The sequence below is a fragment of the Gigantopelta aegis genome, chromosome 6, assembly GCF_016097555.1.
Source record: "Gigantopelta aegis isolate Gae_Host chromosome 6, Gae_host_genome, whole genome shotgun sequence".
Taxonomy (NCBI): domain Eukaryota; kingdom Metazoa; phylum Mollusca; class Gastropoda; order Neomphalida; family Peltospiridae; genus Gigantopelta; species Gigantopelta aegis.
This window is the reverse complement of record NC_054704.1, coordinates 17,788,321-17,853,533: the sequence shown is the minus strand read 5'-3', so window position 1 is coordinate 17,853,533 and position 65,213 is coordinate 17,788,321. Positions and strand designations below refer to the sequence as shown.

Sequence of the window (65,213 nt, the reverse complement as noted above, 5' to 3'; positions counted from 1 at the left end):
GGCGAAGATGGAGTCCGTAGCCCAGAAACAGCCAGTGATGATGTGCTGAATGGATGTGTTGCAGTGCAGGGACATCGTGGCAGCCAAGGCACGGAGTTCATGCGGATTGGAAGCAGACTGAGCAGGTAAACCTTCCTTCTGATAGGCGGTCAGGATAGAAGACCGGATCCAGGTGGCCACCGTGTTCTTGGTAATATCCCTCAACCGACTCTGGTTACAGTAGAGGAAAAGTCTTTTAATACAGTAGAGGAAAAGTCTTTTACGATGTTGTCGAAAAGATCTGGTCCTCTCGATGTACTGGTGCAGGGCTCTAACAGGGCACAACGCCAAGTCCTCAACGTCCGCCGGACCAACGATAGAGGAGAGGGCCTGCACAACATACGAGCGAGGCGCTTGGTCTGGTAACTGATTCTTTGCAACAAAGGTCATGAGTAACCCCAAGTTGACTGCACGCCGATCTCGGTGAAAACGTACTAAGTCTACATCAAGAGCAAGGAGTTCTGAGACACGGGCAGCCGTGGCGAAACCGAGTAAAAACACCGTCTTCCGCGTCAAATCTTGCAGGGAAGAGGATTCGATCGGCTCATAAGGTGCGGTCGATAACGCTCGTAACACCAGATTCAGGTCCCATCTTGGTGGCCGAAACCGGTGTACTTGATCTTCAAGGCGAAACCCTTTGATCATCTTATGGATCTCGGGAATACCCGATAACTTCGTTCCAGTAGTGACATCACGAACAGTAGCGATGACCGAAACGTACCCAGCGATGGTAGACCCCTTCAATCGTAAAGTGGTCCGCAGATACAGCAACAAATCAGCAAGACGAGGTATCTGAATCGTCTGAGGTTTGAGTTTTTTCCCGACACACCATTGGTGAAAGCACAGCCATCTGACGTTGTAAGCCGCAGTAGTAGATGATCTGTGCACATTCAAAATGGCCACCGTAGACTGTGAAGAAAAACCTTTCTTCCTCAAACTCTTGGAGATAAAGTCCACGCGTGCAGTTGGAACAACTGCGGACGTGGATGGTATAGTCTTGACGTGGGATGCAGCAACAGATGATCCCAGTCTGGCAGCGGTAAAGGAGCATCGGAGCAATGAGTAACAGGCGACAATGGTACAGCTGAAACCTCTGCAGCAGCCCTTGGAAGGAGGATTGGTGGAGGAAAAGCGTATGCGTCCATCTGTTCCCAGCTGATGGCCAATGCGTCGAGATCCAGAGCTTCTGGATCCGGCACCGGAGACACGTAAACCCTCAGCTGATGGTTGAATCGTGTGGCGAAAAGATCGATGTTTGGTGTCCAAAGTCTGTTGCACACCCATCGAAACGCTTCCGGATGGAGCATCCATTCCGTCGGCTGTGGAGACGACGGCCGGGACAATGTGTCGGCTAGTACATTGGAAACCCCTGGAATATGACGAGCCCGAAGTTGCAATGGAATTTCGTCAACCAGCTTGTAGAGACGATAAGTCAACTGCAGCAGACTGCTGGAGTGAGTTCCGCCCTGACGATTGATGTAAGCTGCCGCGGTAGTACTGTCTGTGGCCACCATGAGAGAGGCTTCTGTCAACATCTGTCGCCAATGAAGGATAGCGTAGTAGACTGCCAACAACTCTAGCAGGTTGATGTGGAGTCCGAGTTCGCCGGGAGACCACAGCCCTGAAGTAGTCTGGTTGCTTAGATGGGCTCCCCAACCTTCCAGTGACGCGTCGACGAACAGGTGATGAGTGGCTATGAAGGCCCGCATAGAGACACCTTCTAAGACGTTCGATCGGAGCTGCCACCACTGCAGGCTGGAGCGTAGATCGTCCGGGAGTGAGATGATCAAGTCCGGATTGTTGAAACGAACAAACGGGTTGAGAAACATCTGCAAGCGCCGCAACTGGAGACGACCTCCGAGTGTCAAATCCTGGGCGGAAGTGAGGAGACCCAGGAGACTCTTCCAACCGCGGAAGGTCATTGGAGTGGTGAGGGCTATGGCAATCATGGTCTGGATCTTCTCCCAATGGTCTAAAGGAACTTGAACGAGGCCCAGGTCGGGTCGAAGCCAAGCGCCTATGAACTGTAGAGACTGCGTGGGAGCCAGTTGAGATTTCTCGATGTTGATAATCCAACCCAGATGCTTGAGAAAGTCCATGATGAAGGCAACATGTGCAGTCAGCCCTGTCTTGCTGTGACACTTCATCAGGCAATCGTCGAGGTACGGGTAAAAGGATATACCTCTGCGATGCAGGAAGCGGGACATCGGAGTCGTGATTCTGGTGAACAGCCATGGCGCTATGGATATCCCAAAGGGAAGGACTGTCCATTCGTAATGCCGACCCTGTAGCACGAACCGCAGGTAGTGATGAAAATCGGCATGCATCGGAACGTGCAGGTAGGCGTCCTTGAGATCTAGCGAGGCAAGCCAGTCCCCCGGTCTGATCACGGCTATGACATCTCGCAACGTTAACATCTTGAAGGTCGGAAGAGGAGACAGGTAGTGGTCGTTTAAAAATGCCAAGTTGTGGATCATTCGCAGCTCTGGAGAATCTTTCTTCGGTACGAGAAAGATGTCCGAGTAAAAGCCGGGTGTTAAGTGTGCTTCCGAAATGCTGCGAACGGCTCCCTTCTCCACCAGTTTGTCGACGGACTTCTGTAGAACCTTGACTTGCACGACGGAATGCCGCGGTTCTCGAGGTGAAGTGGTCAATGGAGGGATGGCAGACAATTGCAGACGATACCCTGTCTTCAAGATCGACGTGACAAACGGATTTTGGCAAAGTGTCTGCCAGTTTCGCCAATAACGGCGAAGTCGACTTCCGACCATGGATCTTCCGACCGGTGTGTTGCACACCGGAAGCGTCAAAACCGAATCGTTGTTCTGGTTCAAAATCAGGGGCGGGCGTAGGTTGAAGCAATCTGAGCAGTCCACGATCTGTTGGCAGGCGTCAACGTCGACCAGGCTTCCCCTGGGTCCGAGCTGGAGGACCGGATGGTCGTCTGTCCGGAAACCGTCGAGAAGGTTGACCTCGAAAGGAACCTTAGATGGTGGTTGTGGAGTGAATGTAGACTTTCGCTTCGTGGATTCCAACGTCGAAATAAGTTGCAACGCTTTGACAGTTGCTGTCGACTGTTGGTCCTTATCATTGGCCTTCACCACATCAGAAACCTTGCCTGCAAACAGCTTCGTTGCGGACCACGGTTGAGCTAACAGCTCCTTCTTATGCTGGAAATCCAAAGTGGACTTTTTCAGATAAGCCTGGCGACGGTATTGCATCAACATCGAAGTCACCGAAGACGTCAGGAAAGCTAGCATCTGCGCCGATTGCTGAAACAGCGCGTAGCACAGTGCATCTTTTGCCTGGGTGGCCATCGCAGCAAGGAAAACGTCCAAGTAAGATAACACAAACAAGCAACGTCTCTGGGCAGTATCCATGGCTTGTACTTGTTTGTCCGTCAAATCCACAGCTGACGACTTCCCAAGACGGTGAACATCTTCATCTCCATCTGTAAAGGGCATGTCAAACACTGGATACATACGGTGATTCCAAGACGGGAAGGCGACGAAGGACGCTGTGTCTTTACAGGTGCGGTCTAAATCTGTCGCCACCTCGGATACGAGTGTACCGGCTGCCAAGGAACGGATCACCACATCTTCCGGAGGGACATCAGTCGCTATCATCGGTGTCGGTCCCTTCTTGGACGGCGTTGGTGGATGTGGCAAGGACGGCAACATGTCATAGACGGCCGCCAAGCAATCCCTCATAGTCATATGGTCAGGAGAGTCAGGCTCATCAAGGATAGAAACCGCTGTAGGCTCTGCATCTCCAAAGTCTCGAAGCACTCGAGCACAGGCTAATCGATCCGCCGAAACAGAAGCCACTGGTGAACCGGACCGTGGACGGTCCCGTCGAGAACCCTCGGAAGCCTCCATAGAAGGTCTGCGCTGCCGATCCACGGAACCCGTAGGGAGCCGTGCAGGTCGTGGGGAACGGCTACGGTCCCAGCTCCGGTCCCGGCTCCGCTGCGCAATATACCAACAATTCATGTAAATCAACGCTTGAAAAGTCAAACGAAATATGCGAAAAGACATACAAAAGGTCACGAAAACGAAGGTGAAAGACATTTCACCCAAATACAAATACAAAACCAAAGGTCTTATAAAAAAAGTTGACTCCAAACAGAGCCAAGCAAAAGAACGTCCAGACCCTTTAGCGAAGAGAAAAAGAAGGAAGTTACAGTCATGTGACCGGAACTAGAGAGCAGTATGCAGTAGAAGAATTTAGGCCATCCCATTGGCTGTTGGGATGTTCGGACCAGACCACTTGCGTGGGGGGGCGGTGCCCTTGTTTGAGGACAGGTAATGGCTATAGAAAATAGCTTTGGCCCAAGTTGTTATATAACAAGATATATTTATAGTTGTAGCAAATTGCTGAAAAGCAAAAAGCAAATCCAAAAAAAAATTAAATTAAAATAATAATAATAATAGCAGTACAACAGTAAATATATTTAAAAAATGAGAAAAAAAGTCTATTACAAAATTTTATATATTTTTCATTATTTTCAATAAAGCAAAAACAAAATGTCAAAAACGTTTTAAGTTTCTTAAAAAATATTTATTAAAAATAAAATTCCATTAAAAATGAGACTAGAATCTCTTGTATTTACATTTTTTAAATAAAAAATAAAATTCCATTTACATGTAGTACTTTAATTTCCCACTATAAAACACATCAGATATTCAGTTTCTGGACAACCATTATTTAAAATAAAATGTGAAAAGTAAAAACCAAGAGAACACTAATCATCAAAACAAAGAATAAACATTCTCTATGAGACCAGTTACAAAATTGGCACATGCTGAAATGACAATTTAAAAAACAAAGTCATGACATGTGCCAAGGTATATAAATATTACATCAGTGTTATATATGTATATGTATGTCAAAATCAGCTTTTACCCCGCTTGAAGAATATTCCATAAAAAAGTAAAATGGTGACAGCAAAAACTTGCATGCATTTTGTCCTACCAGCAAAATCAAAACAGGTGACTTGGTTACAATCTAGTATGTATAATCTGTATCATTGTAATGAATGTTTCACGATTTCTGTCTGAACTAAATGTGGGAAAAACCTAATGATAATTAAAGGCATGGGAGTAATTTATCATAGTTGTTAACTACATAGTTTGGACTTAGATTAACAAGTACAGACCAAGCATATCGAAGAATGGCGGATAATTTAGAGAGGTGGAGTCAAACAAACAGAAAATATTTTTTTATTCTCTTCAGATCAACTGTAATCTTACATTTTTAGTGGACACATAAAATTGGATACAATTTACCATATTAGGAAAACTAAAAGCAGGACATCATTTCAAAAATGTAGGTATCTAATAGTCAGTTTTCATAATTACCTAGGACACACCTAGGTACCAAAGTTCTTCAGGTACATGAATTGTATTTGTGTGATCAGTGCAGACTCTAGATTTCACATAGATCATAATTTCCAGTAGTGTGCTGGCAAAATCACGGACCCAAAATCTGTTACTCATTATAATGTAACATAATCCCCCATTACAATGATTACATAAATTTGAAATCCTGAGGCTTGCAATGGGTAACCTAATTATAACTATTGATCTAGGCCTTGTTCCACAAAGCAATTTTGGCACTAACATCATCTTAAGTACATAAAGTAGTTATGCATTTTAGGTGATATTAGCGCTAAGATCGCTGCATGAAATGTGGCAGAAATGACGCTAAACAAACTGATTTTGCAAAATTATTGTAGTTTTCAAGAGCCCAAAACCAGTAAAAAAAAAGTTTTGAAATACAGTAGAATCTCGAAGGGTCGAACTCCTAAAGTAATAAACCCCAATAATCTGATGTGAAAATAAAAATTTAATATTTTGCTCATTTATTTTATATTTCTCGCTCCAGACAGTGCACCACAACTGGTACTTGGTAAGGTCATGGTATGTGCTATCCTGTCTATGGGATGGTGCACATAAAAGATCCCTTGCTGCTAATCGAAAAGAGTAGCCCATGAAGTGGCGACAGTGGGTTTCCTCCCTCAATATCTGTGCAGTCCTCAACTATATGTCAATGCCATATAACCGTAAATAAAATGTGCTGAGTGTGTTGTTAAATAAAACATTTCCTTCCTTCCTTTTATTTTATGATTCAAGGGAGAATTCTTCAAGTCTGTTTTAATAACAAAAGCAAATTGTGAAATAGTAAGAAGAATTTTGTGTAAAAATAGTTTGTTCATTTTCAAAGAACTCTAAAAATATAACTGTCTAAAATTATAGCATTTTAATATATGATCTTTCAGTTTACAAGAGGTCCATGGACCTAAATGGTCACCTGAGTAGATTGTTGACGGAACCTACCAAACTAAAGGAGTGTAAGACACCCAATTTTCATTGGGATGTCAGAATGACCAAATTCATGACTTTGTTTCTCTATGGGTCAAGGAAGCTTCCCACCAAATGTACCTGGAAATGGTCTAGTACCAGTAGTTGTGAAGAAATTAGTTTAAATTAACTTCTCTATATAACTAATAAACTTCACCCTTCCCGAGAACAGATGGGAAACCCAACATTAATGAAATTCATACAGAAAATTTCCCCCTTTTGCACCCTTCAGGTGAGAAGTTGAAAATGCAAAAAAGTTTACACACAATGCCCTTTGGACAATTGGTGAAAACAGGCTCAGTTAACCTAATACAATTATTAATACTTCTAATATTAAATATATTTCACTGTATGATTTCAAATTCTGTCTTATATATTAATATCAAAATAGCAAACTGTTTTCTTCATCATCACCCAATAATTTTCATTTCTTTCAAATACAACTAAGAGAAACATTCAAACAAGCAAGTTTTGACTCCAGTGTTTTGAAATCCTCCTTATTTGTTATTCTCTGCAGATGAGTTTCAAAATGCTTTAGGTGGTGCTTCATCTTTCTGAGGTGATGGAAGTCCCCTCGGGTTTCATCTCTAGGCTGCAGTTTACCTGCAGTCTCGTCTTTAGATTTCCCAGACGTCTCTGGGAGGATATTTGCTTCCATTTGCCGAAGAGCTCTGACTTCGCGCTTAATTATTAGTCTGTGCGACTGCCTGCACATCACCTGTACTCCGTTTTGACTGTTCTTAAGTTTAAGCCTTACTGGATTCAAAGGTTCACGTTTGATTTGTATCATTCCTTGTTTACTGAAGCTAGACCCATTATTTTCAACCCAACAGTGCTTCACCGTATGCGAGTTCAACACTTTTACAATACATTTCTGTTTCAAATTTTGCAACTTCACAACTTTTTCAGCATCATTCTGACTCTGGCTTTTAGAGCTGGGAAGATTCTCAACATCATTCTGTCTCAGGTTCTGTGAAATCTGACTGGACTCTTGACTCGAATCTTCTGTGAGAGCAGCAAAGGAAGAGTTTTTCTTGGGAGTTCTGGAGTTGTATTTGAGCAGCAGACCTGTTGCAATTATGTAGGAATCCAAGAGAAACATGACCAGTGTGACATATTTCATGCAGTCCTTGGCACAGACTTTCACTGTGCCATCTTCTGTGTTCAGAACTTGTTCATACAGAAAGTCGGGTGGAATGTAGCTCGTTCGATGTGAGCCTGTTGAACGCTGCGAGTCTGAAAATATAAACAAATATTTATTCATCAAAAATGAGCTCAAATGTTTTACATCTCATTTCTCTCCAGTTTAAATGAAATTCCAAATAACATTTTCCTTGTTCTGGGGTTGCATCCATTAGGTTGGGTGTAATGTCTGTGTGTGTTTGTGTATGCTATCATTTGGTAAACATTCGCTTATAGAATATAAAAGTACTCCGTCAGAAAAATAAAAATGACCTCAATCTTTCCCTGGGGTCATATTTACTAGTCTTTTCTTTTAGTACAATTATCATCAAGGACGAAAATGTTGATTAAAGTGAGGAAAATTTGAATGTTTTGAATAGCAGTGGATTACTGAGCTTTTTTTCAAAGAAAGATAAGGATAGAATATATTTTACCTTGAGACAATGCCTGCTCTTGAGAAGACGCCAGCTCCTGGGAGTTACTGACAAACATCTCCTGTAAAGTAGCACTCAATAAGTTCTTCATCTCGATCGTCTGAGCCAGATCCACCGGGTAAAGACCTTGTTCAGTTTTCGCTTTCAGCAGTCGGATACCTGATCAGTTAAACAAAATTAATTTTTTGTTTAAATGGAAAATAAAGTTTTACAACATGTTAATGAACAGCTATTAGATGTTAAACCCATTACAGTCATATATTACTCAGCAGCAAATGATCTTTTATGCATTTAGAACTAAATATTACAGTCCTTAATATAATATACCAATTAGCTTTTAACATACCAATCACAGAAAACTGCTTAACAAATCATTTGTAAGTTGGTGATACTTTCATGAACCTCATAAATCCACATTCAGCAAGAAAAATCCATTCATGGAGGGATACTCTACTTTATTACAGCAGGAGATATGTAGCAATCTTCTAAATAAAAAATGATGGAATTTCACACTTCTCTTAAAAAGAATAAACTTATATATTTGTTAATCACTGGATTTTTTTAAGCAGGGGCATAAAACTTAACTATGATCCGTAGTTGATAGCAATAATCACACTCACCCCCATATTTGAGCAGCATTCGGCACACATCCACTTTATTATTGTTGACAGCATCGTGTAGAGGAGTAATTCCATCAGGTGTGCTTAAGAGAAAATCTACTTTCGGACACTTGTTATCTGCAACAAAACACACAAATAATTATATTTGTAAACTGATGGCGAGTGTGTTCTGTATTGTGATTGGTTAATTACATTCTTTTTCCGGGATCAAATAGACAATAACACCCGGAAAGCTAATGACGTCATTAGCAATTGGAACAGGCGAAGTTACAGTTAGAATGTAGCCAGACAATATGTAGCCAGACAATACCAAATATACAGTTAGTTCCGTTGAAAAACGATCCAGTTTACAATTGACATAATCATACTGAGTTTTTAGATTTGCAGGTGTTATTGTCTATTTGATGCCCACAAATAGTAAATGTTTACATGAAATGCTCCTGCTGGTAGATGTTTGTGCAGATTTCCCTGCACTTTAGTTGATAGAGTATGACTGAAAATCACTCAATGGTTTTTTATTTTTTTATTTTTTTATCTCACTTTATTTTATTTTAAAAATCTTTAAAAAAAATTAAAACCTATACTGAGCCAATTAGCTGAAAATTAAATGCCTACAAATCAGATCAAAAATAGGCATGTAATGAGAAAACTAGCTACAATAAAATCTACACCAACCATTATTGAAGTAACTGTCCACTGTTTTAGCAGGCACAAATTTCAACAGCATTTCGACACATTCAAGGTGACCATGGTTACAAGCTTCATGCAGTGGTGTCCATCCAGCATAATCTTGCACATTGACATCAACACCTGTAAAAACAACCCAACAAATACAACATTTTAGGGAGCCTGTTTATTCATCACAACAGTAGATTTCAGAAAGGAGTGGTTTCTGTATTGGGGAAATTTACACTTTTTTAATAGGATTTTACTTAATACAGATTTCTGAAAAATTAAAATTTTAGTAAACCATTTATTGGTTATAATTTTTTTTTTTTTACAGGTAACCCATGTATATGATGATGTCCTAAATTTAATGCACAAACAAACAATATGTGACACAAATTAAGACATGCACTTTGCCTGTGCATTCAACATGCATTGCATGATGATTAAAGTCTAGACTGGAGAAAACTTGGTAGCCCTGGGCTTTCTGGAAGATTATAGCCAATCGACAGTTGAGGTCTTCGGACCAAATCGGCTGTTGAGATCTTCAGACCAGTCAAAAAAAAATAATAATAATGTTTGATTTAATAACACACTCAACACATTTTATTTATTTATTTATATGGCATCAAACATATGGTTAAAAATCCCATGCTTCGACTGGGATCTGAACCCAGTACCTACCAGCCTGTAGACTGATGGCCTAACCACGATGCCACCGAGGCTGGTCATATCATAACTTAAGAGGTTAGGTAAGTATAAAGAAATAGAGTACCGTAACTTGTTTTTCCTCTAGGTGCTAATGTGATTAAATTTTGTACCTGGGATCTGCAGCAGCTGACGGAGTGCGTGTGTGTCATTCCTTATACATGCAAGATGGAACAATGACTCGCCTAGGAAACAAGATACTCAATATATATTGATTTACAAATATAAACCAATGTGAATAAAATAAAACAGAGAAATAATCTAATAAAAAACTAGTTTACAAAACAGACAATTTTCCAAAATGGCATTAATGCTCAGTTTCAAATAATGGGTGTTTAAAACTCAAACTCAAAAGGCCAAATGTGCTGATTTTTATAATTTATTTAAGTCAAACTTGATCTGTAACAGTACATGATAAAGCTATACAAAAAAATTCCGCTCAATATCTCAAGGTATTGTGAAAAAACCCATCCGGAAAACTATATGTGGGACAGACGGATGGACAGACAGCCAGACAGCCAGACAGAAGGACCGAGATGAAACTTATAGTCCCTTCTGGTTAGACCGGTAGGGAACTAATAAAGATATATATAACTGAAAGGAAAAGATGAAAAGAAACATACATGCCATAAAACATACTGATTACATACCCTTTGAGTTTCTTTTGTTGACTTTATTAACAAGCTTTTTCATGGTGGTTTTTGATTGCTTTGAAGAAGCCGTAAACACTTCAACAGTTTTTAACTCTGATTCTCTTCCCTCTACAGTCTGTGTTGCAGTACTTCTCGTGGAATGTGATGTCCTGTCAAAGGAATTAGAATTACAAAAGAGGAACATTAAAAACAAGTTTGTTTCACGTTTATAGTGCTCAAGCTTTATGCTATTTGTGGTTGTTCTGTCCTCTTGGCTAACCATAATAAATATCATTTACTAAGGCAAAATAAAGAGACAACCACAGTTTATAGTCAAAGGATATTGACACAGTAAGATAATTAAAATATTAGAACGATCAGAAACACGTTTAATATACAGCCACTAATATTTTATGCAGAAAAATATATTTGATATGTAATTAGTCGTCAAAAAATGTCTGTTAGTCGATAACATCTTAAAAATTGCAGCAAACTCAGGAATGTCCCTTTAATGTTGTCTATTCCATCTATCACATTCATTAGCATATTAATCCCAAGTTATAATTACCCTATTTCTTTGGTACTTACATACCTTGGTTCTACAGTACGGTCTATCTGAGATGCTGGTTTTCCCTTCTGTAGTACCAATCTTGGCAAGAGGAAAAAATACTGAGTGACCTGCAGCAAAAACAACGAAGTATCTTACACACACATATATGTTCAAGAAAGCAGGACACATCACCTGGAGAAAGGTCTTTAAATTCGGTTCGTATCATAGCTCTCAGTGGCATGTAGCATTTCAGTAGCGAGACATTTATATACTTGTGGATAAAAGTTTCTTACCCACTGGAGACAGGGTTATCCACCTTTTGCACGGTGCTAGAAAAATCTGTCTGACCCTAGGGCTAGATAAATCTGTTTGACCTGAGGGCTAGACGATTTCTACATACATGGTACGTCATAACTCATGTTTTACGACGACTGATGTCATAACTCATGGTTTTTAAAATTCTGTTTGCCATTTCATGTTGTATCAGTTTTAAAAATATTTTTAAAAATTAATATTTTTAACTTTATATTTATTATTAAGTTGTTGCATTTTTATGTCGTTGCATAAGTTGGAATATATTTTTCAGCATATGATTAAATGAGTTTGTTTGTAGGTGAAATGTTTACGAATCGTTCAACAATAAACAAACCGTACGTAGCTTACCAAATTAATGTTCCATTACTGTAATTAAATGAGCAAGAAAAAGAATCAATCACCATTGTGAGGTATAGATAAGGCAATTCCAACCCTCGGGACAAAATGTTTTTGTAAGGGCCGAGGTTTACAAAAAACGTTTTGTCTCTCGGGTTGGAATTGCCTTATCTATATCTCACAACGGTGATAGATTCTATTATTCTGTGCACAAATAAAATTATCAGAAACCTAAGCTTGTAAATGGTTGAAATTTGATAACAATGATGTCATTAACACAACTGTCTACGTTTATGAATGACCAAAAATAATTATTAAAAACAATTTGATTTCTCCTTTGCTACAATTAAATTTATATACCATGTGCAATACATGTAGGCTTTCTGCCAAAAAATAATTTGAGGGTAAATAATAAAAACAAAAGTTTAAACAGACCATAAGTGCCCCTAATAGGTGATTATGGGTTTGAAATATTCTCAAATTGGACACTGCATTTCATGCACTTTGCCAAATTTTAAACAACAGTTCTCTTATTATAATCTACCTAAAAAGTATTAAAAAATATCCATCAATTTTCAAGATTTCAGGGTACATAATTTTATCCTCTGTACCCTCTGGCAGAAAACATGACATGCACAGTAACTGTTTTCTGTAAGACTAAGAATTATTTACAATTTTGGCAAGTGATATCTGCTGTCCATCCAGTTTGTCTAAGAGAAGATAATCATCAAAGGACCCAAGAAGAATCTGTGGGAAAACAATTTAAAAGGTGTAAAAAAAAAAGGAAATAAATTTAATAAAATACAGCATTGTAAAAACCATATGCAACAAAGAAATGGTTATAGAATACAACAATATGGTTTATTTACCATGTTTTAACAATAGAAAAAAATACACCTATCTAGTTATTAACATAAAAGCATTAACAAGATTCATCCATCAATGTTGGGTGGTGTATGCACCAAAATATTAGTAATATATTTCCACAAACTAAGCAAACAAGCTAAAGTATTGCATAACCAATTAGGATTGTCTATTATTTCTTTCATCTGTGTGTTTGTGGATGATTTCTTTTTCCATCCCAGATGAATGTAAAACAAAAACCAGATAATACTTATAATTTAATTTGAAACATACTTACTAACAATAACAACACTAAAAGTTCACATTTCATTTTGTATTATTTATTGGTTTTTAAACAATAACGCTCAGTAAGATAAAGTCCCAATATAAAGTGATGTCAACAGATATGATGTTCCCAGACAACGTTATTTTTTACGTTCATTGAGAAATGAACAAACTTGCATGCTATAGCTGGACCAATAGGATGATGTTAAATTGTAATGAATGTAACAGAAATTTAATTATTAAACATTAATAAGCCAGATTAGTCTATTTCTAACTTGACGTTTATGCTTATATCCAATTAGGGTTCAAACATTCTGTCTTCAGTACTTATCTCAGCTATCCGTGTTGTCCTTTTAGGACAAGGGTTAAAGGTTAGTTACTAAAACTCATTTGCTGTGGGAAAAGTCTAGCTGTCCTACAAATCCTCAGAAAGAACAGAAATGTACCTGGCACACCCTGAGACACAACCAAGAAGGCTGAAGATGTCTTAGTATCACCTGCAATGTCTGCACTTCATCAATACACGATGCTGGAAATTAAACCAAATTTTTATCAAAGCTAGAAATATTTCTGAATTAATCCATGTTCCCTACAGGAATTCCCTACCAAATTCACAAAATATCAAATATCAAATCAATACATCAAATATCAAACTCAAAATGTGTACAGGGAACATTGTTTCCATCATTTGTACAAAGACATAAGCCAAAAATTACATACCTTTTGCACTATGCAGTGTGAAGATGGGGTGCAAAGGTCATAAAATTATTGTAATAAATTTCACGCATCAATGCACAAGGTAAAATATTCTCCATCCAATATGGCCATGTAAGTTTCATCAGTTTGAATAATTGTATAAACTAGTTTGTGATAATTTAATGGCACATACCACTTTTATTTAATATTTAGATTTCTAAATGACAATAAATAAAACAAAAACAACAGTTTTTAATAATTATATATACTAGTATATATGATTAGTATTATTAATACCACTGAGTTTTCTTGCAAGTTCGAACACAAACGCCATTCTCCGATCTCCTTCTACAATGTCGGAAAATGCACCTCTGTCAGCCAAATGACAACACTGGGCTGTCATTGAAACCAAACTGAGAAGTAATTCCAAAACATGATGCTGAAATAGTAAGTGTGGGAAGTATAATAAGTGTGATGATGTTTGTTAGGGAGGTGCAACTTCAATGAGCTTGACAACAGCAATGTATAAACCACATTTACCCTTTTAATGTCTCTTATTTGATTAGTAGAAAATTCATAAAAAGAATAATTGGTTCATATATATATATATATATATATAAATAAAAAATTTAACTAATAATATGAAGAATTTAAATGCATTTAGCATTTATAAAGTAATGAAAGTGATTTTCATGTACAAAATATTTTCACACTTTTATTGATACAGCCATCTTGCAGTACAATAAGCATTCTCAACTTCTTGTAACCAATAAGACACTCACACACAATGGATAACTACAAAACTGGGTTGATTAACAGCAAAACAAATGCAACACAGTGATTTTAACCAACATTCTCGACATCAATGGATTAAACTAAATAATATTTACCTTATTAACAAATGGCACATTCAGCAAGAGACATTCCTGAAGATGATCGAGCAAGGCTCGTGTCCGACTGTTGGGGGCAATATTGAAGCTGGGTGACCACAAAACCTGAACCAGCATACAGGAAACAAGACTGCCCTTGGAGAGTCTGGTATGATCACTGCTTTCATTTCTGTAGGAACAAGAAGTAAGAGACATGTACTAATCACAAAATGCTAAAAGATTTACATCAGTCTTAGGACAGTAGTCAATCTCTCACAATATCATTCTTATATATTAATTCATGAGTTAAAAACAACAAGCCAGTATAGATACTCTAAAATGATTAGCTACCATAGTCAACTGAATATCTTTTTCCAAAGCTTGAAACGAAAAATTACAATATCACCATATTAAACAAATTCTGGCTACAGATTTTCGAAACTATCTTAGCACTTTATCATAAAACCATTGTAGGCTATGACATCACTATGACAAATGTCATAGTTCACCATTGGGTTTTTTTCTATATCGCAGTGCCAAGATAGCTTTTAAAATATGGGCCAGGACTCCCCTTATTATAATTTTAATAAATTTCTACTGCATGACTCTAACTGATAATATATTTTCAAAGACCATGAAATGTATTTCCAGACCTAAAATATTTACAGACACAAATGATTAGATCCACATTTCAGATACTACAATGTCCACAGTTGCATATGAATTGTTACATGTGTCCCAGTGATAACAGCATAATTTTATTTTATCTCAACAATATAAAGGATTATGTGTTGCTCTGGGAAGTTTCAACCTACAGCAAAAGTAGGTTGCTGAAGTTCCACTCAAACAGTGATGTGAGAAACTGCAGGAGCAGCTGGTAGTTCTTATTGACATCCATACACTCCACCTCGGCAACAGCATTGCTGAAAAATGCCAGACAATAAAATATTTAATCAATTTACACACAACTAAAAAATAACATGGGTAAATAAGTTCACAGTATACGAAAATGTTTTTTAATAAAGAAAAGGCAAATATCCAAAAATGAAGTACTGATATAGAAGACATTAAAGAAGTTAGTTGTCAACAGTTATCAAATTTACGTCTAGTCTAGATGGAAATCATTTCCCCTTGTTTGGAGCTTTAGCTGAACTTAACAGGTGTTTTTATATAGTATCCTTTAATAGTTTTAACCTATTGTGTTCACTAGGTAACAAATTAAACCCAAATAAAAGTCTATTAATTTATTGGGAATAATTAATGGTATTTATACAAATAAACCGTGTTACATATTACATTACTTGTTAGTGATTTAACTGATTATTACCAGTAAGTGTCTGGGTCCGATTTCTAGTTTTGTAGATTTGCAGTTTGCGTCATTAGTGCAAACGCACATTTATAAGTTGGGTTAGTGGATTTTTAAACATTATGAGACAATTTATAAAAATCAATGATCCCAGGGCTAATAGATTTTTAGTAAAATTGTACAACCTGCGAGGGGGCTAAAAAAAAAATATATATATATATAGCCACCACTCAGTGCCTTTTCTTTACATTGATTGATTTATTAATCATCGACTATTGGATGTCAAACATTTGGTAATTCTGACATATAGACTGAGAGGAAACACGCTAGAATTTTTCCATTAGTAACAAGGGATCTTTTATATGTACCATCCCACACAGGATAACACATACCACCAGTTGTGATGCACTGGCTAGAGCTAGAAATAGCCCAATGGGTCCACCGATAAGGATCGATCCTAGACCAACTGTGCAGGAGGCAAGAGTTTTATTACTGGGTTACGTCCCGGCCTTAGAAAGGTAGAGAAACACAAGTCTATAGCACACCAATACAAAGAATAACCAGACCTGATCACGTGACTGATGTAATTCCAAGCTATCTCAGCACTGCAGTCATCTTGCTGAGACTGGAACGCGGACAGATACACACTTTGCATCAGGGCAGTCGTCGGTGGATGCATATTCATTATACTCATCAGAACACCGAAAGCCTTCTGGGCAATTCGACAGTTACTGGCATTCTGACAAATACATTAATACAGCAATACATTACAGCAGCAGTAGTTGAGATTAATGAGTATTTCAATTAGAGCACATCCATTAATTAATCATTGGCTACAGAATGTCAAACATTTGATCATTTTGACATGTGGTCTTCAGAAGATACACACTACATTAGAAGCAAGTTATTTTTAATATGCACTTTCTCAGAGAGGACAGCACATACCGCAGCCTTTGATATAACAGTTGTGGAGCACTGGTTGGAACAGAAAAAAACAGCAACTGCCAACTGAGCTAAATTCCTCCCCCAGGTTTGAACTACTTTGATACATAGTCTAGATGAGAAGAAAGGAACAGCTACTACAAGTTAGGTCCACCAAATAGTTTCTTTTGTTTAATGACACCACTAGAGCACATTGATTTGTTAATTATCGGCTATTGGATGTCAAACATATCGTAATTTTGAGTCATAGAGCAAGGGATCTTTTATATGCACCATCCCACAGACAGGAAAGCAGATACCACGGCCTTTGATATACCAGTCGTGGTGCACTGGCTGGAACGAGAAATAGCCCAATGGTCCCACCGATGGGGATCGATCCTAGACCAACCGTGCATCAAGCATGCACTTTACCACTGGGCTATGTCCCGCCATTCCATCAGAGCTGCAAAGGATCTTTTAAATAGTTACCCAGACAGAGCAGCACCTACCACATTTGTTATGAGTTGTGTCACTCTGGTTGGAATGTGAAAAAAAGCAATGGGTTCAACATAAGGGATAATTCTAGGACATACAGTACCTCAGGCAACTGCTCAAACATAGCTACAGATTGCTCCTCAAATAGATGTTTGAGAATGCAAAAAGAGAAAAATCTATTAGGAAATTAAAACAATACTAGTATCACTAACCTACCCATAGAGTAACGAGAGGTGACTGAAACGTTCTTGGCCTAACAAGAAAGAAAAACGTATGCATGATGTGATTTGCATGACCGATGACTAACCATCCGGTACATAGCCAGTGAAGTAGGAATCCTGCTTGAGAGAATTCAGAACATCCTGACAAAGCTTTCATCAGGGTATGCTGTTCCATCAGGACAGTTCACCTGCTCACATGTCTGTCGCAATAACTGTATGACTATGGCTTCAAGCTTAAGTATCACCCACCATATTCTGCAGATCTAGGACCACCTGACTACCATCTATTTCATAGCCTGAAAAAGGAGTTAGCCAGCAGGCATCACGTAACTGATAATGATGTCATTTCTGTTGTTGAGGCATTCTTCGACCTGCAGGACGAATCCGTTTTTGTCAGAGGGATCCAGGCATCATTGGCAGTGTGTGAAACTCAAAGAAGACTATAACAAGTATGTCCTCGTAAGGCAGGCATTTCAATCACCTCTCATACCTCATAAAAATATACAATATACTATAGATTATAAGATATCAATGAAAGTGTAGTAGTGTTTGTATAAAGTGCTCCTACTGGCAGTTGCTAGTGGGAATTTCCCTATTAGCTCAGTTGGTAAAGTGCTGGACTCTTGTACTGAGAGTCCGTGGTTCGAATCCCCTCAGTGGAGATGATTTTTATCTGTTACATTTGGAGCCGACGTAGGGACTGGGTGTTCTTAACAAAAGAATACAATTATAACCCAGTTAGAACCTGTAACAGTTCAACTGCATGTGGCCCACAGCTCTGGGATGTAGCTTCACTTGTGGGGGGAGTATGTAGTAGTGTTGATATAAAGTTATTGTACTGGCAGTAGTTAGTGGGAATTTCCCTATTAGCTCAGTTGGTAGAGCGTTGGACTGTCGCACTGAGAGTCCGTGGTTGGAATTCCCTCAGTGGAGGTTGATTTTAATCTGTTACAAAAGTATCAGAAGAATTAGTACCTCCAGGATATTTGTTATAATGGCATGAATTGTGCGAGGTTGTGGATATTTTGTCACTGTCAGCATTGATGACGTCAGATCAAGAGCTGTAAGAAGATTTTTTTCATCCACACAGATTTCAATCAGCGATGCTAACGACTCTGGGAACTCGGTTGGTAAAATGTCTTTATTCGTAGCCTACAAAACAAGCAAAGGAAATGTTTTTATATAACGATGCACTCAACACATTTTATTTACAGTTATATGGCATCGGACATATGGTTAAGGACCACACAGATATTGAGAGAGGAAACCCGCTGTCGCCACTTCATGGGCTACTCTTTTCGATTAGCAGCAAGGGATCTTTTATATGCACCATCCCAGACAGGATAACACATACCACGGCCTTTGATATACCAGTTGTGGTGCACTGGCTGGAGCGAAAAATAGTCCAATGGGCCTACTGACGGGGATCGATCCCATACCAACCACGCATCAAGCGAACGCTTTACCGCTGGGCTACTTCCCACCCCTCACTACAAAACAAATGCAAAGTAATATTACTTCTATTAAGAAAATAAATTTAAATTACAGATACTTTTGCAATAGTTCAAGGTTCAAAAATTGAATTAAAAATAAAATAAGAGAATGTCAAGGAAATGTAGCTTTAAATAAAACAAATATATATAACAGTATATAATGGGGTTTTTTTTTTGCGAGAAGGATATCATTAGTAAAATGTGTAAAAACGAAGTCCAATCATTCTGTTTTAATCAATCTCACAAGTATTTTTTGACTCTGAACTTGGGGAAATTTGCCTTCTACATTCTGATGTTCACTGTGTGCTTATGATCAAGTTGTTTTCTGTATGTTTAAAAAAACCCAAAAAATACCATTGGGACTCTTGACCTTTTCAACATATTAAACATGTTTAATTTAAACTATATGTGGACAAATATTACCAACATGGCCCTATCTATTAGATGAAAAGGAAAACAAAGATACCTGGTTATGTGTCCATCTAACAAATGTTGGCTTCCATAATTTTTCAGGATGTCTTTTCTAAAAAATAAATTTGGAAACTCATTAAGTCTTTTTTTTTCTCCATACATTACAATTTGAATTTCAGTCTGAATGATGAAAGGAGAACATAGACATCACTAAACCTTATGGGATACACTATTTATAAAAATAAATTACATCTCAAAAGTGTAATAAAGTAATATATTTATATATACATTTAATGATCAAGTATTGCATGGTTAATGCAAAAATTAAAGCAAATTACAAACAACAGTACAATTCATTCAACTTCCAACACTATAAACAACAGTGCATTCCAACTCTCAACACTATAAACAACAGTATGTTTCATCCAACTCTCAAACAATAAACCTCCAAACACTATAAACAGTAGTCATATACCCCAGTTAAAACAAAAGTAATAATTTATAATTGCTTCATAAATGTAGTTATTACCATACCTTAATTTTTTTAGTTTGCAAGTTCTCAGGTTTAGTTTCTTCAATTTTTCTTTTTGCAGAACACCAACTTCCATTGTGTGTTGGGGTTTCATCGAGGTTCAATTTTTCCACAGGTTTCAGATTCTGAGGTGTGCAAGCATTTGAAATCACTGAAACAAGAATGGGAACACAATGTACTTGAAAACAAAATCAACACAATTCTTTGAATCTGACATTAATGAATTGCAATATAATGGTATTTACAGTACGCTAAACAAATATTCTGGAACTATTTTAATATCGACAGCAGATCACCATCACCTCTGCTTGCATTTATACAAACTCACTGGTCTGTCCATTTCAATGAAATGGTTTATTTAATGACGCACTCGTCACATTTTATTTACAGTGAGTGGAATTCTTAAGGTAGCAGTACACCAAATAAAATAGAAGTTGAGATGATTGTACATACATTCGTCTTAAAAAATTACCTAAGATTTTGGGGGTAATTTTAGCAGGTAAAGGGTTTTTTCATCTAGGTCTAAAAAATGGGATGCTTTTTGCAGGCCGCTATTTCGAGCCCCAACATGTAGGGTTGTTTTAAGAGGTCTCTCATGATTTTAGCCCTGTAACACTTCAGAAGATGAGAAATTCTAAACATATATCTGGAATATTGTCTAAAATAAAGTGGAAATTAAAAGCAGTTTGTGAAATTATCATAAAGCTTAGTGTGCATTTTGAGTCAGTGCCATTTACTTCCTGACTCTCATCTATTTTGAGCCTACCTTTAACATAACAGCTGATAAAAAGTTGGCAGAAAAAAGTACTGCATACCTGTACCATTTAGCTTTCTGTTAACAGTCACTGGTTTAACACTGAGGATGGGGTCCTGTTCAAAATCCAAACGCAACTGTGGGTGGAACTGTTGTGTTCGATTAGATGCACTACAAGATCCTGTCGACTGTGAAGGTGAAGCTCTCAATGCATCCACACAGCGTTCCTGTGGAAACTTCTTCACCGAGGAACATGGAGTCAGAGGGGCCGAGAGGCGTCTGCTTGTCTTGAAGAAATCTTCCAGTGAACTCTGAGACAGTCTGCACGGAGTCGAACTATTTGCCGACAACTTGGAGTTTAGTGGTGTTCCAGGCGTCTTTGGGCTCTCTGCTGTGATGCCTTTGTTCACGGGTTTTGTCAGTTTTATTGAAGTGTCCTTTGTTAAAAATACTGAATGTGAAGAGTCTTGGGATGAATTAATGTGGCATTCCTGGGATAAATTAAACGAAAAGTCATCATTGGTTCCAGATTTTTTAGTTTCCACAGCAAGGTAATCCATGGGATCAGAAGATATCTGAACAAAAAAAAGAAGAACTGATCAGATTCAATGATTCAGACCTTTGAAAACTGCAAACACGATCAGGCCCCATGCTTATAAACCTTAAAGTCTAGACTTTAATAAAGTCCAGACTTTAACGTCATGGCAAAGCCATTCAAATAGCATTACGTTAAAGTCTGGACTTTATTAAAGTCTAGACTTTTAAGTTTTATAAGCATGGGTCCAGTTCCTCTATGCATCGCTCATGCAAATCTAACTTTACATAACCTATAATTCATGCTTTGAGGGTATGTAATAAAAATAAAAAACAGATCATAAGTATCCATACTAGGTGGTTTTGGGTTTGAAATGTTTTGAAATTGGACATTGCATTTCATGTACTTTGACAAATTTTAAACAGCAGTCCTTTTACTATAATCTTTCTAAAAAATTATTAAAATGTGAGTACACACAAACACATATAAATGAATAGTACTTCACTCCAATAATCAAATCTTCAATCAGAAAAATAAACATAAACTAGTTGCTGAAATATGTATTCACTAGATGTAACCCATGCTCAGCACTGGAACGTTTAAATGAGAGTGTGGTGGCCTTAATGCCATGTAGATACAGCCCTCAGTAGCTGAGGCTATATACACGGCCTCCGTTAAGTGACAACTTGCATTGAATTTGTCTTTGTATGCAATAATTAGCATGATGTGTGTATAGTATAGCTGAGGCTATATACACGGCCTCCATTAAGTGACAACCTGCATTGAATTTGTCTTTGTATGCAATATTTAGCATGATGTGTGTATAGTATGGCTGAGGCTATATACACGGCCTCCGTTAAGTGACAACTTGCATTGAATTTGTCTTTGTATGCAATATTTAGCATGATGTGTGTATAGTATGGCTGAGGCTATATACACGGCCTCCGTTAAGTGACAACTTGCATTGAATTTGTCTTTGTACGCAATATTTAGCATGATGTGTGTATAGTATGGCTGAGGCTATATACACGGCCTCCGTTAAGTGACAACTTGCACTGAATTTGTCTTTGTATGCAATAAGTATGCAATATTTAGCATGATGTGTGTATAGTATGGCTGAGGCTATATACACGGCCTCCGTTAAGTGACAACTTGCATTGAATTTGTCTTTGTATGCAATATTTAGCATGATGTGTGTATAGTATGGCTGAGGCTATATACACGGCCTCCGTTAAGTGACAACTTGCATTGAATTTGTCTTTGTACGCAATATTTAGCATGATGTGTGTATAGTATGGCTGAGGCTATATACACGGCCTCCGTTAAGTGACAACTTGCATTGAATTTGTCTTTGTACGCAATATTTAGCATGATGTGTGTATAGTATGGCTGAGGCTATATACACGGCCTCCGTTAAGTGACAACTTGCATTGAATTTGTCTTTGTACGCAATAATTAGCATGATGTGTGTATAGTATGGCTGAGGCTATATACACGGCCTCCGTTAAGTGACAACTTGCACTGAATTTGTCTTTGTATGCAATAATTAGCATGATGTGTGTATAGTATGGCTGAGGCTATATACACGGCCTCCGTTAAGTGACAACTTGCACTGAATTTGTCTTTGTATGCAATAATTAGCATGATGTGTGTATAGTATGGCTGAGGCTATATACACGGCCTCCGTTAAGTGACAACTTGCATTGAATTTGTCTTTGTATGCAATAATTAGCATGATGTGTGTATAGTATGGCTGAGGCTATATACACGGCCTCCGTTAAGTGACAACTTGCATTGAATTTGTCTTTGTATGCAATATTTAGCATGATGTGTGTATAGTATGGCTGAGGCTATATACACGGCCTCCGTTAAGTGACAACTTGCATTGAATTTGTCTTTGTATGCAATATTTAGCATGATGTGTGTATAGTATGGCTGAGGCTATATACACGGCCTCCGTTAAGTGACAACTTGCATTGAATTTGTCTTTGTATGCAATATTTAGCATGATGTATGTATAGTATGGCTGAGGCTATATACACGGCCTCCGTTAAGTGACAACTTGCATTGAATTTGTCTTTACGCAATATTTAGCATGATGTGTGTATAGTATGGCTGAGGCTATATACACGGCTTCCGTTAAGTGACAACTTGCATTGAATTTGTCTTTGTACGCAATATTTAGCATGATGTTTGTATAGTATGGCTGAGGCTATATACACGGCCCTCGTTAAGTGACAACTTGCATTGAATTTGTCTTTGTACGCAATATTTAGCATGATGTGTGTATAGTATGGCTGAGGCTATATACATGGCCCAGTTAAGTGACAACTTGCATTGAATTTGTCTTTGTACGCAATATTTAGCATGATGTGTGTATAGTATGGCTGAGGCTATATATACGGCTTCCGTTAAGTGACAACTTGCATTGAATTTGTCTTTGTACGCAATATTTAGCATGATGTGTGTATAGTATGGCTGAGGCTATATACACGGCCTCCGTTAAGTGACAACTTGCATTGAATTTGTCTTTGTATGCAATAATTAGCATGATGTGTGTATAGTATGGCTGAGGCTATATACACGGCCTCCGTTAAGTGACAACTTGCACTGAATTTGTCTTTGTATGCAATAATTAGCATGATGTGTGTATAGTATGGCTGAGGCTATATACACGGCCTCCGTTAAGTGACAACTTGCACTGAATTTGTCTTTGTATGCAATAATTAGCATGATGTGTGTATAGTATGGCTGAGGCTATATACACGGCCTCCGTTAAGTGACAACTTGCATTGAATTTGTCTTTGTACGCAATATTTAGCATGATGTGTGTATAGTATGGCTGAGGCTATATACACGGCTTCCGTTAAGTGACAACTTGCATTGAATTTGTCTTTGTACGCAATATTTAGCATGATGTTTGTATAGTATGGCTGAGGCTATATACACGGCCCTCGTTAAGTGACAACTTGCATTGAATTTGTCTTTGTACGCAATATTTAGCATGATGTGTGTATAGTATGGCTGAGGCTATATACATGGCCCAGTTAAGTGACAACTTGCATTGAATTTGTCTTTGTACGCAATATTTAGCATGATGTGTGTATAGTATGGCTGAGGCTATATACACGGCTTCCGTTAAGTGACAACTTGCATTGAATTTGTCTTTGTACGCAATATTTAGCATGATGTGTGTATAGTATGGCTGAGGCTATATACACGGCCTCCGTTAAGTGACAACTTGCATTGAATTTGTCTTTGTACGCAATATTTAGCATGATGTGTGTATAGTATGGCTGAGGCTATATACACGGCCTCCGTTAAGTGACAACTTGCATTGAATTTGTCTTTGTATGCAATAATTAGCATGATGTGTGTATAGTATAGCTGAGGCTATATACACGGCCTCCATTAAGTGACAACCTGCATTGAATTTGTCTTTGTATGCAATATTTAGCATGATGTGTGTATAGTATGGCTGAGGCTATATACACGGCCTCCGTTAAGTGACAACTTGCATTGAATTTGTCTTTGTATGCAATATTTAGCATGATGTGTGTATAGTATGGCTGAGGCTATATACACGGCCTCCGTTAAGTGACAACTTGCATTGAATTTGTCTTTGTACGCAATATTTAGCATGATGTGTGTATAGTATGGCTGAGGCTATATACACGGCCTCCGTTAAGTGACAACTTGCATTGAATTTGTCTTTGTACGCAATATTTAGCATGATGTGTGTATAGTATGGCTGAGGCTATATACACGGCCTCCGTTAAGTGACAACTTGCATTGAATTTGTCTTTGTATGCAATAATTAGCATGATGTGTGTATAGTATGGCTGAGGCTATATACACGGCCTCCGTTAAGTGACAACTTGCACTGAATTTGTCTTTGTATGCAATAATTAGCATGATGTGTGTATAGTATGGCTGAGGCTATATACACGGCCTCCGTTAAGTGACAACTTGCACTGAATTTGTCTTTGTATGCAATAATTAGCATGATGTGTGTATAGTATGGCTGAGGCTATATACACGGCCTCCGTTAAGTGACAACTTGCATTGAATTTGTCTTTGTATGCAATATTTAGCATAATGTGTGTATAGTATGGCTGAGGCTATATACACGGCCTCCGTTAAGTGACAACTTGCATTGAATTTGTCTTTGTATGCAATATTTAGCATGATGTGTGTATAGTATGGTTGAGGCTATATACACGGCCTCCGTTAAGTGACAACTTGCATTGAATTTGTCTTTGTATGCAATATTTAGCATGATGTGTGTATAGTATGGCTGAGGCTATATACACGGCCTCCGTTAAGTGACAACTTGCATTGAATTTGTCTTTGTACGCAATATTTAGCATGATGTGTGTATAGTATGGCTGAGGCTATATACACGGCTTCCGTTAAGTGACAACTTGCATTGAATTTGTCTTTGTACGCAATATTTAGCATGATGTGTGTATAGTATGGCTGAGGCTATATACATGGCCCAGTTAAGTGACAACTTGCATTGAATTTGTCTTTGTACGCAATATTTAGCATGATGTGTGTATAGTATGGCTGAGGCTATATACACGGCTTCCGTTAAGTGACAACTTGCATTGAATTTGTCTTTGTACGCAATATTTAGCATGATGTGTGTATAGTATGGCTGAGGCTATATACACGGCCCCGTTAAGTGACAACTTGCATTGAATTTGTCTTTGTATGTAATATTTAGCATGATGTGTGTATAGTATGGCTGAGGCTATATACACGGCCCCGTTAAGTGACAACTTGCATTGAATTTGTCTTTGTATGTAATATTTAGCATGATGTGTGTATAGTATGGCTGAGGCTATATACACGGCCCCATTAAGTGACAACTTGCATTGAATTTGTCTTTGTATGCAATATTTAGCATGATGTGTGTATAGTATGGCTGAGGCTATATACACGGCCTCCGTTAAGTGACAACTTGCACTGAATTTGTCTTTGTATGCAATAATTAGCATGATGTGTGTATAGTATGGCTGAGGCTATATACACGGCCTCCGTTAAGTGACAACTTGCATTGAATTTGTCTTTGTACGCAATATTTAGCATGATGTGTGTATAGTATGGCTGAGGCTATATACATGGCCCCGTTAAGTGACAACTTGCATTGAATTTGTCTTTGTATGCAATATTTAGCATGATGTGTGTATAGTATGGCTGAGGCTATATACACGGCCCCATTAAGTGACAACTTGCATTGAATTTGTCTTTGTACGCAATATTTAGCATGATGTGTGTATAGTATGGCTGAGGCTATATACACGGCCCCGTTAAGTGACAACTTGCATTGAATTTGTCTTTGTATGTAATATTTAGCATGATGTGTGTATAGTATGGCTGAGGCTATATACACGGCCCCGTTAAGTGACAACTTGCATTGAATTTGTCTTTGTATGTAATATTTAGCATGATGTGTGTATAGTATGGCTGAGGCTATATACACGGCCCCGTTAAGTGACAACTTGCATTGAATTTGTCTTTGTATGCAATATTTAGCATGATGTGTGTATAGTATGGCTGAGGCTATATACACGGCCTCCGTTAAGTGACAACTTGCACTGAATTTGTCTTTGTATGCAATAATTAGCATGATGTGTGTATAGTATGGCTGAGGCTATATACACGGCCTCCGTTAAGTGACAACTTGCATTGAATTTGTCTTTGTACGCAATATTTAGCATGATGTGTGTATAGTATGGCTGAGGCTATATACATGGCCCCGTTAAGTGACAACTTGCATTGAATTTGTCTTTGTATGCAATATTTAGCATGATGTGTGTATAGTATGGCTGAGGCTATATACACGGCCCCATTAAGTGACAACTTGCATTGAATTTGTCTTTGTACGCAATATTTAGCATGATGTGTGTATAGTATGGCTGAGGCTATATACATGGCCCCGTTAAGTGACAACTTGCATTGAATTTGTCTTTGTATGCAATATTTAGCATGATGTGTGTATAGTATGGGACTTGATGCAAAAACATCCTTGCAAAGTTAAAGTTACATTCTCTGGTTACCATATTATAAAATCATGTACAAATGTGAAATACAAGCTCAAATGCACTTTTAAAAAAGTTGTGTGTGTTCGCTATGAATGGATATCGTCAAACGTCTACGCTTGATTCGTCGCCTGTGCCACCATAGCTCGGCAAAGCACAAACGACAGCCTGTTGTCAGTTTCAATTAACATGTGTGTTTGCCGATTTCAAATTGTAGGGTGCATCTCAAAAAATTCAAAGAGAAATCTTGCGCTGTACGAAGAACATTCGGTTGAGGATATGGTACTAGTCTTTAGTTAAAAGCGGTTTGATCTTGACAACGTATTATCGACAGTCGTACCTTCCTATTTCAGAATTGATATTTTATAAAGTGTTAGTAGAACTTTCAAAGTTTAGTTTGTATACTAGTAACACATTAATCATGTATATATTTTAAAAATAAAATATACTAAAGTAGACAATGAACATTTTCACTTCTTAATTTTACGTGTTAAAATTGACAAATTCAAATAAATATTATTTCATTTGGAAAGGGTAAAGTTAGGGGGGGGGGGGGGGGTTGTATAACGACATCAAAGAAAGCATATTGATTTAATAATCACCCGACCCCATACAACCGTAAATAAAATGTGTTGAGTACGTCGTTAAATAAAACATATCCTATCCTTCCTTCCATTTGCTGTAGGATGTCCAACATTTGGTAATTTTGACATATAATCTTAGAGAGCAATCGGGTGCATGTGCAGGGGGAGGGTATTGGAGGTTGAAATCCTTACTTGACCAAGCTTAAAAAAAATTGAAATGTATTTTTGGGGGAGCATGGCCCCATATAAACTTTGCTCAACAGTCTATAACCCCAAACCCGCTGAAATCCCTCCACACGCGCCTTGGAAACCCGCAAGGGATCATTTATATGTACCATCCAACAGACAGGATATCACATACCATGGTTTTTATATACCCGCCGATGGAGATCGATCCTAGACTGACTGCGCATTTCCAAAAAACACCTTTTTAGGTCTAAGTAATGAATAAAAATAACATATAGTCTTGAAAAATGTTACGTAAATCGAACACGGTACCCTCTTCCTCTACCCCTAGAGCGTTACGTAATTAGTAACACCCCCTTACATATAATGCGTATGCCAACAGCTGGCCACTGTCAAAATTTCAAGGCAAATCCCCTACCCACGGACCCCTGGAAAGGCGTTGTACCATATCTCTATGGATATAAATATGTTTTGGAGATATGAGACGACCCCTCAATCAAGACAATTAAATTTGTTCAAAAATTGCGAAATCTCACGTGTGATCTCTTGTTGGGAAATTCTATACTTGTGATAAGCCAATGAAAACAGAGATCATACGAGCCCGTCAAAAGTGTCCAGCTTTTAAAATACTGGCTTTGTTTTTGACCTGGATAAGCCAGCGCAGTGAAACCAATGTGGAGCGTGGCATCATATATGCACCAAACGTAGTTGAATTTTCTGTTCTATATGCTTACATAATAAAAATATTCCGGATACTGCCGCTTTAATCATGTTCATATACTTAACTTTCTTTGACTTCCAATAGCCAATGTGTGTTTTTGTGCTGGAGTGCCATCAAACATTCATTTATTCCTTTTAAAGTGCGGTCTTGGTTAAATACAAAGAAGGCAATCGCCAGTACAAAACTAAATAGAAGAAGCGATTAGAATGATCTGAAACTGTTAAAATGGTCTTGTGTACTACATTATAGATAAAGCTGTACTAACTCTGCAAAATCCTCTGAAACTGAATAAACAGAGAGACCTTGTGTAAACACTATAATGTAATTTACCTGTAACAGAAATGCAGCAATAAACTCTGGCTTCAATAACAGAACTCCATAATCCATAAGACCTTGCTCATGCAATGTATGTGCTGCCTTTCCCTCCGTGAAAATGTAGGCCACTTTGCTCGCAACTCTTCCTGGATTTTTAACCGGTGCAGTCATACCGTACAAATCTGCACCACCACCTGTTAGGAGTCTACAAAAATAAGGTTAATACATTCTGGCTACCTATCAGTGTTACTCAGACATGTATGTGTCATTTAAAGGGTTTTTAAAAAGTTAATTCCTAGAAATTAACACTGTGTCTACCGTAGATGCAACTAAAAACCAAGTTTCACTGATCTAGGATTTATAATTTGTGACAAATGGAGCTAAATGCAAAAGTTGATGCCATCCCCACTGGACGGAAAAGACATAACATAATTTTTACATTTTTAAAACAAGGCCTATCAGCCTAGAGAGATCCAATATTTCAAATTTTCCATTAGTAAATGATAATTCATACACTTTAAAATTTTCATTTTTAAATTTTGAATCAACTTTTTACATTTTAATAATAATAAAAAAAAGTTCAAAACTTCCAAAATATCTCACTATTTGTTTGTGGAGACTGTACCAAGTTTCAGAACAATCCAATCAAAACTCTAGTAGAAGATAGACATTCAAAGTTCAAACTAAACTTCTATTTAAATTTTTAAAATTTAATAATAATTCAAAATTCAAGATTTCTCGATTAGTTTGTAAAGACTGCGCAATAAACTCTAGAATATAGTGGGGGGTTTTAAGTTACTAGACGGACAAATCACTATTAAAAACGCTCTGCAGATGAATGTCATAGCAAAGCTAACAAAAGGCAACAACAAGACAAATACTTAAAGGAATATTTTAAAGGCATGACAAAATAAGTAGTTACTAGTGAAATTTGATTTAATACCAATATTTAATAAAAATAAGTTCCTGTTTCATCAACCAAATGTTAACATCGCAATACTCATACAATCATGGCAATTCTCTAGCTTGGATAATTGGCTCACAGCAATTAAAATGTCTACTGACATCAACTATTAATACCGCATGATATTTTTCATTATTCAAATACCATCATTCAATTAGAAAGCATGTTTATCAAGTAAAAACAGGAATTGGTTCCATGTTCAGCAAACTACAGATAATCATTAAGACCTTGGAACCCACTGTGGTTTTAAGGTTTGAATTTGTTTTAATTCAGTCAACTAACCTTTTAAAAGTAGAATTTCTGTTGTGGCTACCAGCTAGCACAGCCACCTTCCACCCTTTGAATGCTAACTCATTGCTTTTCCCAATTGCCAACCTCCACCTTTTAGGAGCGACCAACAACGACATTGGGCAGTCTTTTCTGTCATGATACGGACTCCACTCATAAGTGTCTTCATTCACCCAGGATTTTTTAACATGACTTTCTTCAATGAAGTCCGCCGTCAAAATCCACTTCCCTAAAACAGTGAAAATTACTCCAAGTTAAAAAACAACAACTATAGTACTTGAATAGCAAAAGAAAAGAAAAAAATCATTAAAATATTTAAGATAAAAATTCACCTGCTAAAAACCACAATATATTTTTTGAGAAATGGATGCATATACGATTATCTCATTTGGTATTTAGCTTGTGTGATCCTCTTAGTTTGAATCCCATAATACTCTAAAATATATCTCAGATGTCCTAAGTTTTCACACTCTCCCAAACCCTCTCTACACTGTCTTATTTCCAGCAGGTCATTTCTTTTTTTTAGCAGGGTATATTATTTTTTGGCCTGTTATTTTTGAAAAGTAATAGAAGGCAACATTTTTCTTACTGTTTCGAGCCCTGGCATAGCAACCTGCTTGCAAAAAACACTGATATGGAAATGCACATTTCAACACACGGAAAGTGGGCCTAAATTAAGTGTCACATTTTTCTATCTCAGACCCGTATACCAGTTTACACTTGCTAGGGTGTTATCAAGCTAATATTCCATTTTAAGTACTGAGCAATATCAAACCTCCTAAATTGCTAAAACATATCATACAGTGATATCAACATTAAGTGTCAGATTGGTTTTTCCTTTTCTAAATTACATATATCCATATACAGTGAGGATGTTTTAATGGTATTATCTCGCCTTCATGTAAAATTCTTTAATCTCATTGGTTGTTTGCCGTTGGACAAATCCCTTATACCCCTGTGGGCAGAGCCAAATTATCTTATACCCCGTCTGTAATTTCCAACAGTTTCCAGCCACCCCAGTTAATGCTAAAGCAATAATTAGATTATAAATAACATTGATAATCAATCAAGTATACATAATTAATTTTATTTTTACTATAAAATACACTATTTCAATACTTTTAAAAGCTGCAATGTTGAACTCGGCCATCTAATTACGGTCGTGATGTTATTGTATTAATGCGCGATTCTTGTTGGGGTTTTTGTTGTTTTTTAATATCTGATAAAAAAAAGTTGTTGTTGTTTTTTTGGTTTCGTTTTTTTAAATATCTGTTAACATTTGAAGTTAATCGTTTATAGATGGAACTATTTTTCGTCACTGGCAAGTGGTTTCGTTCGCGTCCGTGTGGTACGGCTCTGTTAATAAATTGTTAACAATTATTGTCTGGCGTTATTTTGATTATTTGGCTATATGGTTTAACATGTCAGCAAGATAAATTCGTTGTAGAAGCATCTCTCGGGGTATATTGCTTTTTATGTACCCTTTGTGTGCTCTTTTACCCCCTCGCCTTCGGCCTGAGGTAAAAGAACACACAAAGGGTACATAAAAAGCCATATACCCCTCGTGATGCTTCTACAACTTATATTATATCACCAAATAAAATGTAGTAGTTTTACACTGTAATCAGATACAGATTTCATGAAATTAATAAAGTGTTCAACTGGGACTAAAATTCCTGCAAAGAAATGGGTGTACAACCAAGATAAATATTTAATTATTCTATATGTATGTATGTGTAACATATAAAACAAATTTTTAAAAAGAAAGTAACAAATACATGCCTGTGGCACATGCTCCCAGGAATTTCTCACTGCGAAACAATTTGCCACAAATGACGTGTGTGCAGTTTGTTCTAAAAATCTGAAAAAAATCAAGGATAAAATATAATTAATAAACTATAAAATAATTAATGGTATATATATTATATGCACAACTAACTGCAATTTGTATTTCTAAATTCAGGGGGCAGGATGTAGTCCAGTGGTAAAGCGATCGCTTAATGCGGCACGGTCGGTTTGGGATCAATCCCTGTTGGTGGGCACATTTCTCGTTCCAACCAGTGCACCACAACTGGTATAACAAAGGCTGTGGTATGTGCTATCCTGTCTGTGGGATGGTGCATATAAAAGATCCCTTGCTACTACTGGCAACATTTAGTTGGTTTCCCCTCGATAATTACCAAATTACCAAATGTTTAACATCTAATAGCCGATGATTAATAAATCAATGTGCTACAGTGGTGTCGTTAAAACAAAATCCTAACCTCAGGTGTGTACATGACATTATGTAGGAGAGGGTGGGGGGGTTTGGATCATGACTGGTAAAGCTTACCACTGCAGATGCCAGCCCTTGAAACTCAGGTCATCTTAAGAGGACAGTTTAGTTCCACAGATAATAACTAACTAAATGCCTGATTATGATAAACATATGCTGTTGATGATCAGTTTTGCAACTGCTTTTTGCTGTAGCATTGCTGAATGCTGTCGTAAATTTCAAGGGCTTAACATCAACTGTACATACTGAAAACGATGAACAAATGGCAGGCTTTTTATAGAAAGTGGCTACAACATTTTGGTCTTTGGCTTATACAAAATTCATTAAATTAACTTCTTTTCTTTTTTAATTTTGAAGGAAATACTTTACATATCTGAAAAATTACTTAACAAAATTTTTTTCCAGTGTGAGCCCTGAATTGGCCAGGCTTTGTGCCAGAAATTAATTTATGAATATGTAATAAAAACAAAACTAGACTATAAGTGCCCCTACTAGGTGGTTATGGGTATAACCTGTTTTGAAATTTACTACTGCATTTTATGCGCTTTGACAAATTGTAAACAGCAATTCTCTTACTATTATTTAATTTAAAATTATAAAAATATATTCATTAATTTCCAAAATTTTAGGGCACATAATTTTACCCCGAGCTGTATCGATCCTCTAATAAAAAGCATGGCGGCACACAATTCCCCCCCCCCCCCATTCCAAGGATGATATACACTTGTTTATTTTATCAAGTGTTATTTTTGCCTCCAACATTTCCAAGTTTCCTTTTTAGGCTCTTCTACTAGTGAACATGTCCATTTGACCAGTCAACTTTCTGTATTATTTTAAGTGACTATATTAGTATGTAGGACTTTGTATTTAAAAATTTAGCTGTGTTTTACCCCCTTCATAACACGTTTACATCAGTTAAAGTTTGTTTTGTTTAATGACACCACTAGAGCACATTAATTAAGTAATCATTGGCTATTGGATGTCAACCGACTGAGCTAAATCCTGCCCCACATTTACATGAATCCAAGAGGGTTTGAGGCCATCCTTCCACAAAACAGTCGAAAGCTAAATGTCATGAAATGCAATGTCCTGCATTCAACAAGTAAAATCCATCATGACAAATGAAGGATTTAGGTACATGTGTGTGTGTGTGTGTGTGTGTGTGTGTGTGTGTATATATATATATATATACTCTTCAAAAGAAGAAACGCAAAACCACATTGTCGTAACATTTGGAGAATTGAATTAATTATTGAATGGTGAGTCCGATAATTACCAAATGTTGCAGGATTGTTCACAATTCACTCTAGTCCATTGTGAGTAAGTGATAGGACACACCACCAAGGTCAAGGTCATCTGGAGTCAATACCGGGTGTGGCCTCCGCGTGTGTTGACAACTGCCTGGCACCGCCTGCCCATTGAAGCAACCAGAGTACGGATGACGTCCCGGGGGATGGTGGCCCACTCGGCCTGCTGCCAGCTCGGGCAGGGTCTGGGGCTGTCGCTGTCGGAGGCGTCGGTCAAACTCGTCCCATAGATGCTCAATTGGGTTCAAATCCGGTGATATCGATGGCCAAGGAAGGACATTAATGTTGTTGTTCTGTAGGAAAGCCGTTGTGAGACGTGCTGTGTGAGGCCTGGCGTTGTCATGTTGGAACACTGCGTTGGCGTTGGCCATAACTGGAACGATGTGTGGCCGGAGGATCTGGTCAATGTAGCCCTGTGCATTCAGGTTGCCCTGCACGTGGACCAGGTCAGTTCTGCCAGTGTGTGAGATGGCTGCCCACACCATGACACTACCCCCGCCGAATCTGTCCACTTCCTGCACGCAGTTTGCCGCATAACGTTCACCACGACGCCTATACACGCGACATCTTCCATCATGACGTCGGAGCAGAAATCGGGACTCGTCACTGAACCACACCTGTCTCCATCGCAGTTGAGGCCATTGTCGATGAATCTGGCACCACTGCAGTCGGAGTCGACAGTGTTGTGGTGTTAAGATGACACCTCGAACTGGACGTCTGGCACGAATTCCTACCTCACGTAGGCAGTTCCGTACGGTCTGGTCGGATATCCTGCGCAAACCTGGTATTGCTGCGGCTGTGGAGGTGGCAGTAGTCAATCGTTCCCGAAGGTGGCGTACCCGGATGTAGCGGTCCTGCCCGGGGGTAGTGACCCGTGGTCGACCGGATCTAGGGAGGTCACGTGTTGATCCATGTTGCTGGTAACGGTCCCACAGTCTGGAGATGGTGCTTGGGGACACATGGAATGCCCTGGCAACGGCCGTTCTGGATTCGCCTGCGTCTAGTCGGCCGATGGCATTGTTTCTCTGCGGTTCACTGAGACGTGGCATGTCCTGGATTGTCAACTGTCGGCCAGATACAGAGGCCAGGCAAGCGAACACCCTGCACTTTTATACTGTCGGTGTTCATTTTGCACGTGCAGACAACGCACGTGCAGTGGTGACATGGTTTGCACGTGGCTGCGTTTTTGCGAATATTCACATTTTGGAACTTTATTGTACAGTAGCTGCGTTTTATCGAATGTAACCGTGGGAATGTGTTTGGGACATGCAATGACCTTATATTCACAAAGCATGAACCGGTAGGAAACATAAAATCGGAGTTATAACCCATTTGTACCCTTTTGCGTTTCTTTTTTTGAAGAGTATATATAAATATAAAAATCACTTTAAGCTGGGGGCATTTCAACCTCTGAAACCTTCCCACCTGTTCACACACCTGAATTTACTTGTTTAGCTTATTCACTTTCAAATGTTATTGTAATTAAAGTGATGTTCTGTACACACTGTAGCTTGTTTTCTTGTTCCCAGTGTTCAGATTCTTTTTCAGGGTGTGAAAAAAAAGTGTGCATTTTAAAGTAGCGGAGTTGGGTGCTATAAATATAGTAGGATGCGGAAAAATAAAAAGGGAGCCAAAACAGAGCAGCGAGGACACTGTATACATGTTACAAACCTCAGAATCCAAATAAAGTCCACCCAGCTCGTGAATCTTTTTGGCAAGTTGCTTTCGTTCATTTTGTGGAAATCCTGATAAAAGAAAGACTTTCTTTGACTGAACTCTACTTCTTAACCTTTTCATATCTTCTTAAGACCAGCGTTTTTGCCTGTAAAAAAACACACACACAATATATACATACACCAGTATGTTACATGCCACCATTCACTTTTGCAATACAATTTCTATGTCAGAACAAATTCTATGAAAAATACATACAATACAATTGAGATTGAGAGGGCCGCATGTATGTGAATGCTGTTAGGAAGTTTTGATTATCTTTCTGTTGTGTATTGGTGATTAATATGTGAATATTTTGTTATCAGCAAATTCAGTGTAAAGGTATTTAATGTTAAACATAGGATTAAACAAAATTATTATAATATTGTTGTATTAGAGCAGGAATCTTTGCTTACCCATGTTTGTCAATGTTAGAGTTGTCTCCGATTATATCTGTACTTATCAATGTCCGTTTAGCTCTCAAACGGCAGTCCTCAGACTAGGTATGCCTGTCTATGAATAGGGGCTGCACCGTAAGAATAGTGGCGCCCCAACTTGCCGAAAAGAGTTCCATATTTCCCCCCACCTTTGGGGTATTGAATTAAAGAATAAACCCAACATCTACAAATAAAACAAACGTTTAGTCTGGAAAGACTTCTGTAATTCCCCCATCTTTGGGGTATTGAATTAGTGATATCAATTGAATATTTGTTACGTTTTACGTAGTACACCAAAAGTGGGTTAGAACTTTTTAACAACTTGCTTTGGCAAATGATTTCGGCAGTAAATACTAATAACAAATAGTGTGTTATATACACCAAGGACCAACTATTTAAGTAAATAATATTGGTTTTATTTCTTTTCGCTTACACGTTTACTTTACAGTTTGTTCTTAGGTGCACGACTACTGATTACTCCAGGATATTAAGAAATGTGCTGTGAATGTGACACACATAAAAGTTTGTTACTTTCCCCAAGCAAAGGTCAATGTCAGAAATCTTCAAATGTATGTATGGTCAAGTATTGTAAAATCGAGAGTATTTTAAGTTCAAGACTCGGTGATTTTCGTGAAATTCACGAGCACGCTCGCGTTTCAACCGTTGTTTTTGCTAATAAAAATATCAGAAGAGGCACCAAGATGTTATGTACAAGTTTCACAGAAATAATGTGATACAAACATATAACGAGAACAAAATGTTTTGTTTATATATACTAAAAGGCAAAAGTTATTGTGGCACACAAAAGACAAAGATAATCGATAAGTTTTTAGTGCCGTGTATGAAACATTATAACATGGTAAAGGAATGTCAGAAGGTATGGAAACGAGCAATAGTCCATGAAAAGGGTGCACCTGCCATATGAAAATGAGCCACATCACTAGAGGGGGTCCAGAGCGAAGTTCACACTGTCAGCAGAGAGTGTGTCCACCTTGAGCATTGATACAGGCCTGGCACCATTGTCTCATTGAGGCCACTAAACGCTGGAGAAAGTTACTTGGAATGCCATTCCAGATCTGAGGAAGGATCAGGCTTAGGGTTAACGTTAGGGGTTGTCACGGGTGGTCGGCCGCTACGAGGACGGTCCCTGACCTGGTTGTTTTGTTGATATCGTTGCCATAAGTGCCATATGGTGTTTCTGTGGACGTTGAATTGACATGCAACGTCACGCTCGAGGTCCCAGATTCAAGCATCCCTATGACTCGCCATCTGTCATTTTCACTCAGGCGTGGCATGACGAAATTGCATCAAACAGTTCACTAATGGTGTTTTTCTGACTTCTGGACTTCTGAAGGCTGCACAGAGTGGCAAATCATTGCATGTCTGGCCTTTTTAGGTGGGTCAAGTTATGCACAAATACACCCACACCCCAAAACATTCTAACAATAGGTTTCCAAGTGGGTTTTTTTATCTATGGGATGTATTCAATGGCAGGAAAAAAGTCTACCAAAATCCGACCACCGAAAAGGGGTTAAAACTGGATCACATCCAAGATGGCCGCTAATGACTCTAAACCGAAGGGAAATGGTGTAGAACAGTTGTTTTATGTCTACCCAAAGGTATTAAGTGTCATGCAAGTCACTGGTACATATACCTGATACCTGAGTCATAAGCACTGTGCAAGTTACATATAGTATGGCTGTAGGTGGCCCTTGTCATTCTCGGTTATACAGTAGTTATTCTGACCTTCTTTGAATGTAATTTTAATGAATATTGTTCTTATATTATATTCACGTTTTATTTTATTTTCATGGAGAACATCTTCATGCTGCTGACTGATATACCACCATAAATGCAGTGTCAATTTCCGTAATGGCTATGATGCACCAGTGTAATTTCGGGTCGGATCAGAGGAAAAATGCAAAAAAATCTGGACAACCCAAAGATGATGACCAAGAGCAGGCATTCTTCAAGATGTTTTCATATCTAGAGATAAATGATGAGGAACAGCTGACGGTTTCATACCTTAGGGATAATATGAAAGAGTACCTCATTAGTGAAGATTCGCTTCCTTATAGGAATTACTATCTGAAGACCAAACTAAGTTTGGTCGCCCAGAGGGGGAGGGCATAAATGACACAGTTACATTCAGAGAGAAAACATCACACATACTCCGCTCTCACTACAAAAATTCTCAACAAGGAGACGAAGAGGCACAAAAGAGAGCCATAATTGAAACAGCAGCAAGGCTGATCAGGAGTGATATTAAAACAAATGTTCCATCCGTTACTGATGACTACCCAAAAGCTGAGGAACTTAAACTTGATTCTGCGCTGACATTCCTTCCAGAGACACTACGATACATGTTGAACTATATGTTTGTCGGAAAAAACAATCAACATAAAGTCGCTAGTATTGAGCAAGCCATAGTACAAGCAGTAAGACCTCAGGCTGTCATTGCACCATTACAAATTGGTCTTGCTGTACAAGTGCATCATCTTTATCGGTCCAAGTTCCTTGTGTAATCTATGTGTAAGATGGGGTATGGCCCGTCGTATGGTGAAGTACTCCGGTTTGAAAAGAATGCCGCAAGCTGTTTCACACCAGATTTGCTAGTTGAGGATATAGATCTATTGAACATGTCATTGTTATTTGCAGGTGACAATGTAGATCACAATATTAACACCATTGACGGTAAACGTATATTTCACAGAATGGGCATGATAGCTGCGTTGACCCCAGGGAAAAAAACAAGCCATCTTTGTCAGTAGGCGAAATATTTCGAAGCTGAGCATTGTAGAGATGTCCAAAATTGATATCATCGAATACCGCTTCGCTACCCATGCTCTTTGAAACATCAAGTTTCAAGAACTTCCTGGACTCCAACATTGTGATATGCGAGCTGATATGTTATGGGAACTTTCATTCCATTTCAAGCAACCAGTTCTGAATTGGCAGGGCATCATGCATATCCTTCATCAGCGGAATACGCATCCTGGCTAATCCTCCATACAATATCTGCCAATGATTGATATGTATCCTGGAGACAAAACTTGCATTCTGTCCACTTTGGAGTTCCAAACTTGGCCATTACACATCATGTCCCTCCAGTAATAACATTTGATTAGCCCCTGTATTGGAAAGCTGCTGAGATCATCAGTGCTTCGCCACAGAATAGCAACTTGAAGGTGATAGTTCTTAGGTTGGGTACTTTCCACACGTTCATGAATTTGCTTCGAGCAATAGGCACACTGTTGAAGGGCACAGGACTTAAAAACATTCTGGAAGTAGTGTACGGTGAAAATGCTGTCGTGCATATGATGACCGGTAAATCTGTTCAAAGGGCATTCCGTGGCCATCTGCTGGTGGACAACTGTCTTCATCAAATGATTGTGAAATCTGTGATAGATGAAAATCCTGAGTTTGCTTCCCTAGTAGATGACACTGAGAAAATGTATTTCTCCTTGTTGAAGGGTGACGCCACTCTTGACAATCTTGTAAAATCCACTACAGTTGTTAAAATCAGTGAGACACTTGACAAGAAAAAAACTTAACTTAATGCACATTCCAAAACAAGCCAGTTGTGGCTAGGTTATCAGTGGATGCTTGATACTGCACGAGCATTGATCAAATCAGATCGCACTGGGTCTTGGGATAATCACTTGTGTGCGATCTTTGATGCCTTGCCAATATTCGCTGCAGCAAAACATTACAACTACCTAAAGTCTGCTTATCTCTACATTCACGAAATGAGTGAACTGGATAGCAAACACCCCGCTGTATATAGGACATTTCAAGATGGCTTCCATGTCATTTGTCGAACAAATCAGTTTTGGGCAGGCCTCAGTTGTGACCTAGTCATTGAGCAAACGCTTATGATATCAGTAAAAAGCACAGGTGGCTTGACTCATGGCAGTAAGATGACGGAAGAACAGCGAGCATTGTGGACAATGTCAGCCCCCATAATGTCTGAGTTCAACATTGTCATGCAGGAGTTCAGTGACCTGGCATACACCACAAGCGAACAGCACAAGGATTCGACTGGTGCCAGAATTGAAAGAGATCCATCAGACCTTTTGAAGATAAGTGCAAAGATAACTTCATGCTCACCTTTCGTTGAGAAATATCGTCAATGGTATAGCTGCAAAAGACGATGTCAACGTGCATGAATACGAGTCAGTAGGAAAAGACATCATTGTCAGAATGATTGGGCAGCCTGTGTTCTCCTTCTCTTTCAAGAGGAAAGATAAAGCCAAGACCCTGGGAAATTCATCTGCTGTCAAGGTTGCTCCTGGCAGGACCATTGATTCCAGTTTGCTGTTCCAGCGATTCCTTGTAGTATCCAGGACTGGAGATCTATCTCTGGAGGAGGTGATGAGATATGAGCTGAGTCCATACCCGCTATCCCTTTTTGAGGACACTAAAATCTTGCGAAAGGCTGACAAACCTCAACTCGCCCAAGCCATCATTGCCTAATAAGACACCATCAAGTATGTGCTTGATGGAGGCTCCTTACTGCATAAGCTGAAGTGGACGAGGGGAGATACCTACAGTAAAATAGCCAATGCATATGCTGACTTCACAAGTAAGCACTATGGGTCTGCAACTGTTGTGTTTGATGGGTATGTATCAGGTCCGTCCATTAAGGATAACACACACCAGAGAGGGGGACAAACCACCATTTATCCGATTGTGAACTTCACAGGAGAAACTGAGTTGTTGTGAAAAACGTCACCATATTTGGTGGCAATCTTAGATTCATCGTACTCGGGTTTTAAAAAATAATAAATGAGCACATTGCATTCCTTGGTCCCTAATATTTTTCATAAAAAGCAAATGTAATTACCGTATGTCAAATGATAGTGCACTGTGCACTTATTTGTAATGACGCCCTTCACTCTTGATTATGACCGCCATCTTGGATTTTTGGTGTTCACTGGCCGGGTCAAAATTGTATTGTCACCAATGAGTTGCTCAACACTTAAAACCATGGACTCTAAACAAGAATTATGGTTCAATCCCAATTTTTTTTTAGCAATTTACAGCGGTTTTACTGATTTGACAGCAGCCATCTTGGAACTGACCCAGTTTTAACCCACTTATAGGGGTCAGATTTTGGTAGACTTTTTTTCTGTCATTCACTACATCCACTAGGGCAGAAAACCATTGAAAGACCTTTTGTTTGAATTTTTTGGGGGTCGGATGGTATATTGACCAGTCTATTTATGGTGAACACTGGACAGGATTTCTCCAGAATATTCCATGTTTCTTGCACAAAGCATGCAATCGCTGCAACAACTGCTTGGTTGCATTTCTTCGAGCTGTTTCAATGCACATTTTCTCTGGTTTACATTCATAAATCCATTCACAAATTTATTACTACAAACAATCCCAGGGCTTCTAGAATTTTTTTCAAATCCACTAGCCATGGGATCAGTGATTTTTAAAATATACTAGCCACGATTAAAAATTCACTAGCCCTACTTTAAGTTAATACAGTTTGACTAAATAATAGTAATAATCAGATACGTCACTTAGAGGGAGATACAAGCTCAAAAACACTAACATTGGGGGTTGAGGTGAGATCAGGATATTCATATTTACAAAATAAACTTAACTGCAACATTTGACCATTTTGATTTTCACTAGCTGTCTGGCATGGCAATAGTAGCTATTTACTAGCCCAACGCTGAATATCACTAGCCATGGGAGTGGGGCTACCATAATCTAGAAGCCCTGAATCCATGTCACAATAACATTTGCCTTTTAGTATAGTTTTAAACTGTTTTCACTAATTCCTCATTTCACCCCAGAAACAAAACCAAACATTATCAAAAATACGGAAGTAGACAAAAATGGTTTGGGTTGGATGACAAAAATTACAGCTTTCGGTCACTTGACACATTGGAAGGGACTTTGTAAGGCCATGATAAGTAATTAAATGGGTTCTAACAGCAAATAAAGCACTGACAGATCACTTGAGAGTGAGTTATAATGCTAGAAATTCTGCTTTTAATGTACTGCACCAAAGAAAGAGTGATCAGGAGGTGATCACTGTAGTTCCAATAGTTAAAACAATGAACAGTAAATTCCATGTTCCATACTGATTTTCAGCTTTTCTACAGGTGTCGTCATTTAAAATTTTATGTTTCATTATTCATTGTTTTATTAATTTTACTGTCCTTTTCATCAGTTGGTTAAAACAGGAGGTTAGTTCTTAATACAAAAGAAATGGGCAAGATCAAGCAGTAATGGAGGGACATTTTACCTACTTTTACGCATAATTTTCATAATGAATTAAGTTATTGTCATAACAACTTACTTTTGGATTAGTTTTGTAGGTGATAGGTTTCTTTACACTGCTGCATAAAAATATTTAATGCAACTCTGTTTTAAATGTCATAAATGGGGTTTTAATATTCGGTAATGGAGGGACATAAAATGCACACCACATAAAATGACATGCCATTTTTTTCTTTGTATCTGCTGTGCTAGGCTTCCAATACTGGAACTAGTATAACAAAAATCAAGGTAACATGTGTATAAAACAATAATATACATCACTCTTTAATTATATTTTTAATAAAAATAAATTCATAGTAATGGGGGGGGGGACACATTTTGTGGCATTATGAATTTATATATCAATAAATAGACAGCAAAAGTATAGTTTAACATCAGTAGTTCACTGATATTTTGTTTTGAATCAACTGAACACTGTATATCCATGTATATGTGCATTGCCAAATTTACTTACAAAGTCAAGCGGTAATGGAGGGACATTTTAGCAACCGTTAAGCATAAAATCGTTTATACTGATTTAAATTCTTGTCATATCAATTTACTTTTGGATTTGTATTATAGCTGATTGGTTCCTTTAAACTATTACATTGAAATATCTAATGCAACAATATAAATCTAAAATATATCACTCAGTAATTATATTTTTAATAAAAAAAATTCATGGTTCATTGTAATATTGTTTTGGATATTGAACACAGTATATCCAAACTTGTACATAAAAAAAACACCCTGCCAATTGCTTGTATTGAAGTTTTAACACAGTATGTTTATATATAATCAAGTTGAAATTATGCCAACAATTTTTGAATACCTATAATATATATATTATTTTTAATGTTCTGGTATAGTATTTACTGGATAATTTATACCAGTAACAGTGTGCCACATTGTTTTGGTCTCATGTGACAGAATCATGCAAATAACTGTCAAAACAAATTCTGATTAGACTGGTATGATTCCATAATCCAAATGGTAAAGTTTCATCTATTTGTATGTGCATGTTGAGGATAGTAAAGATGGATGATTAACTTGAATAAACACATCAGTCGCACTGATTTGTTCAGTATCATGAATTACCAATACAACATGTAACACTATGTATCTGGAGATAACTGGTGAATAAATAAAAACATCCAATTTATTTGTGCATTTTGTAAAAAATATGATAACCCAAAAAAATTTGTTTTGGTGTTCTCTGTAACATCTTTATTTTTCTGAACAAACAATAGGTATTTTGTAAAAAGTTTAATGTAAATGATATTGAACAGACACAAAAATTAATATGTGTATTAAGCAAATATAAAGCTAAAAAGTATCTTTCATGTTGCTGTTTAAAATTTCAGTTATTACAACTGCCCCCATTTCCCTTGGGCTTTTAATTAGCACTAATGTATGATGTAAATTAATTACTCTCAGTCTGCCAGAAAGTAGAGATACACATTCTTTTGATAAGACAGGTACAAAGTGATCAGGTAACACCTCCCATTCTCTTATAGAAATTGTATTGCCCCAATTAGCAGCGCTCTGTCATCCCTTTGTACGGTGATATATCTAAAGACTTGCAGTGTTTGTGAATGGCACAAGTTGATATTATATAAATTATTTTAGTTCATTTAATCAAAAAACATATACAAATGATGTTTTTCAAGTTGGTTTTATCACACAAACTGTTTTAATGTACAATGGCACAAATGTCCCTCCGTTACCAGTAATGGATGGGGATTGTAGGAAAAAGAGCCAAAGGAAAAATGTCAAGCGAAAAAAAGTCATGGAAATAAAGTCAAAAGAAAAAAAGTCAATGAAAACAGATATAAAACATAACAAAATGGAACAAAAATGTAAATATGTGTTTATTAAGCACAGCAGGTGCCCTAATTCCCAACGCTAATTTTTATTGAATTTGTAGCAATAACATGTCCAACAGTGAGGCCCCATGTGCCGAGTGAAGAGGCATGCAAAAAAACCAATCAGGAATCAGCGACCCAGTCTTTCCTCACCTCCAACGCGTATGCAACTTGGTGATATTCCTCATGAATATACAGTATTTGTGAATGGTGATCAAAACGAGGAGTTTTTAATATATGATAATGGTGCCTACAATGAAAATCGAATGCTGATATTTGCACCCAACGAAGGGCTCCGTCATCTTGTTGAAGCAAAAACATGGTTTATGGTGGGAATTTCTCAATGGCACCGGACATCTTCTGCCAACTTTACATCATTCGCATACCACTAGGAAACTCTGCCATCGCAACCGACAACATTGCTATATTTGTTGGAAGAAAATAGTTCTATCAAAACATTTGCCTGATCGACAATGAAAAAAAAGAAGTTTGTTTTATTTAACGACGCCACTAGAGCACACTGATTTTTTATCTTATCATCGGCTATTGGACGTCAAACATATGGTCATTCTGACACTGTTTTTAGAGGAAACCCGCTGTCGCCACATAGGCTACTCTTTTTACGACAGGCAGCAAGGGATCTTTTATTTGCGCTTCCCACAGGCAGGATAGCACAAACCATGGCCTTTGTTGAACCAGTTATGGATCACTGGTCGGTGCAAGTGGTTTACACCTACCCATTGAGCCTTGCGGAGCACTCACTCAGGGTTTGGAGTCGGTATCTGGATTAAAAATCCCATGCCTCGACTGGGATCCGAACCCAGTACCTACCAGCCTGTAGACCAATGGCCTGCCACGACGCCACCGATCGACAATGACCAACTTTCATCATTTGTTGCAAAACAAACCAGATAACAATGATACCAGTCATATATATGTATATATAGTTATGTACTTTTTTAAATAAAATATTTGTTCTATTATTAGAACTTCCTTAGTTATTTGTGATTACTGGAGAAACAAACAAACAAAAAATTGCTTATGACTTTTTTCCTTTGACTTTTTTTCCGCACACCAACAGGACAGGTTTTTAATTGGTCACATTGACTAAATTTATAAAATTAAAAATTTAAAAAAAATTATAACTTATAATACCTCCAAGCTATTAATTGATCATATGGATTAAAAAAACTTTAAAATTTGCTTTGACATAAAAAAAATTAATTAGAAAACTCATGTTTTTCAGTAACGGAGGGACAAGAAGTATATTTTAATTAATTACTACTAATTACTTATAATATTTAAAAGTGAAAACATTCAGCTAAATATGTAAAGTAAAGAATGTTATACAAGCTAAAGTTGTTTAATATTTCTTCTAGATTTCTTTTTCCTGTCTAGTACTGTCTAAAAAAAGGTATAAATATTTGACAAAAAATTACTCTTATTGAAGTCTAAAATGTGATTAGCTAAAATGTGCATAACTTTTGAATAGCTAGGTGTATCTAGGAACTGTAAACAGTTTTGGAAACTAGACATAAATACCTTTCTAATGATACCACATAAGTTACTGAATTCACAAATAAGCAATTTTCTCAAATGTGGCATTTTGTTTGATCTTGCCCAAATGTAATAACATGTTCCAGAAACAAAACATTGCTTTTAAGTGACCCCAAATAGGTCAACAGACCAGGCATCGAAATAAGTCGAGAACGGTCGTTCAGGTTACCAGGAGGTTACCACATGTAAGAAAATTCGAGAACGAAACACCAACAAAAATTTCAACGAATGGTAGTTTCGTCTCTGAATGTAAACTAGGCAATGTATTCCGGACTTCATTTTCTAGTAAGGAATTGCATCAATGTTCGCGCGCACTTATGCAATTGCAAGCAATTAAAGTCATTCCGCATTTAAGCAGCGCCCACTAGATAAATTTACTTCCGGATTTCGTTTCTCGTACCGATGTTCGTGTCACCGATACAATTTCAGAATGTTCATAAATGCATGTGTACTAAAATAATCATCTGGCACACATGTAAGGGCATTAAAAAGTAGTAGTAAATGGAATTCAATTCTAACTATCATATAGTTGTGGTAACCTATAGGTTACCAGGCTATATTTTGTGGTAACCTGTAAATGGGTTAACCAGACACAATGCATATTTCGATGCCTACAGACAATAATTTAAACCAAAATAAAGTTAAATACTGTAGAATACTTTATTTTCGCCGGATCAAATTTTCGCGATTTAATGAAAATGGGTTAATTCACGAACATTTATTTTCGCGAATCTCCCAACCCCCATCAATAAAAAAACGAAGTACAGATATCAATAATTTTGTTTTAAAAACGGAACTTAGTTCTGCCAGTTTATTTTCGCGTGGAATATATTTTCACGAAAATAAATTCCACGCGAAAATAAAGTATTATACAGTAATTTGAATCATGCCAATTTTTTAGGGCTAGTGTAAATTTTACCTAACAGAGTTATTCCCCTTCGAACAATTTTTTTTAGCAATATTATTATTTGTAGGGTGTTCTATCACTACTGCAAAAATTTATAAAAATAGATGTCATTCTTTCAAAACATAACAGGTTGTTTCGCCCTTATTACTAATTCACCCAAGTCGTTTTGACCAGGGTCAATTCGTACCTGTAAGCGAGTCGTTTCGCCCCACGTTTTTATTTTGTTAATAAAGTACATGTATTCATTGACGTATCCTATATTCATTGATTTTAGATTTCACACATCAGTCTATATTGCGTCTTTATATTTACAGATACAAATAATGTTATAATTTTGTTTATTTAAAATATTGTTTACGAAATACGTACAGGCCTTGGACAATATACAGACAATATATTCACAACATTAAAAATTTAATTTATGAAGAGTCACACTGCATACTACCAATGTGCTGGGTTTTTTTTTTATTAAATATACTACATATTGTGATTTCAAACACTGAGTACAGTATGTTGATTTCGCCCAGTTTCAGTTGACAGAAAGTAATGATGATAAGGCATTAATATCCATATCCAAAGACAGAAAATTACCTAATATTTGGTTATGAATAATGAATAAACAGAAGGAAAAACAAGAAAACGTAAATTTTTTATTAAATATATTTATTTAGGGGGGGGGGGGGGGCGAAACAACTCGTACGAATAAGATTTAGGGTGAATCAACCCTAGGTGAATAGAGTAAGGGTGAAACAACGCAGGGTTCAAAACGGTTTTAGTAGAGGGAAAAATATCCGCCCGGTTCCCTCCTCCTCTAACCCTAACTAAAAATAATAAAGGAGGGGGTACCGGGCAGATATTATACCGATATTTGTTTAGATTTTCAATGATTTGTTATTATGAATGCATTTGTTGTGGCCCTCACCCATCTGTTGTTTTGGAATTACATAAAAATAACCCCTTATAACCACACCTTTATTATTAACGGATGTAGAACATAATGTCAGTGGAAAATGTCAACTATTAAAGTGGTACCCAAGTAAAAATGTCAACTTTCAGATTATACCTAACTTTTAGCCTTTAGCCTGAGTTAGGGCGTAACGACCCGGAATCTAAAAATGTCACAGCACCAAGTACTTTCCTTTGGCACGATCACTAACCCTAACTCTATTTATTATAAGTATTTATAATGTTCTTTATACGTGACAGTGCCAAAGGAAAGTCCTACATATATACTGTATACAATGATACAAGAATTCGATTTGCTCACATCATGTCAAAAGTTCGTGATCTCCCGCCATTGGGTTGGTTGGTTGTAGGTTCCTCGCAGCACCGCAGAAACTGCGTCAAACAATGTTTGTCATATATTTACTAACTAGATATATTTAAAGTCCGAGACGAGCACAATCAGGAGTATATTATTAATAATAAATTTCTAAAACTACACTGCATGCACAAAGTTAACAATATTTACTGTTCTTGTTATTCCCACCTCTGTTCCTGTGTGAATCTCTTCATTATTAACGCACCGTATAATTCTATACATTGTTGCTGCGTACCGTATATTGTTTTAGGGTTTCATTTTAAATTGAGTGCCGGAACCTGTTAGGGGTGTTCGGACCGGAGTATACTCACCTGGAAAAAAAGCCCAGGTGTTCGAATGTGCCATTTTCAACCCTCTGAGCACAATATCATGGAAACGTGTGTGTATATGTGGGGGTGCATGGCCCCACGCCACCCTCTCCAATTCCGCTATGGACAGTCCGATGTATCTGCCGTAAAAATCCATTTGTCTAATTCAGTTTAACGGCAGATGTATCTCTAGTCCGTCCCATACACCTATAAAAATGTTTGGTTTTCTTTTCTTTCTTTTTTATATTTTTTAAATTTTTTTGTAAATAATTTCAGTTTGGTTTGACATGTGAAGAAAAGTAGTACGAAGTTTCCAAAACGGAAACAAAAAAACAAAAACCCCGCTATATTTGCGTGCAGTTTAGAAAACAATCTGCTCAGAAATGTATAACTTGAACTAAATTCCATAGTATAAAAAAAGGCATTCCCTGTGGGAAGGACTATTGGAGTTTATTAGTTAACTAGGTAGGCCTATTTCTTATCACAGAAAGGGAGCGGGATGTAGCTTAAGCGGTAGCGTGTCCCCCTGTAAAGCAGTCGGTCATCGGATCGATCCTTTTCAGTAGACCCATTTTCAGTTTGGGCTATTTTCCCGTTCCAACCAGTGGTCCACAACTGGTTCATCAAAGGCCGTGGTATGTGCTGTCCTGTATGTGGGAAAGTGCATATAAAAGCTGCTTTTCGGAAAGAGTAGCCCAAGTGGCGGCAGCGGGTTTCCTCTAAAGAAATATGTCAGAATGACCATGTTTGACGTCCAATAGCCGATGATAAGATAAAAAGCAATGTGCTCTAGAGGCATCGTTAAATAAAACTAACTTTTCTCTTTTTTATCACAGAAAGTTTATTAATTTCATATTGTCAGGAAATAAATACAGAATGAGCGGCCATTAGATACCGTTTATCTTACGAGTGGTTTAAAAAACGTATCCAACGGGTGTGTAAGAATTTAAATTAAACAGGAAGTTGACCTCCACTGGATATTACGTCACCCCCACTCCAGATATTGTTCCCATGGGACTAATGCCAATGCCAAAAAGGTTAATGTGCACATTCAGAGCAAACTGTTGTAGCGCACGCCTGTCCTGGACAGGAAAGGTTGGGGTGGTGAAGGAGGTTTGGATTTTAGTAGGCCGAGAGTTACTCTCGGCCTACTAAAATCTCATGGGACTGATCGAGATCCCTATTTAAATCACGTATCTAGTTAATTCCAGCTATTAACCAGCCTCGGTAACAAAGTCGTAAGGCCTTTAGGCTGGCAGCAGATAGGCCTACTAGGTTGCTCTCCGGTACCGACTCGATCACAAATAGATATTTAAGTTTAACGGTTCAATGGGTATACGCGGCCACTGTCCTGACTTGTGTTTCGCCAACCACAAAGGTTTACAAGACACTGTGCTTGGATTTTATAATTGGACACAAGCACAAAATAAATTGAAATGAATTGAATCCTGATCAAATATATCCTCTTTGAATTATTTCTCATTTCAACCAAGGCGCTACGACTGGTATATCAAAGGTCGTGGCATGTGCTATCATGTCTATACTAGTATAGGATAGTGCATACAAAAGATTCCTTGCTAGTAATGAAAAAAAAAGTGTAGCGCTTTCTTCCATAAGACTGTCAAATTACCTAACGTATGATATCCAATAGCCGATGATGAACAAATCAATAACTTTTCATCAGAATTATCGGTTGCTATGCAATCGGCTATTCTCGTAGAAGGCACTGGTGTCGTATAACGTCGCCTTCACACCAGTCAAAAAATCGTAAAGCTGCGATAATTTTCTTCTTCGTGCAATCATGAATTTCACATCGTCTAGCGTTTATATTTTCGGCAGTCACATATGAAGATCATTAGTTAGTTTGTTTTGTTCAACGACACCACTACAGCACATTCATGTATAGATCATCGGCTATTGTATGTCAAACATTTGGTAATTTCAACAGAGAGGAAATCCGCTACATTTGTTTTCACTAATAACAAGGGATTTTTTTTATATATACCAGTCGTGGTGCACCGACGGAGATCCATCCCAGACCGACCGCGCATCTATGGAAGATCATTTCATCCCTCTAAAGTTCCACTCAATTTGCAGTATGGTTTTCTTTTGACATATGCCCACAGGAGTCCTCCATGATAAAGCCACGACCCTGAGGCACCTGCGTATGGATTCAGTAGTTCATCTTTGTAACAGACACCAGTCATCGTTTCTTAGAGCACGACTGGGAGATTGATTTTACCACCCCAGCTGACCCAACCACCACCAAAGCGACAAACAATCGAATTACTTAACTCTACAAAGACGTTCAAGAATTAGTGGGACGTGTTTACGGTCCCGCAATGACTGTAAATCCACGAGGACTGCTAGAGAATGAAATGACATATATAAATAAAAACAACCACCAAGCAATCGTCAGTACAAGTCAATAGTTTTATTAAAAATAGATATAAATTTATTACACAAGAAATAATATTATTAATTTAAAAAGAAAGAAATAAAGACGCTACAATTGCAAAGCACTTTCTTGAAAACATTTTGTATTTGTACATACTTACTATTATCATAATTACTTTTTACATTTGTAGTAAGATTCAAATGCAAATACAATGTAGTTGCAAATGTCAAAATAAAATGAAAATAAGTGTGGCAAGATGGAAAACCAATGTGTTTTGCAAACACTAGTATCTACACAAACACAAAACATTGTTTTCCATATTTTTAATAATATGATGATCAAATATATTGTCAAAATGACTGGACAAAGGACATTACACACATTTGGACATCAAAGGTATCAATTTGACCTCAAAAAAGTAAATTATGAGGTTGAAAACATTGTGTTGGAATAAATATTACAATAACAATGGCTTTGTTGGTTTTCTGTAAGTTATTCTGAGATAAAATAAAACCAAAAAAAAACAAGAAAAAAGTATCTGCTTGTAAAAAATGAAAATGTGCACCGCATTTGCATCTTCATAATAAAGCCACATATGACAAAATGGTTATTAAATACTTTTTTTAAAAACTTGTCAAGATAATTACAAAAGAACACTTGAACAAGTTAGATAGATTTCACTTTATATGAATTCAAGTATTTTACATAAGCATCCCTATTCCAATATAAATGGTTTCATTATATTTGTACAAAAATGAAATTAAATAAAATAAGCCAACAAAAATAGTAAATACATACTAGACAAATATACAAAAGCAGCAATTACTGGTGATGTAAATATAATTTGAAATGGTGCAATATAAATAACATAACTGAGGCCAAATCATTACTGTATGATACTTTGTTGTGAATGGGTCATTAATAAAAAAAGGAGACATTTGAGAGTAAAACGTGTTGGTATACATTTTTCAAAAAAGAACTACCACTAATGACATACTTAAGGTCAATGTGATTCACCAAACATCTGAGCATAACCATATGTATATTAATAAATAATTTTGTTTCAAATATCTCTCTATTTGAAATATATATATATTTTTTTTAAGAGAGAAAAAAAATAGGAAAAGAGAGACAAATACAAGCAAAATCACATCCGAGTCTAACAAAAGCATACCATATGCAATACAAAACCTTCAAGAGGCAACTATAACAATAACTATACGACTTTCTAGAATATAATTTAAGATTAATCTACTAATAAATTAAGCACTATCAAATGGATCACATGCTAAAAGAGTAACTGAAAACCTCCATGTGAACAAACATAACATTTTGCTTCACCAGTTATATCCAAAAGCCCCACGACTAGGACGCATTTGGTCCCAACCTTATGTAACACTTTAGGCTCTAATTTTTACTTAATGAAAATAAAATATGTATAGCAGTAACCCAAGAAGAATAAGATTCCTAATTATTTTTGTTATTATTTAACATTAAAATGTACGACTACAGTAACTATAAACATGGATATCGTTGAATAACTAAAACAAATATATGCTTAAAGACACAGCACATTTTTAAATGACAGCTATACTGATGGAAAGAAATGTATTTGAAACCAAATGTAATTCACCACTGGAGTATTGTGAAACTGCATGTCAGTAGTGTGTGGTTGACGTCCAGTAACACGGTTAATTTCCTGATACTTGTGGATGAGGATCTTGGTTGTAGTCAACATTTGACGTTACTACTCGTGTGTTCCTTTATTTCTTTCCATCAGTATATTTGGTGGCTAATTAGACAAAACACACCAGTAACATATCAGATGAGACAAAAATGGTGTATTTTTTACAGTTTAAGTACAAAAATGTGCATTCATAACAAAAAGGATATAGGAACTTGTAACAAAGAATATATAGTGTAGGATATAAATATATACACGTATGTAAAACTTGGCAATATTAAATATTACAAACATTAAAAAACTGCATATAATTATTGATTACCACCATTGACAGTAAATGTATACCGTAATAATTAAGGGCCGACACAAAAAACATAAACCTGGCAAGACGAGATGCAAATATACTTAGCAAAGGGTAATCTCAAGTGTTGTAGTTCAGATCTTCAATTTTGTTTTTATTTCAACATTGTCTTCTAACAATAATCAAAATACATATATATATACCAGTAGTGTAAAATCCTAAAATCAACATGACTGTTATACCTACTTAATTTAATATTTAATAATATGCAATTAAAAATGATCATAAGTAAACCAAGTAAACCACTCTCACTAGAAGCAGATAACATGCAATTCACATTATAGTACGCTACGGTGAGATGAACCATCATCTGCCTCATGTGAGCAGACCACATCTGAGTGTTTTATTCACATAACTTCTTCTAAGCTGCCACGTAATCGGTTTGGGAGGCTACAAGCTGTGCTGTGTAATAAATCTTCAATTTATGATATAATATAGTAACCAGTCATATAAAATACTATAGCATCAGGTCAGAAAGCTTTGAAAATGTACGATGGGTATGTAGATCACCTATAAACAAGTTTCAGGAAAGACCTTATTTATATATATAAAAAAACCCAACCCCAACCAAACTTAGCTCTAACCAAATATATAAATATAGCAGAATTAAAAAAAAAACCCCAATAAAACACATGCACCATACCCCCCAATAATAATCTAAAACATATGCCTTCTCACTGGAAGCTAAAATAGTGATTTAGTTTACATCAAAGCCAACTTTTTTTTTTTTTCTCCCCAAGATGAACCAAGTCATCAATCACAGATTTCTTTAAATAATGGAATTTATTGTGAAAATGAGCACTTTTAAAAGGAAAATCCAATTATTTGGTCATAAATCGGACTTTTATAAACATGGACATTCTAATGCCAATAACAAGCTTGCAACTATACTACTCAGTCTGCTAAGGACCACAAATTTCAGATCATCTAGTGCTAAATGTGTTGGACATTAATCACCGAATAATACCAATATGGAACAGCTAAATGTTTAATGAATGGAAGTTTGCAAGAAACCATCCATTTAAAAAAGGAGACGATGACTGAACGAGTACACCCATGAAACTATTTTCAGTGATGACAATATGAAGAGCAATTTATGAATATCATTGATTTTACCAACCAAACTGTTCCATCCCCAGACCATGATTACCCCCAACCACCATAGTGGTCATGTACATCAATGTAGGCATAGTTGGATCATTCACCAACCCTTTTGCTAACAATAAATTATGATCAGTAATGTTTAGGCAACATCTGGATTAAAATCTAACTTTTACCATGATCAACAATGTATGTGTGATTCTTAAGCAAATGACGAGTAGGGTAGTATATTCGTCATTATGCTCCCTACCAGATACTTTCGTCATGGTAATGTGAAGCAATATTCAGTAACAAAAATACTAAGACCATGTGGTTTCTTCAGTACAGAGCACTGTTACTGAGACATTTCTAATTGTGACTAATTCACACAAAAATTAAAAATAACTCTTATAATTACAAACACAACTCATGTACTTCAATCAATTTTTTTCATTCTTGCCATGGATAGTTTTCTGTAATGACATCCCATTATTTGCAAGAACACATTTTATCAAAGGATAACATTAATTTGTTTGCTCACAACTGAGTAAATAATTTAACAGCAAAATGTCAGTACCTACACAATGTTATCCTCATCGTAACACATGCATATTATGCACAGTATAGAAATTAATGTAGGAAACCATAGGTAACAGTCTATGACTGCTAATCAATATTATTCATGCATAATGCATGCACAATATTTCCCATGCCATCATGGCAGAACACAAAACTAGAAGTGAAGTTATGCATACATGTAGCTGTAAAACAAAATAACAACATATTGCTCAAGTACATAGCCAGCTACTAGGATGGAAGAAAAATGTAATGTCCTATCTTTGAGTTTGTGCGACATCAAAGTTTCTGGCTATGACACTGAGATTGCTCTTAAATCACATATGCTTTTCATAAAATTCTATATAGATATATATATATATATAGATATATATATATAGATATATATATATAGATATATATATATATATATATATATATATTATATATATATATATAGATATATATATATATATAGATATAACATATATATATATATATATATATATATATATGCAATAAAGATCTACACCAAATAAAGATCTACACCAATCTAGGTGCATTGGTATACAAGGGATCTTTTGTCTTTTCATACGGCTCTATTTGCCATTCAGTATTCTGGGTGATAAACTTTATCATCAGTTTATAAATAGTGTGTTAAGCTATATAGATATATATATGCAATAAAGATCTACACCAATCTAGGTGCATTGGTATACAAGGGATCTTTTGTCTTTTCATATGGCTCTATTTGCCATTCAGTATTATGGGTGATAAACTTTATCATCAGTTTATAAATAGTGTGTTTAGCTATATAGATATATATATGCAATAAAGATCTACACCAATCTAGGTGCATTGGTATACAAGGGATCTTTTGTCTTTTCATACGGCTCTATTTGCCATTCAGTATTCTGGGTGATAAACTTTATCATCAGTTTATAAATAGTGTGTTTAGCTTTGATCTCTACAGTCATGGCAATAAAGAATGACACGAAGAACAGCACCCCGCACGTTAGCGTCATAATTTCTTCTGGTGATAGGTCGACCTTGGTTTTCACTGTGGCGTTGATCTGTCCCTCATCGGACAGGAAGCAGAGAACGGTGACGATAGCACAGGCAACCATGATGAGCACACTGAGGAAGAAAGTGATGTGCAGACACTTATCACGTTGACTCACTCGTGGTAGATGCCACCGACTGAACTGCAAACAAAATGAAAAAGGCAGACATGTATTTCAGTGCAAGACGGTGTTTAGACAAAGTGACATAACTGCATATAAAGCTATAAAAAATACCCGTATTAAAAAGTACACCTTGCCAAACTTAAACTACAAACCATTCCATGTTGAGAGTTGTTCGCTTTTCCCCATAATTCACACTTTGTGTTCCTTTCATTTTCATTCTGATTCTTTCAACAGGCCCTAACTGAGCACAATTTTTTTCTCATCTTCAGGCCATCAGTACATGACTTGACTGAAGCAGTCAACTACTTTCGTCCGCCATCAATCTTTTCAGGAAACCTGGTGAAAAATAAACATTGTTTAGTCAATGTGCACACCCCCACGTCCAGAGCACATCAATAGGCAAACCTGATCGTACAGATCATGATGACCAAGCAGCATGGAACACGTCCCAATAACAATGTATGTGCACGTAATTTAACACAACTGAAAATAAGAAGCATTACTACAGTTTTACTGTTACTCTAAAGACACATGTAGGGTTTCTGTTTGCCAAGTCAAAAGATAGACCCCCCTTTTAAAAATGCATATGACCTTAGTCATTGGAGAAATCAAGATCGGAAACATGTAATAAAATAACCAAGAATAGAACTGACAATGACCGATTTATAACAATATTGCCATGTTCATTAAAGCTATATAGCAGAAGAGAAAAATACTAGACAAAAGTTAATTACACAAACACCAAAACTCAAAAAGGGTATTACCTTGAATCGCTTATGTCGAACATACTGAAAATGACAGAGTTCACACCTTGGTGTCCTCTTGCTTTTTCTTGAGCAAATTTCAATCCATTTCTAAAATGAAAACCATTAATGTTTTTAGATACTTTTTTAACAGTTTATTCTAGTTTGATACAGGTTTCTAAAAGTGCATACCCATTACATGTGATGGCACCCAGGCCCTATCTGGCTGGCAAAATGAGTGAGAAGTTGAAGTAGCCGTAATATTTTGGACCTAATCCGATTTAAAAAAACGAAATCACACAACAAACATCAATACCCTGACTTGTTTATTGTCATAGCTCACTTGGCACCTTGTCGCTGTATGTCGGACAGTGTTTTTATTTTGGCGCCAGACTGTGTCCTCCAGTAATTGTGAATCGGCCTATTAACGAGAAATGGTTTCTGTGCATGCGTACTGTAATTTACTATTGATTTGATGAAATAATATTTTACCATGTTCAATTTATTATACAAATCAATCATCAAATGTTAATACTAATTTGTTCTTCAGATACACCTATAAACTGGGCTATTGTTTTTCAAAGTGACACCAAAATAGAAACGGTGTTGAAAAGTTCGATAACAACTTTTACTATCAACTGATAGTTCATTGATAGCCATGGAACGTTTGATTGAATTCGTACAAGTAATCGTTTCGATTATCTTCAAACTTGAAAATAGCATCCAATACGCTTAATAGCTTATATAAATAAAAAAAATAGAATACATGCCTTGTGTGTGCAATCAAATCATTGCAAACATGGTTACCAGGTATGAGGTGGGATACAGTTTAAAATTGTCATATTAAAATTAACATTAACATCGTTGCGGAATCTGCTCTTTGCAAATGAACGGGGACATAAAGCAAGTGCTACTAATGAGTTTATAATTTCTGAGTTCACTCAAAGAAAGTGTAACTATTATGAACTGTATTCGACAGTTTAAATCAACAACTAGAGAAGACAGACAAAAGTACAATAAACAGTGGATACTACTGAACATATATATAAATTCAGTACTTCCTGGTAAGTTTTTTAACCCATTGCCAAAATTCTGTATTTATGCAATTAAACCAATTACTTTCAAGATTATTACATTTTGAGCACTGTATTAAATTAAGTATGTACAGTAACAAAATTGGTTACCTTAAGAAGTATGGGCAAAATGAAAAATATATGGGGCAAGTGAATATCTGATTGGCACTAACTCCGTGGCAAGTAAAAAAAAAAATAATTTTTGAAACCGTGTGCATGTTCATACTATATTATCAACCAAATTCCAAGACTTTCAAAAGCATATTTTATTACCTTCTTTTAGGATTTTCAAGGATTTTTCTGTAACATCAAAATACTGTATTAACTAATTACATTGTTTTGATGTGAAATGACTTTTTTTTTTTTTTTAAATAAAAATATAAATGCAACGACTTTTATACAGATCATACTTTTATACAGATCATACGTTCCATGACCAACATGAAGCAATGAGAATTAAAAAATTTACTACTTACCAAAAGACAAGTGTAATGAACATAATGCAGAGATCCAGAACATCGACATGGAGAAAACATGATGTCATCGGTGTCACTAGGAGACTGGCAAATGCGGCAGAGTGGCCATAAATCTGTGCCGGTGTCTGATGCAGTGGACCAGTACTTCTTAGCAGGAACTGGGGTCACATTAGCACTTGTTAGACAACTGTGTAGGTCAGAATTGCCTATTAGTTCATTAGAAATGAAGTCTCTGATAGGAAGTGGAATGCTTGCAGAGCTAGAGCGGTAGCTTTGAAAGTCAAATGCTCCTGCACTTAACTGTGCGAGCATGTGCTTCTTCAAAGGCAGTGGAGTCACATTTGGTGTCAAAGATCCATCAGAATCAGAGTCGCTGTCATCAGATAAAGTCTTGGCCGATGTGAACACTTGTTCACAAACCGGAGTAAGTTGTTCTATCTGAATGGAAATGAACTGAGGTTCATAACTTGGAACACTGTGGTTTGCATGGAGGGGAGAACCACTGTCCAAGGAAAATCCATCAGATTTGTCTTCACTAACTAAAGGATCACTTTCTGAAGAATCATCATCTTTATTGCATTGGCCATCTTCTTTTGCCAAATCTACTTCATTATCATAAGCAGTTGGTTCATCTTGATGACATGTTTCACAATTCTGCACGTTTTCCGACATATTCTTATATTCACCATCCATAATTCAGGATATCTAAAAAAGTGAACAGATACATGAGACATTATATATACCAGTTTATAATATATTTTTCTATTACCAATTTAAGCCTTATTATTAAATTACATAGTCCCAACAAGCACCCCAGTTTAAAATTTTAAAAATCAGCTTAAAAAGATAAATACATGTGACTGCGTTTACGAAATAACGAGTACAGATGTTAGGATTCAAACTTAACAGCAGTACTGACGGCAACAGACAAAGCTGCAATACAAACTGCCAAAAGTCTCAGGGGTTTTACTAAAGGCAGTTATTTGCTGCAGGATGGAAATCAGATGAAGGGTTTATGATTGGTTTTCATTTTTATTTATTTGTTGCAAAAGTTACCGGTAATAAAATTGCTGTAAGCAGGCTCAAAAGTGCTATAGGTGAACATTTTGCCTATGTCAAAAACTCTTTAAAATTGCTGTATGTATATATATATATATAAAAAAAAAAAGAAAAAAGTATTATGTTTGAGCCCTAGATGTAACCTGATGTTATTCACAGATGTTATGCAAAATGTCTTTAAAATATCAACATGGCACACATATGAGCATCTATTTGTTAGATATGCTATCAATATCAGCGATAGAAATAAGCAGAATTTTTCATTTTCCAACCGGACAAGTACATCGAAAAATCTAATTGTCCAGCAATGTTTTCACGTGTCCAAATAAATGTTTTGTTTTATTAATGTACAGGGACTGTATATTTGATTGCTCAAAATTAAACTGCATCGAAAGGTATTACCATTCAGGTACATTTTGCTTGTATGAGCGGAATTTCACTTGTCAGGACAAACTTGTGCTTATTTGGAACATTGAATATATAAACAGTGCTTTTCCATATCCGCACAGACATTACCGGATATAAATATTTTGCATTATACAATGTTACTGCACTAAAAAAAAAACCTAGCTTGGAAAAGGAACTATGTAAATGCACTGCATCGATAAACTTGTGTATGAAAAAGCGACGAAAGTATAGTTTTGACCAATTCCAATTATATGCACTCTTATACTTTTAAATTGTCATTATTGCATGTTCAAATTTTAGCCGTCACATAGATATAGCCAAAATATGTGGAGATTGTACTCTTATGACCAATGGATATACTGTCTGGCTGTTTAATTGGTTGGTAACTAATGGGTACCATTTGTTAAACTTACACATGCACAGTATTTCAAAACATTGGCACAACAAATTTCATTTAATAATTTGTATTTTATTGAAAAATAACTGGTTTTGTATTTTTTTTAGATAGCTTGGCGAAATGCTTTCGACCCGTACCCATCTATATCAAAGGCTCTAAAGACTAAGCCTAAAACTACCCTAACCATTGAATTGGGGGGTACGGGTCTAACTCATGCCATCATCATTGGTAAAATATCCCACCATTACCCACCTTATTGTTAGGGTTAGGATTAGTTAGATTTAGGGTTGGGTTCCCTCTTTATACTTGTATCAATATAATTTGGGGGGGGGGGGGGGGTAACAAGTGGATATCTTTCTGCCATGGTGTACGCTAGAGAACATTGAGCTAAACAAGCTGGTGTATTTGATGTCTATTATTGTATGATTTAGTTTTTTAAAATGACTGACTTTTCTACTGCTAAGAACCCATCAACTTGAGCAGCCTCCCAGCAGATAAAAAAGGGGACATTTCACCAACTAGATTAAGGCCTGCTAGCTATGCTAGATTTAATCTTTTGTTGGGGGTGGGGTTAAAAAGAATGAGAAACAACACAAAACAAATATTGGACTAAATTGTATTTTAACTTTTAAACAGTATGGCCAGCCCCCATCCCTTCATCGGCTGAATTTATAGATCTGTCTTATGCAAAGCGGTGTTAGACAGGTATAAATACGTTTTTATGATTACAATATTTCAATTTGAATTCAAATGCAGAACGAGCACAAATAAGAACCCAAAATGAATGGGTCATCAGCTGTCGAAACCGCAGTCAGCCAGTTTGTTTAGCTGCGAACAGCTGATGTGCTATTTGACCTACTTTTTCATTTACCGGGCATTCCTTACACATGTTAACGTTCCACACGCATACAGCTCCACACTCAAATCTTACCATTTGTCTTCCTTTCCAAACATTTTTCTTGCCTCTTTACCAATCAAATATCCAATGTTACAGCAAAATCCAGAATGCTCCAGATTTCCAACTCGTTTCAACCAGTTTCGACAGTGTCACGTGATTTGTTTGTGCACGTGACCAAACCAAAACTACCTTGGCTTTTTACGTCAAGTAACAAATGAGTTCACCTCTTTACAGATATCACTTATTAATAGCTTGTTTAACCAGGGCCGTACCTAAATAACTACGGGGTGGGGGGAGTAAAAAGGGAACCAAGACAAGGTAAGGCAGGGTCTTGCCCACTTTTAAACTAAAATATATATATATAGGCATATTTAGGCCCTAATATTAAATAATTTATACTTAGGCCTACGGGCGGATGCATGGAGTGGACCAGACCCCCCCCCCCCCCCTTTACCGGTAAACAAAATCAAGTCCCCCCACCCTCTTTTAAGCAAGCTGTTTACTATTTTCATTTCACGAATGTCAAACTTTTATTGAAGCATCTCGCGTAAACATCGGGATGAAACGTTAAAGTTTATTTTGTTTGAGCGTGACGGAGATACCATTGGATGTGAAATATTTGATAATTCTGACACATGGTCACCAGTGGAAACTTGCTGCATTTTCCCATTAGCAGTAGAATCTTTGATATAGTTTTCCCATTGGTTGTAACGTGGGGAGACGGGCAATCAGAGAATGAGTCCACCAAGGGGATTCGACCCCTCGATTCCAGCACCACTGTTTGTACCGACTAAGCTAAATCACATCCCCTCAACCTCCCACAGACCCAGAATATCTCAGGGATTCAAGTCAGTGGACCCTTTTTTGCATTCTTGCTCCCTCCTCAAAAGAAAGAAAGAAAGAAAGAAGTGTTTTATTTAACGACGCACTCAACACATTTTATTTACGGTTATATGGCGTCAGACATATGGTTAAGGACCACACACATTTTTTTTTTTAGAGGAAACCCGCTGTCGCCACATAGGCTACTCTTTTTTACGACAGGCAGCAAGGGATCTTTTATTTGCGCTCCCCACAGGCAGGATAGCACAAACCATGGCCTTTGTTGAACCAGTTATGGATCACTGGTCGGTGCAAGTGGTTTACACCTACCCATTGAGCCCTGCGGAGCACTCACTCAGGGTTTGGAGTCGGTATCTGGATTAAAAATCCCATGCCTCGACTGGGATCCGAACCCAGTAACTACCAGCCTGTAGACCGATGGCCTGCCACGACGCCACCGAGGCCGGTTCCTCAAAAGAATCCTAGATCTACCCTTGCAAAGAATGCTACAACTGTAGCCTACGCGAAATAATATATGTACACAAAGCATATGTGCATTCGATCCAGTCCATTCAAATGGTCATTTATCCCAAGCACAAAATCCGAGTATTAAATCGGGGGTGGGGGGGGGGGGGGGGGGGGGGGGGGGGGGGGGGGGAGGGTGTGTGTGGTAGGAGAAAGTTACATTTAAATCCTGTGTGTGTGTGAATTATTTTCAGTTGTCCAACGCCTAATATGGTCATTCAGTCGAGGGGCGGGATTTAACTGTCGGTTGAGTGCTCGCCTGAGGTGCTTGCGTCGCTGGATCGAACGTCGGTGGACCCATTCAACTGATTAGATTTTCTCGTTCCATCCAGTGTACAACAACTTGTCAAAGGCCGTGGTATGTGCTTTCCTGTATGTTGGAAAGTTCATATAAAAGATCCCATGCTTCTAATGGAAAAATCTTGCGGGTTTCCTCCGATGACGTTTGACATCCAATAGCCGATGATTAATTAATCAATGTGCTCTAGTGGTGTCGTTAAACAAAACAAACTTTAATTTTTTTTTAGTCAAGATGCATATGTCCATTTGTCCTGTTACTGTGCTAAGAATGCAGGAAATGATATGTTTTAACACGTGGCAACACGGTTGTCCTAAGATAGCTTCGAAAATATAGGCCCTGAAATTAGAATGTTCTTGGGAGAGCACTCAAATACACGTATTGTCATACCCCAGACCATCAAACTGCCAGTGCCCCCTCCCCCTGTGTGTGTGTGTGTGTGTGTGCGCGTGTACGTGTGAGAGGGCTCCACGTTTTAAGATGATGCTCTGCTGCCAAATATTTTATCAATGGGAAGGAAGAAAGAAACGGTTTATTTAACGATACACTACACATTTCATTATTTTTTATTAGCAGAAAGGGATATTTAATATCCACCATTCCACAAAAAGGAAAGTACAAACACGGCTTTTGTTATTTCGGTTTGGTACATTCGGGCGCATGGGACGAAAATGTACGGTCCCACCCTCTCCTTCCCACCTCTATGTAAAATTGAACAAAACCCTTATATTGATCAAAACTGTATCTCTGCACAACGTAGGGCTGAATAGGCATTTGGTAAAATAGTGGTTGATTCCATGAATCGCGGTCTAGTGCCTCGTCTATAGGAAAGCCACTCCAAAGGAGATCCTTTACTGGATAATGCTCCCAGACAAGTCTACTAAATCAAAACTAGTTCGTTGGAATAAATATAGATGAGATGACGCGCACTCATGAAACAGTGATGATATCAGGTGTTCGCGAAAGTTGAACACATCCTGTCCCACCGATGGTAGCCGTTAGAGTACTTTCACCACAGCTGTCAAGTCCGTTACTTCGTCTAGATAAAGGTAAAAGTATGGTTTATGCCCACTATGCACCCCCCCCCCCCCCCCCCTTCCCACACACACACACACTTGAGGTTGTGCCCCTACGCTAGATATCATTCCTACGGGCCTGATACTGGCCGAGACAAAAAATAGTAGAATGCAGTTACATCCATCCTCGGACAAGCGCTTTATCTTTGGCTGCCATGAAAAAGCGATTTCCAAGCATTTCCAAATCACTATACAGTACCTGTACCAGCGTTTTATATGTCAATTTTCAGCAATTTTAAAGGTTATTCTATATTTAATATAGAAACAAATATAACCTTTAAATCAACTGGAATTAAAATATAGGACGGGAAAGTATACATTTTGGGGTACTTAAATGGGATTGGGTGCATTTAGACATCCACCCTGCAGTTCTTACAGGCCTTTTTTTTTTAGACTTGGCAATATATTTGAGTAGGTCACTCACCTATATATACTTAAGTGGTAAAAGTGCATACTTAACCCAGCATCACACTGGATAAGACAGGTCAACTACGTGTCAAAAATACCACAGTATATAACAGGCCTGTAGGAACCGTGGGTGACGGGGGGTGGGGGTGGGGCTGTGCCTCCAGCATTCAAGGACGGAAGTGTACAAGATAAATATATGGCTTGTGCACAATTAGAGATTTTACCCCCCCCCCCCCCCACCTCCAGATATTGTTCCTACGGGCGTACAACTACTAGTATTAGTTATAGACACAGGTCCCCTCCACCCCTTGGACTATTTTTCGTATACTAGCTATAGACATATCATAGACACCTGGATATACAGGACTGCTAAGGTAATGGCAAGTCAAAACAAAAACAGAAAAAGGAAAAAAAGTTCTAATACACATATTATGGATATTATAATAAAATATTAATATATATACTTGCATACAATCAATTTTTATATGCATGGCTGTTTTAACAACTTTGTTTTTTTGTTTAACGACACCACTAGAGCACATTTTAACTGATTCAGTGCTCTACAATGCGAGTAAAATACTCGCCATGGCGACTAAAAACATTCACTGGCGTCTAAAAAATAAAATCACATTCGCCAGTTAGCGACTGTCCAATAACTTTACTTTAATCTGTAAACAAAACTGGACATCGGAAAACACAGTGGACCAGTAGCAATTTATCTTCCATAAAACGTGTTTTCTATCGGTAGTTTTTTGGAAAAATACAAGTTTGAGACAAGTTAATTGAACTATGATGGTGAATGAATGAATGAATGAATGAAAGAATGAATGTTTAACGACACCCAAGCACGAAAAATACATCGGCTATTGGGTGTCAAACTATGGTAAATGGGAAACTATGACGGTGACGTTAAGGGAGGTAATACTTCGTTATCTCCCTTAACTTGAATTTCAAGCGTTTGGAAATAATTCGGCCCCAGTTCAGTTTTGGACCAAGTCGGTCCTGTTCTATTTAGAGCCAGATTTTATTTATGTATTAAAATGAGATTGTTCGTGTCGTGTTTATCGTGATAACGGGTCCCTCCACGATAACGACGTCTCCACTCGTGAATGTTGTTTTAATCACGTCGGAAGTTATGTTCACCAGTGGAGGATGAAAACATGTTTATATTTTCATGACTCGACTTTAGATGGCTTTAAAGACACAACTATTTACAAAACAGTATTTACAGATTTACAAGGCAGTATGTGACGAAAATAAATATTATTTAAACCAAAAGTAAGGTAGCCAATTGGTAACTACTAGTAACACTTTGAAGCCTGGTAATTATTATCGCAATGCTTTTATTTAACTTTTAACGAGTACTGCAATTTAAATGCATATCTTAGCAGTGCCATTAAAATAGGAATTCGCTTAATTTCGTTTAATAAAATTATTGGTACGGAATTGGATAATGATAGTTAATAGTCCTTCACTGTTTTAG

General features: G+C 37.2%; 2 protein-coding genes across 2 annotated transcripts; both read right to left on the bottom strand.

Moving 5' to 3' along the window:
* Positions 1-6,045: 6,045 nt before the first annotated feature.
* On the bottom strand, positions 6,046-47,983 carry LOC121375502 (SMC5-SMC6 complex localization factor protein 1-like). The gene is made up of 22 exons (XM_041502982.1): positions 47,921-47,983; positions 35,564-35,714; positions 32,093-32,171; positions 30,305-30,539; positions 29,074-29,263; positions 20,732-21,245; positions 19,919-20,067; positions 19,440-19,496; positions 18,456-18,632; positions 16,410-16,582; positions 15,353-15,460; positions 14,559-14,727; positions 13,966-14,107; positions 13,419-13,501; positions 12,517-12,591; positions 11,236-11,321; positions 10,662-10,813; positions 10,125-10,196; positions 9,313-9,447; positions 8,638-8,754; positions 8,018-8,176; positions 6,046-7,637 (listed from the first exon to the last, which is right to left on the bottom strand). The coding sequence occupies exons 2-22, from the start codon at positions 35,687-35,689 to the stop codon at positions 6,835-6,837; spliced, it is 3,801 nt and encodes a 1,266-aa protein (XP_041358916.1). The 5' UTR covers positions 35,690-35,714; positions 47,921-47,983; the 3' UTR covers positions 6,046-6,834.
* A 2,713-nt stretch (positions 47,984-50,696) lies between these two features.
* LOC121376317 (E3 ubiquitin-protein ligase MARCHF7-like) lies at positions 50,697-60,753 on the bottom strand. Its single transcript, XM_041504160.1, has 4 exons — positions 60,635-60,753; positions 57,840-58,544; positions 56,312-56,401; positions 50,697-55,565 (listed from the first exon to the last, which is right to left on the bottom strand). The coding sequence occupies exons 2-4, from the start codon at positions 58,530-58,532 to the stop codon at positions 55,200-55,202; spliced, it is 1,149 nt and encodes a 382-aa protein (XP_041360094.1). The 5' UTR covers positions 58,533-58,544; positions 60,635-60,753; the 3' UTR covers positions 50,697-55,199.
* Positions 60,754-65,213: the final 4,460 nt, after the last annotated feature.

Coding starts and splice junctions, on each gene's coding strand:
- LOC121376317 (XM_041504160.1), bottom strand. CDS start 58,532: ATGGATGGTGAATATAAGAATATGTCGGAAAACGTGCAGAATTGTGAA. Junction 56,402..57,839: donor TTCATTACACTTGTCTTTTG/GTAAGTAGTAAA, acceptor TTTTCATTTTAG/AAATGGATTGAAATTTGCTC. Junction 55,566..56,311: donor TTCGACATAAGCGATTCAAG/GTAATACCCTTT, acceptor TTTTGTTTGCAG/TTCAGTCGGTGGCATCTACC.
- LOC121375502 (XM_041502982.1), bottom strand. CDS start 35,689: ATGAAAAGGTTAAGAAGTAGAGTTCAGTCAAAGAAAGTCTTTCTTTTA. Junction 15,461..16,409: donor TACATCAGTCACGTGATCAG/GTCTGGTTATTC, acceptor GGCATTTTTCAG/CAATGCTGTTGCCGAGGTGG. Junction 12,592..13,418: donor TGTGTCTCAGGGTGTGCCAG/GTACATTTCTGT, acceptor GTTTTCCCACAG/ATTCTTCTTGGGTCCTTTGA.